The 61008-nt window shown below is 44.8% G+C and overlaps 3 protein-coding genes across 4 annotated transcripts; 2 read left to right on the forward strand and 1 right to left on the reverse strand.

Moving 5' to 3' along the window:
- Positions 1-7698: 7698 nt before the first annotated feature.
- On the forward strand, positions 7699-23576 carry csnk1db (casein kinase 1, delta b). 2 transcript variants are annotated; one of them, XM_070851395.1, is made up of 10 exons: positions 7699-8172; positions 15190-15300; positions 16018-16166; positions 16946-17174; positions 17340-17510; positions 17640-17788; positions 17930-18098; positions 18610-18749; positions 19227-19297; positions 21845-23576. In XM_070851395.1, exons 1-9 carry the CDS (start codon positions 8097-8099, stop codon positions 19257-19259), a joined length of 1227 nt encoding a protein of 408 aa, XP_070707496.1. In that variant the 5' UTR covers positions 7699-8096; the 3' UTR covers positions 19260-19297; positions 21845-23576. The 2 variants fall into 2 exon arrangements, with proteins under 2 accessions (XP_070707496.1, XP_070707495.1); XM_070851394.1 differs by lacking the exon at positions 19227-19297.
- Positions 23577-25318: 1742 nt separating this feature from the next.
- On the reverse strand, positions 25319-34334 carry slc16a3b (solute carrier family 16 member 3b). Its single transcript, XM_070852295.1, has 6 exons — positions 34257-34334; positions 28333-28588; positions 28078-28221; positions 26507-27117; positions 25971-26151; positions 25319-25653 (listed from the first exon to the last, which is right to left on the reverse strand). Exons 2-6 carry the CDS (start codon positions 28553-28555, stop codon positions 25319-25321), a joined length of 1494 nt encoding a protein of 497 aa, XP_070708396.1. The 5' UTR covers positions 28556-28588; positions 34257-34334.
- A 557-nt stretch (positions 34335-34891) lies between these two features.
- Positions 34892-60561, forward strand: ccdc57 (coiled-coil domain containing 57). Its single transcript, XM_070852296.1, has 20 exons — positions 34892-34966; positions 35336-35488; positions 39646-39768; positions 40035-40166; positions 41347-41443; positions 42829-42930; positions 43247-43404; positions 43626-43700; positions 45808-46008; positions 46199-46357; positions 46582-46744; positions 47575-47667; positions 51540-51831; positions 52522-52710; positions 52965-53044; positions 53387-53594; positions 55519-55640; positions 56782-56904; positions 57139-57286; positions 60350-60561. Exons 2-20 carry the CDS (start codon positions 35343-35345, stop codon positions 60559-60561), a joined length of 2823 nt encoding a protein of 940 aa, XP_070708397.1. The 5' UTR covers positions 34892-34966; positions 35336-35342.
- Positions 60562-61008: the final 447 nt, after the last annotated feature.

Consider the following 61008-nt stretch of genomic DNA (forward strand, 5'->3'; position numbering starts at 1 on the left):
TCTATAGAGAGAACTCCAAACCAATCAACTGGATGACATAATATTAGAAAACAGTGCCTGTGCCAAATGTGATCGATATGGGCTGTGGGGGGGCCATGCTATGGTAGCTCTTTCTATTCACAAACTCCCCTCCTCTTGCATGGTATGTGCAATCAGTCACACCAGTGGTGTTAGGCACCCTGCCTAGTGAGAAAAAATCTTTGTCTGGGTTATTTCATCTTCATTTTCAGGGAATTAAACAAATTGACCCAGAAGACTGGCGAGGGCAGATCTCATTGATTCCAGCACATGGCCCACTGTGGATTTAGTCACTGCCGCCCACTCAGCTTCTCTTCAGGTAGTGAACTTGTGCTCCTGACACCGGTGGTCCAAGCGTCTGCACCAGCCCACCTTTTGCCAGACGCGTACGGGCATTTGTTACACTTAAACCAGTTTTAAAAGTCTCTTCAGGAAGCAGTATTTTACAAATCGACAACATGTGCCAACTGAGTTATCTTTATGACAACTGAGCAAACTCCATTCTCAGAAGAACCATCAAAAAAGCTAGTAAGTGGACCTTCAGTTAATAAGTGCACATTTACATTACATCTTCCAGGAGATAAAGCTAAATCCTACATGCTGGTGTGAGTAATCATACTAGTATACATAGAAATAAGGAAGTAAACTCAGTGACTGTTAATTACGATTTTGGAATCTCGAAGCACTAGAACAATGCAGCCTGCCTCTGTTATGCATTGGAGTGTTGTGTTTGGAACTGTGTTTGACAGAGAGACACAGACGCACATTTCTCCACAAAAGCCTGTGGCTGTATGTGTGTGAGTTCACGTCTAGAACACTGGTTGCCAGAGAGAGACATCTTTTCCACCATCCGCCTGCAAGGACAAAGAGCACAGCAGGTCACAGCTTCCATCTGCAGCAGTGTCTCAGCCAGCATCATTATGGAAGCAGGACACAAAAACAAGAAGGCGGGAGTTTCACATATTGTCAGGTTTAGGTTTCAGCAAAGACCTGAGCTTTTAACAGCTGAACTGTAAAGATCCGACTGACTCGTTCCCTCCACAGCGTGTCTGTGGTTTCGTTGAGCAGAACGCCTACATTTGCACTGCTTCTCTGGCCAGAACTCTCATTTACCGAACATCTTCATGTGCTTGGAATAGCTACAGCATATGAGTGTTCCCTCAGCTGACAATCTACATGGCTCCTAGAGAATATCATCTGGAAAAAAGGTGACGCTTTCTACAGCCAATTTGAGCCAAAAGTCAGAACGTAAGTTTGCAGCATAGATCACCTTGGCGATTTAGCCAGGTTAAAAGAGAGCCACCTTCATTGCACTGTGAGATCTAGCTTTAGGCTTAAAGGGGACGTATTCCACTAAATGCACTTTTTAATGTCTTTTCAGTTAGGGGTAATGTACAGCGAGGCGGTCATCACTGCAAAACGAACCCCTTCAGAATGATTTAAGACCCTGACGCTAAGTGGAGCATCATTGCAACCAATTTGCAATCATGACCCCCGCTCACTGTACATTATCCCGCTTATTGTACCACTTATTGATTTGAAGATGATTTTCTTGCTTCCGCTATCAGAACTGTGCCTTCAGCAACAGTCCGTTATACAGAAATAACAGACTGAAGATTGCCATAACTGACCAATTTCAATCGAATGGAATTGAATCGTGTTCAACAACAGTGTGTAATAGATATAATATATGTGCCTGGTGTCCCTGGAGACCCTGAGACTATGAGAAAAGGTCATCCTCTCTCTTCCTCTTTCTCCGTCTTTCAGTAAATATGTGTAAGAATGTTCCGTTTAGTTTTGGCCGTGTGTGTGACGTCAGCTGCAGGGATCTGTTGACATGTGACCTAGCTCTACTAATAAGATGTTGAAGGTACAAACAAATCATGCAAATTGTTCAGTTGTTGGCTGTAAAACTCTAATAACAGTGTTCATAACAGTGTTCCTCCCCCATCTAAAGAGATGAGGACCAGAGGATTCTGTGTCCTCACAGCCACTGCAAAACACAGCTGTGTAACATTATTTTACTTGGGTCTGCTTTATTAAAGAGAGAGAAGCTGTAGAAAGTATACAGCACATTTTTCAGTGTTAATGTATCACTAATAGGGTTAAATTTAACACTATTTCCAGTGTATTTGGTGCCATTCGGAATTAGTGTTAAATTGACTCTTGCCCCAGTGTTAAAATTTTAGAGTTAAATTAACTTTAAGTTACACTATAGTGTAACTTAAACATAACACTATAGGCTACGAGGTATAACTGAGGGGTGTACATTTCATTCTGAGGAGTGCTGACAAATCAACTGTGATTGTGTTAAATTCTGGTTTACACTACTTACACTACAATGAGCTATTACAAGTTAACACTGGAGGGTCAAATAACTCTCATAAGTGATGTTGATTCACAAAAATGTGTCAATAATAAACCCTCTTTCAGTGAAAAACAGTGTTAAGGAGTTGAATCCTAACATTTATTAACACTCCTCGGGACTCTTAGTGTCAAATTACATCTAAGCACATTTTATTAGCTTCTTCCCCAAAGCTGTCACCTTTTTGAACTCTGATCTGCACTGACGTTTCTGCACTGATGTCACCTCATTATTACTTTACTGCATTCCAGCACTGATGCCACTTATTTAATTATTTATTACTGTGTTTTTATACTGTGTTATACTTTTTTTTGTGCCTGCAGTTTGCATACCAGGCCGACATCGGTGTGGAGGATGCCCTGATCTATATGCGTCACAGAGCCTATTCACACCTGGAGAAGCCACAAAGCACCGTGAGGATTATGTTTTTTGACTTTTCCAGCGTTTTTGACACGGTGCAGCTGCTCCAGCTGGCTGAGAAACTCTCTGTGTTGCAGGTGGACCAGGATCTTGTGGCCTGGATCCCAGACTACCTGACAGGATCCTGGTCCTGGTTCTCCTGCTCTGGTTCTCTGGCTTCATGAATCACTGCTGCGGATCGTCGGCCACCCATCATGTTTTTCAATGTTACCATATTGCTAATTATTAGTCACACTCCTATTGTCAGTGCTATAGCTGCTGTTAGTATGTTGGTCGCTGTTTGTTCTCTCTCTCTGTCCAACCTCCACCCAACACATTGAGCCTGGGTCTGTTGGAGGTTTCTTCCTGTTAAAGGGGAGTTCTTCCTCCACTGTTTCCTAATATAATATCTGATGCTGCTCATGTGGGGATTGTTGAATCCTTAATGTTGAATTCCTGAATCGTTGGGTCTCTCTCTAATTAAAGAGTTTGGTCTAGACCTGCTCTTTATGGAAAGATAACGCTGTTATGAATTAGCACTATATTAATAAAGATTGATTGATTGATTGATTGATTGATTGATTGAGGGACAGTACCTGCTGATTTGCAGACTGGGGTAGTGGTCCCCATTTTTTAAAAGGGGGACCAAATGGTGTACTGTAACTATCAGGGTGTCACACTGCTCCCAGGGAGAGTCTACTCCAGGGTGATGGGTAGACTGAGTGCACTGGGAAATAGATATAAAGAAAAACAATGGAAGGTGTGTCCAAACTTTTGACTGCTACTGTACATTGAAACCTTGATACCGTATGTTTGATAAATGGGATGGGGGTGGTTCTGATGGTCCCTGTTAGGTTAGCAGCATTCTTCTAATCTAAGGACAGGGCAGGATTTTTATCATCTACTATCATCAACCTGTTGGCCCTGAGTGGCCCTCTCTCTCTCTCCCTGTCCTCCTCCTCCTGATAAGATGTCTTGTTGTCCACTACGCACCATTAACCTTTTATGTTGAGTGATGATTAGAGTCCTAATTGAAATACTGATCTGTGTCACTGTTTCCTGTACACTGTAGTGTTCCCATCAGCCTTGGATTGATCTTTCATACTTGATGTGTTTCCACTGACCTGATGCCAATTATGATTTTATGAGCTGATGACACACTATCTCCATGACAACTGAGCAAACTCCATCAGCTGATGAGAAAAGTAAAATGTGGTTGAGAGCTCTGGGGAAAGGCTAGTGAGTAAGCAGTTGTTTAAGATTATTTTGTCAAAGTACATGACGGTAACTAGACGTGACTAATCTTAAAATGATTATCTGTTACGCTACACCAAACATTCCCAAATGTAATGATAGGAATTATCATAGCTGTCAGGTATGTGTACATCAAATGTTCCATTGTATTAACGTCTATTCCCTCCTCATACTTTGCGTTGGTTCAGCCACTTATAACTCCAGTTGTTATTTACTATCAGTGTGTGAATAAGATATCACTGGGAATTGCATCAGTATATTTCAGTGTGTGTACAGAACTGAGGAGCAGCAGCTCATTGTCTGATAATACACATCATAGACCGTACTTTAATGAACATGGTGCAGCTCCACGTCCACTACACTGCTCTTCAGCATCTTACGAAAGAAGCACTTCAGCTGAGTTTTCTTTCACCGTTTGGCTGCACTACTTTCAAACATCCACTAGATGTCCCCATTAGTGAGGGAAACTGCTGAAGACATCACCCAGATGAGTGTTTGTTGAGATTTGTAAACCCTGGATAATCAGGATTCAGCTGGTAAATCTACGTTCCTCTTATCTTCACCTATGAATTCAACTATTATCCTACATACTCTGCATATACAGTATGGCCCCACACTGACCAGTGGTCCTCTGGACTCACTGCTGTGTTCAGAGACTAAAACTGCACCTCCATGTCTCTACAAACTCATGCTTGTCTCAGCCAATTATTTATGGGTGTAGATCACATTAAGTCTGTGTAAGGAGCTCAGGGGCCCTTTTTAGAAGCTCAGGTTTTTGACCATTAGGCTGTAATGAGGTGGGCAAAAATGAGCTAAAGCAGTACAGTGTGTCCCACCTTCAGACAAAGTTTATTGGTTATTGATTTAATTTTCTGCACTGATTAACAGCCATTTCAGAATATGTAAAAATAAATATTGGACAAACATACACTTCAGTTTGGTATTAGTGAGCTACTCAGCTGTAACATCCAATATACTGTGTGTGTTCTGTGGTATGCCCTGCATATGTCTGGACATGGTTTTGATGCGGGGTAGAGAACAGAAACCCTCTAGTGATTGGATTAAACCTCCTCAACCCTGGCTGCTTGCCAACTAGCCAGGAGTACACTCTGTCCTACACTACACTGTCTTCACTGGTTTTCATATACAAAGTTAAGGGAAGGTTAGCGTGCGTGTTGTGCTTGGATCGGTCTTTCCTCAAAGTCTCCACGAACACCACACCTCCTGTTCTTCAATCAGAGCAAATGGTAAAGAAGACCTCTATTACTGAAAACACTCCACTTTAGTTTACAGGAGGTTAATATTAGAACTATCTGGAGCCTTTGCCAGTATATACATGAGAGAGGAGCAGGATAAACCGTGGCCAGGTCACTAGTCTGTCACAGGGCTAGAAACACATTCAGACTCATGCCCACACCCACTGTCTCTGTGTTCTGGACTGTGGGTGGAAACTGGATCGGCTGTCAGTTGTCGATGGGATATAGATTTCAAATTATACCAAAGGCAAACATTTTTCATCATTCTTCAGAACTACATTCTTTTTGCCATTGTGTCATCAAAACTCTGGTTAATATCATTACATTATATGGTATATGGTGAACACTGCAGTAAATGGTTTGCTGTATAAATATCGAAAATTGGATTTTTCTAAGTGATAAAGTGCAAAGACGGCATAAAAAAGACCATCGCAAGAAACTGGTGGAGAATCATGTCTGAGCTTGTGAACATGTCATTATCATCACATGTCATTATTCCTACAGGATGTGAATGCAGCCTGCAGACTCCATGGAGAGCATTGGTCTACACGTGCCACTTGGTTATCCAATGTGTAGAACAACAGGTCTGCCATGTGAGCTGCCTCAGCCCTATGTTGAGTGGCTCACAGGCGACCAATAGGAGAAAATCTGCGTGGCTGGTCCATATGCAGCCAATCAGAAAAATCTCAGCTCGCACCAGTGGGCGTGGCTACAGAGCTGGAGCTGACCTAACTTGGACATGAATAGGATCTCCTCTGTCTATGTAGCTATGGGATCTGTCAGTCTCTTCCTGTGTCGCTTCATATGCTCATCTAAACAGAATTCAAGCATATAAAAAGGAAATGACAATGTGTCGGCACTTTCCAGTAGCTGCCAGATGGCTGCAAAAACACGATGCACCTCAGCTGCCAAACAATACATCTCTCACCTTGTCATTTGTCGCCCTGACTAAATGATAGCAAGCTCACCTTCTGTCATTTGTCACCTATTTTATTTCCTCACAACATGTATTATGTTATAAATTTGGAAAATATATGATGCAAACTTAACTAATACTGTAAAACTCCTTGTTTATCGGTTGCCTTTCTGGCAATAAGGGCGAGCCTCTGACTGCTCCTTTACTTCTCTAGAACAGGGACATATATTCCTCCTCTGATTGCCTCTGCCGTCACCTTTCATGTGATGTATTCCAAGGGGAAAGTTCCATGGCCTACTTCTCCTGGACCTGAGACTGACAGAGGAAGTGGGTGCTAAAAGATGCTGACTCAGAGTGGTTTTTCGATGTTGCTGTTGTGTAATAAACCCAACAAACAACACTACATTTCACCTCTGTTTGTCACCTTGATTATCACAGTACCATTTGGTAGGGGACGCTGTGTGTCTCAGTGCTGTGGACCGTGAATGCTGTAACAACACACAGATTTAATGCGTCTCATCTCAAGCAAAATGTAAATCAAACGACATCCATGGGAGTGGGGCTCATGGGGGTTGTTTTTGGCTACCACAAAAGTTTGGTAACATACAGTCTAGGTATTTCTAAAACTGAAGGACTTTGTGTCGCAGATTCATTGACAACAGATTTCTCTGACACCATGACAACACGTACATACCACACACAGTAGCTGCTGTGCTACTCTGAGAACAAACCGCGGTCCAAACATGCACATGCATGCTGTGGCCTGGACCGGTTTCATTCTTGTTTGGCTGAATCAGCTCTGCAGAGCACTGCTGGCAGCAGGTCGAAGGCTGCGTGTTCGTCTGCAAATATCTGTGTGTGTTCTTCTATACTGTGCATCACATAATTTAGCTTTGAATTACTACTTCCAATGAATAAACAAGAGAGTCATTAATATGTTAACTGTGGGGTGGTCAGTGTATCTTCAATAAGCCTTTCATTTAGTGTTACTGAATATTGTCGTGTTTTATTCTCTCCAGTGGACAAAATGTAGATATAGTTATGCCTGGGTGACACGTTGAACTGTTTGTATTTTACTCAAGTAAGAAGAATTTGGTGATAATATTCTAAACGTTAGTTCGCTGGCAGTCTACGGCTACTTGTGTCACACACAACATGAAGTTCACTGCGAGCAGAAGAAATCCAGGTGTAGTCTGCGTCCAGGGAGAGGCTGCAGCAGAGCTCAGGTCTGCTGGTTAGTCATGTGGTCACAATGAGGCATTGCTACAGCAGGTGAGCCAGTTCCCAGTAAATGAAACATTTCATCCAGTCTGTGGAAGCAAAGGAAGACATGATGTATCTGTATGGAAATAACCTTGGCACATTGTAAAACGACCAACTTCTGTCTGCCTCTCAGCACACCGCCACACTGTTTCAGGGCTTTTTCCACATTTGCCTGCAGTTGCTAGGGGAAGTGACGTCACCAGCGAATGACAGCTTTCACGGTGGAGGAGACGTCGGACCGTTGAGTGGAGCGGCGAACGACTGGGAGCGAGTCGACCTGCGAAATCCGTCTCCATCTTCATGCTTCTTGGCAACAATGACCCCCAAAATGCGGAGAACATAAACTACGCCTTTTACACTATCGGGCGATATCGATATTATAGGTCTTCGTTCCTCAGAAAGATAGAAAAGGGATGGTGACATTTACATTGTTTCAGAAGGAACTGGGATTGTGGGGGACGGGGTGATGTCAGTGTGAGTTAATGGGGTTGTAAACCGGTCACGGAAGGTGGACTATTTGCCGAGGTGCTGCAAACAAAGGCTGAAAGGCTGAGCAGTGCGGAAAAACACCGTTCATTTCCCGGGGACAAGCGGAGCAGCAGACGTAGCGCTAGCTAACAGCGACATGGAGCTCAGAGTGGGAAACCGATACAGACTGGGCAGGAAAATAGGAAGTGGCTCTTTCGGCGACATCTATTTGGGTGAGTAACGTGTTATTTTCCGCTTGCTGGCACGTACACTACGCAGGTGTCGTCCCCGGCCCTTCGCCGTTACTGACAGCCAGCCCACACCACCGGAGGGTCACGTTATGTCACGCTCGTATTAACCTCGGCCCGTTACGTCAGCACGGACCGGTCGGTGTTTGTCAGTGAGCTGCTGAGCCTGCTGCCTCAGCAGGGGGAACTTAGGAGGAACCCCACCGCATTACATGAAGCTTCCCAGCAAACTGTCATCTGCCACCGTGGACATAGTACATCCCATAATACACCTGACAGGCGACAGCCAAGGCTTTCGTTTTGCTCCTCATAGAAATTACAACTAAGTAAATAGATAGCCTGAGATGGCTCATCCTGCTGTGTGTGTGTGTGTGTGTGTGTGTGTGTGTGTGTGTGTGTGTGTGAGTGAGAGAGTGTGTGTGAGAGTGTGTGTGAGAGTGTGTGTGAGAGTGTGTGAGAGTGTGTGTGAGTGTGTGTGTGTCCTCAGATCTGTTGCATGCTAAACAGAAACCAGTGGACCCACTATAACCAGTCCTATCAGCCCCTCTCACTTGTCCAACATAGCTTCTTTTTCAGTCTCATAGAGCCGTTGTGTAGTCATGTGAAAATGTTTGTGATGACTTAACCAATGGTCACACTGGTTTTTCCGGTCGAGGAAGACATCAGTTTCCTCTCATGCAAAACAGCCTTTGATATGCAGGTTTAGGAAGCTTCTCAGTAAGCAGTTATTTACAACTCGGTTTAATCTCCCCATGTCATAGCAACGTGCCGGGGTAGTCTCCTTCTCTCACAGAGCCTGTAATACCTTCTCCAGGTGTGGGCATGTTACCTGTCTGTTCTTGACAGAAGCCTGTAGAAATTGGAGTCCATCCCACATGAATACTGAGTTTGGCACCGCACATGGTACAAACGGTGAAAAAGTATCTGATTTCCTTTGGATAACTTGGGCTGGTTGCAGCCCCCTCTTGGTGAAGCGTCGGAGTGGATGTGGAAACTGTCCTTAATAGGTGACTGCGACCAGCTAATGTTCCCCCGGTGTTCCCACCCGGCCATAGAGGAATGTCCACTGAGTGAAACAACTTGGATGCATGAATAGTGAACTTTGTGATGTTTGAGACTGAAGAGAGGTTTTGGAACTTTAGAAATGGGGCAGCAACAACAGCCAGCAGACACCAGGGTGACAGAATTAGAGGAAATGGACACATCAGTGGAAGTCATTGCTAGTTTTCTCAAACGGGAAGCGTTGGTTTCTCAAACCCATGAAGCGTCCCGTATTATGTGAAACACAAAAGCTGCTTTCAGGGCTACAAGTAACGATTAGTTTCCTTATCAATTATTTTGTCTGCTATTTTCACAAAGAACTGTATGATCTATTAAATGTTCAAAAATAGTGATTAGTGGCATTTAAGCTTGATAAACTACTAAAACAATCAATTATCAAAACTGTGGCTGAATAATGTTCTGTAAGTAGGCCAGGGTTTCTGGTCCAGATTTCAGTGTCCCAGTTGATAGGCAGGTTATATAAAGAATGAAATCATCAAATCATCCAGCCATTATCTATACTGCTTATCCATCAGGGGAGCTGGAGCCAATCCCAGCTGACTTTGGATGAGAGGCGGGGTCATCCTGGACCGGTCGCCAGCCAATCACAGGGCCACACACAGAGACAGACAAACACTCAGACTCACCAATTAACCTAACCTGCATGTCTTTGGATTGTGGGAGGAAGCCGTAGTACTCGGAGAAACCCCACACAATAAAGTCCTGTCAGTTGAACATGAAACATGTCTGCTGACTGCGTGTTAGTGGCTCCACCTGCAGCACAACACACAGGTGTCAGGTAGTGGAGTCACAGGAAAAACAAGACGTGAGGTTTAGTTTCAAGATTGTGTTTTTAGACCCAGAACTGCACTGTGAAACTTCAACTTTGCCACTGACTTTGTGCAATAAGTTTATATCTACAGGCCTCAGTACACACAGGACACTTTCTGACTTGTTTCCGTGTAAAAGGGCTGTGTACACCAGTCATGACTTTCAAATATTCGCTCATCTCAAATCTGAAAAAATAACGTAGAACTGCAGAGCGACAGGCCTGGTGTGAATGAAATGTATGAAAAATCAATGTGATCTCTTATCAGTTACAGTAACTAATCACAAAGTAAAGCAGAGAAATATGAAAAATCTCCGTATCTGACGAGAATTCAGAAGAACTATACTAGATCATCGTCCCCGCCATCTCGTCAGGGGTGTCATGGGAGGCATGGCTGAGGTGAACACAGGTGTGTGTGCTGGTGTTAGGTAGTCCTCCAGACAAGTAGACAGAGAGAAGCTCTGGTCAAACCCGACTCACCAGCATCATAGCTGGAAGCACTGCAGTTGGTTTTAAGTAAGCATGCCTGGGTCATCAGACATGACTGTACATGGAGAAGTTCAGACTGCTGAGCACTCCTATCATGTTGTTGGACTCTTGATAGATAGTTTTAAAAAAATAGCTTGATACTTGCCGACTTGCCATAGATGCCCCGGAGTGTGGCTGCAATGCCCCTACTAAAAGTGAACTACCCACACAGTCTGGTATGGTCTGTTGGAACTTAAATCCTTCAAAGAAACTTGTGGATTTCCTCCTTTAAACAACATGCAACGCAGCAAATTAACAAACGTATGTTTCCCACAGTCTCCATCATCACGTGGGATGTTTTCTCTCACCCTCACCAATATATGTGTAGCGTAATGTTAACTTAAGGATTAATAGCTAACACCTCCTCCTAAGTGATGTGTACTGTACAGATGAAGTATTAAACAAGTCCACCAGGATATTACTTCAAGTTTGCGATCCTTAGTGCAGAGCTGGGCTTCTAATTCACTGAGCTTCACCTCCAACATCATAAACTGCACTTAGTCTGTACCGTTACCATGATTAACACATGTTGAATTTGATGTTCTTATCTCTAAGGCGTAACATTTCTGCCTGTATGCTGAATGAACTCTCATGGTTAAGGTTCTAAACAGCTTTGAAAGACCTATTTTATTGACTGATTGCTGATCCTTCACTCCTCCTAACCAGCCGGTCGGTGCCTCAAGACATCACCAGCTGTTTCAATCTGACATCTTAGAGCAAAAGGCATCTGGCGAGTTTAAAAACAAGCCTCACCTCATCTGTTCAGGAGACATTTTGGCCTTTGTTGTGACTCAGAAACAGACATCTATAGGAAAGTTTGGTCTGGTTATGAACCGGAGCACCTGCAGATGAATTCGATGCCCGGTTCCATGTTCTGATGTTTCTGTTGTCTTTGCTGCCATCTAGTTTATTTTGAACAACTTAATTACAACAGTTACACTAAACAGCTGGGGTGTAATATTACACAGAATTCATGGTTCAGTATGTACCTTGGTTTTGGTACCTTTTCTGTGTGACTACAGCAGAAAAACTTTGGTCTTGGAAAATGTAAATGATCCAACATTGGCTCATTGGTCATAAGTTGTACTAAAACAGTTTAGTCTTGTTGCAGTGGAAAAGGAAGACTACCTTTTTCTTTGTTGCACGGAGTCAGGCCAGCTGCTGACAGCTGTATTCTGCTGATTTATGGTGTGACTGTGTATAAAGTAGTTAAACCAGCTCCACTTCCACCTCCAGCAGCTCCAACAGTAACATGCTGCTCTAACACTGATGCTTCACTGGTAATAATCTAATGATGTCATGTATAATAACACAGGGTCTCTCCCTCAGAACCGCCTCTGGATATATTGGACAATATATGAACAATGGTGCATATTTTAAAAATAGTGTTGCCCTGTGTCAGTGTTGTGGGTCTCTGGTTTGTGATTCAGATGGCAGTGACAGCAAATTGTAACCAGCATAACCAGAAAAGTACAAAAGTATTAGCATCAAAATATCCTTAATGCATGTACTTCTTCTCAGAATATTTATTCTATTATTGGATTATAACTATGAATGCATTAATGTGTTCTCTCTTTTTGTACTGTTAATCCAATTCTGTAAAATAACTAAAGCTGTCAGATGAATATAGTTAATTACAAAGTACAATATTTGCTTCTGAGATGTAGTAGAGTAGAAGTATAAGGTTATGGACCAGAAAATAGAAATACTCAAGTAAAGTACAAGTACCGCAAAGTAGTACTTAAGTACTGCACTTGTAAATATACTGCTAAGGCAGAACCTGTGGTTGCAGCTAATGCACATGGAAAAATACTTATGTATTTGTGCAAAATGTCAATCTTGGATTCACAAATACTTTTGCATAGCGTATTAAATGTATGAATCATTTCATATTCAGTCAGATGTCAGTTAAGTGACACTAGTTGACTCTTAGTATTGACCCATTAGTATTAATAGTTCTGAGACAAATCTCTCTCCTTTGGTGGCGCCATTAAATGGGAATGAATGTGGAGTGACATCCCTGCATTGACAGGCTGATGACAACAGCTCTTCATCAGCTGTGAGCAGTGATGAAAGAAATGTTCAGGTCTTTGACTTAAAAGAAAGTAATACCACAGAGTAAAATACTGTGGTACAGGTAAAAGTCCTGCATGCAAACTCTTACTTCAGCAAAAGTAGTATTATCAGATGTACTTGAAGCAAAAGTAGCAAAAATGCAGAATGGCCCATTTCAGAATCATATATATATATATATATATTATTGTTATTGGGTTATAAGTAATGTGGTCATCACTGTAATGTTTCATCTGGTAAAGGTGGCACTCATTTTAATAACTATATACTGAAGGTTGACCTACTGTAATACATCATATTTTATATAACTCATTAGAATCTGTAAAAGTAACTATTATCCACTAAATAGATGTGGTGGATAATAAGTACAGTATTTCCCTTTGAAATGTAGTGGAGTAAAAATATAAAGTGACAAAGTTTGAGTGTGTGAAATGAATTTAGGGCCGTTATAAATTTAGCTTGGATCGTTCAGCCATTTGCCTAATCAGGCCAGTTACTGTAGGACGCTGCCTGTACGCAGGCTCTGACTGAGCATTAGGTCTCCCTGCTCTGCACACAGTGAATACTCTATGAATGCATCTATGCGTTGATCAGATAGTTTGCACAGTTGACGTGCTCTCACATAGACTCAGGAATGACATGCCTCCCTGCCAGACACATCTCATACAGTACCAGTCAAACGTTTGGACACACCTTTTCCTCATTGGTTTTCCTATATTTTTCCAATTTTCTACATTGTACATTAGTATTAAAGACATCAAACTATGAAGGAACACGTGGAATTTTGTAGTAAACAAAAAAGTGTCTATTTAATATTTTAAATTCTTTAAACTAGCCAACATTTGCTTTGATAGCAGCTTTGAAACCATCTCAGCTGGGTTCATGTCAGGTGACTGTGGAGGCCAGGTCATGTGACGCAGCCTCCATCACTCTCCTTCCTGGTCAAACAGCCCTCACACGGCCCGGAGGAGTGTTTGGACTCATTGTCCTGCTGGAAAACAAATGATGGTCCCACTAAGCTCAAACCACATGGGATGGCATGTGGCTGCAGAACATTATTAAGTAAACAAAGTGTTAATAAAGTGTCTAGTAAATTGATGATTAGTGTAATATTATTGTGTTGAACTTGCTTGCCACCTACCACCAGCTGTTAAGCAGAAGCTAGGTAGCTGGCTAGCAGATGTCAGCAGATACAACGTAGCAAAGGACCTTGATATCAATTTTCAATGTAGCACACAGGAGAACATAACTGCTCTGCCATTCACAATATTGTGGGTATAGATACCATCGTAGCTCATTATCTTATCATATCACAATCTCCACTTTGTAAAACAAGCCAACGACAAACGGTTGTATTTTCTTACCAGAAACTTTCAGCTCCCTTCAGCACGTTGCTGCAGCCACAGAAATGTTCCAGCCTTTAGCGTAGTGGCTGTACTCAGATCAGCTGCAGCTGCAGTAGAACAGTTACTGAAGCTGTGCTGTTTGCTGCCACAGAAAGAAGTAAAACGTCTGTCTGAATAACGCTACTCTTCACAGCTGTGTAAAGCTAACATCAGTTAGCAGCTATGAATTTACATTAAAACAGCCTAAACTGGTTCAGGGCTGGGGCACTAACAAGCACACCCAGATGACAGATCATGTTTGTTTTGATCACAGAACTCTCTACTGTGATTGGCAGCTGGTGGAATTTTGTTCAAAACCTACAAGTCCCACACTTGTAGTTTTTGAACAAATCACAGCAGAGAGAATAAAACATTACGTGGTTTGTATCTTGACTCGCACATTGTGTTCGTGAAATGCTTTTTCCGTCTAGTTTGCATAAACATGTATTCTAGTGGCAAATGTGAGTGAAATAATCACAACGATGGCTAAAATGAATGCAGTGGAATGCAACCATCCTGCAATAAATCCTACTTTTCGTTTTTGCTGAACTTGATGAGAATTCACTCCGTACCTCTCCCTGTGTTGTTTACCTCCTAAACTTCTGTGTATCAGCACAGTCACACCAGGTGCTTCTGCATGCTTACCTGGGCCTTGTTAAACATTTTGGTCCTCTCTATTAAAAGCACTTCTGGGTCCTGTAGAAAGCCAGGACGGCTGTGTCTTGATTTCCTGCAGGCAGGGACTCGTTCCATCGGAGTCATCTGTGTTTTGTGTTGGAAGTATATTATGATGAAAAATGTACAAGTTCTGAATACCCTTATTCAAACTTAAATCTTCATGCAGATTTACACACGTTTGCCCTGTGAAGCTGTACTATTCAGGGAAAGAGAAACTAAAGTTCAGACGTAAGGTAGATATTCAGCATAAAAGGAAAAATGGAATTGGGTCTAAACACAAAACAATTAATCCAGCCCTGCTCACAGCATTAAAATACCACAAGTGAGCAATACAGTAGCAATTGAAGACGTCTCAGTAGTTGATAGTTCAAAACTCTGGCAGATCAAACTGATGGTATCTGTGTATCTACATGCCACAAGGTTTTGTGAATTGGATGAACATGTGTGTGAACATTTGTGTTTTTCCAGGCACCGATATTTCAGTGGGTGAGGAGGTTGCGATTAAGTTGGAATGTGTGAAGACCAAACACCCCCAGCTCCACATCGAGAGCAAGATATACAAGATGATGCAAGGAGGAGGTGAAGTATTGACTCACATACTGGAATCCACATCTTTGGTGGACTTCTCCACCTCAGCCTCAGTGTGCTCAGTTTCCACCTCCTCATTTCCTCTCTCTCTGTCCTTAATATTTATTTTCTCCTCTTTTCATACCTAGTCCTCTGAGCCCCTACCGTATCTGCTTTTTTTGCAGTCTGCTTCCTTGTTGATTCTCTCCTCTCCCTGCCACCCACACTCTTCCTCCTCCATGGAAATGTAAAGCATACATGGCTTCAACAGCCAGTGATGCACATGAGTCACTAAACAAAGCAGAGGGAGAGAGAAAGAGAGACTGCAGCATTGAATCTGCTCACAGCCTTAAATTTACTGTGATCCTGTATCTACACCCGTGGGTGAAGGAACACAGCTGGAGATGATGCAGTCCTTAAAGTATGGGCTCAGAAGCCATCCAACCTCCATGGTGGTAAATAGTGGGTGTAACACATCCTTTACTCCATAGTTTTGAAGTTGTAAATATTGAGCAAACTGCTTAGGAATTAAAGGCTCTTTTCTGCATTAGCCCTCTACTGAAGGCAATCAGAGTGAATGAACAAATGAACATGCTTTTCAGATGAAAGTATGAATATGTGGTGGAATGCCTGCAGCCTGGTCTTTATCCAGTGAAACACAGGTGGTGGTCCCTACACTGTCTTTGTATTCTTCCTGTTATAATTATGTTAACTCCCATGTTTTTGCAGTGGGCATTCCCACAATCAAGTGGTGTGGAGCAGAAGGGGACTATAATGTGATGGTGATGGAGCTACTGGGGCCCAGCCTGGAGGATCTCTTCAACTTTTGCTCTCGCAAGTTCAGCCTCAAGACGGTCCTGCTGCTCGCCGATCAGATGGTGAGACTGACTCACTTCACTTTACCTTCTGACCACCGTCCGCATGCATCCTACAGTCAGAAAACAGGAGTCTCTACCTCCAGTCCAGGGCAGCTGAAAATGAGAGCCTCAGTAGTAGACGTCTAAATGGGTCTACCCGAACTGTAGGATCTGAGACCTGTACGGGTTTGGGTTACGATCAGATTACAAGAGTGAAAGGAAGTGGAAAATGGATACCTTCTTCACTGAGGTGAAGAATAAACTAAAAGGAAATGAATATAGAGAGGTCAAACCTCTTCTGTCTTACCTGTTATATTCTATTATGGAGTCTCACTGTCATCTACTGGACAAACTGTAGAACAGCACCAGTTGGCAAGTCTGTCTTGTTGTATCGATGTATCCGACATGGCAGTAGAACAGCAGAATGATGTGTGACTGGGTGAATGAGGATGTGACGTAAAAGCTCTTTGAGTACTCGAAATGACTAGAAAGGTGCTTTACTAATACAGACCACTTACCATTTCTGAATAAACATCAACCCTTTGTTAATTCAAACATGAAGAACAAAAACAAACATCTTGATTATTTATTATTATTTATTTAAGGAGGCCAATGGTTCGATCTGATTATCGCCACAGTCAGTAAACTCATCCATCTGCCATTATCCTCCCCCAAAATGTGCTTTGGCTGTGATGTAGAGGATGAGCCATCAGACGCAGGTGGGGGTGTCGGCCGATGACCTCATATTAACACGGTGTAGCGAATTTATTTGTCTGTTGTTTTGTTCTTCTTCCCTATAGATCAGTCGCATTGAGTACATTCACTCCAAGAACTTCATTCACAGAGATGTGAAGCCTGATAACTTCCTGATGGGACTGGGAAAAAAGGGCAATCTGGTCTACATTATCGATTTTGGCCTGGCTAAAAAATACCGTGATGCTCGCACACACCAGCACATCCCCTACCGTGAGAACAAGAACCTGACTGGGACGGCACGCTACGCCTCAATCAACACACATCTGGGAATTGGTAAAAAAGAAATCACCCAATAGGCTGTTTGACAAGAACACGTTACTGCTTTTGCTAGACAGTTCATTTGAAGTTGTGTTTTTGTAGTTTGTGTTTTTCTGTGTGCAGTAATGACTTTTTCTTCCTGTCCTCTTCATCCTTCTTGTCCGATGTTTCTGTCCTCAGAGCAGTCGAGGCGCGATGACCTGGAGTCCTTGGGCTACGTCCTCATGTATTTTAATCTGGGATCGCTGCCTTGGCAAGGCCTCAAGGCTGCTACCAAGAGGCAGAAATATGAACGGATCAGTGAGAAGAAAATGTCCACCCCTATTGAGGTGCTTTGCAAGGGATACCCCTGTGAGTCTCAACTTATTTTAGGATCTCTTCATTCAAAATTGTCCCAAAATAATGTAATAATTCCATATTGAGCAAGAATAGTCAGGCACTGCGGTCAGCTGAGAAATGTTTTCTCCCTCTTTGTCACAGCGGAGTTTGCGACCTACCTGAATTTCTGTCGCTCCCTGCGCTTTGATGACAAGCCGGACTACTCATACCTACGGCAGCTCTTCAGGAACCTGTTCCACAGACAGGGCTTCTCTTATGACTATGTGTTTGACTGGAACATGCTCAAGTTTGTGAGTACTGATAGTGAAGTCTGAACTGGTGTTGTTAGTCAGCTACAGTAGATGTTGTAAGAGGTACAGTTGAAAACTGCCTCGATTCAGGGTGACGGCTTGGTGTTGTCCCTTGTTGATTGGTGTTGCTGTTGTACACAGGGAGCCAACCGTGCAGCAGAGGAAGCAGAAAGAGAGCGCAGAGACCGTGAGGACAGGCTGAGGCACGGCAGGAACCCAGGGGCCAGAGGAATACCTGCCGCGTCAGGACGACCACGGGGAACCCAGGACGGAGCCCCGCCCACCCCGCTAACACCCACCTCACACACAGGTCAGTTGACTCCAGCCTGCCTCAGCCCCTCTGGACTCCACATGTGTTAGCAGGTGGGGCATGATCCTAACGCACAGGCTGTAAAAACCAACAGTGTAGTGAAGTGTTTGATGATTTTAAGATTTCAAGGCAAGAATTCAGTGACAGCAGAGGCTCACTGCAGCAGTACAGTAGTGAACATATGTACGGTGGTCTGTGTCATGACGGCAGTATTCAGAAACTGGCACTTCAAGTTCCCAGGTGTCATAATATATGACGGTGTGTAGATACAGTCAGTATGTAGTTGTTAGTTATGACAACCTAAATGTAGTTTTGGCTGATAAAAAAAACACAGCGATGTGGAAAACAAGATGTGGAAAATGTTGGTGTTACACATTAACTCAGGCACTTGAGTCAGACATTGGACAGGCCTGTTTATGTGGAATCTGAGGCTAATAGGGAAGTATTCATGAATTTTATCGTATCCATTCCCTGAAGAGTACATGGTGCTGACGCTCTTGTTTGTCTCCAGCGAACACATCCCCTCGACAAGTGTCTGGTATGGAACGTGAACGAAAGGTCAGCATGCGACTCCACCGCGGCGCTCCTGTCAACGTGTCATCCTCAGATCTAACAGGACGGCAGGACACCTCCCGCATGTCCACCTCACAGGTACAAGACAGCAGGCGCCTCTGCTAGCACGGGCAGACAGAAGAACCTCTGTGCTTACTAGAAGTGATTCCACCTCACCCCAGGCTAGGCTTGACGTCCACTTCTGAATACATACCAGGAAGCTGTGCTTTAAGCTTCACAGTAACCAGTGGCAGGCAGAATTACATTAAAAGTTCACTAACCTGTGTCTTCATGGAACATTTATCTTGTTGCTTCATGACATCATTAGGAATGAGTCTCTGATTACAGGAGATGCTCACAGAGGTTTGTGTACATGATTTACCAAATACTGATGTGTAATGCTTCGCACATGACTCAGGTCCAGAGCAGCTGAAGAAGTCTTGATGTTCTGTTGCAGCACACCAGCGTCATGTTTCTTAGAGACAAGCCAAGTGCTGCTTCAGCCAGTTTTCTCCAGCAGGATGTGGGTTCTGACTTGACATATTGGGCCTTCTCTCTCCCTTCCCCCAACCTCAGAATAGCATTCCCTACGAGCATCACGCCAAGTAGACGCTCGCCACGTCCTTGTGTGACGGCGGCAACACTGGGTGAGTCCCGTCCCTTAAGCACCAGGGATGCATGGGTCTAAACTCCAGTTCTGCACTGGGCTGCCTCAGAGTCTGGTGTTCACTCCTGGCTCCAGCATGTTTTCTCTTCAGCCTAGTGTCTGCCATCTTATCTGAGACAGATTCTCTAAATAGATGAAAAAACATGATTGGCATGAGAGTGGACTGGCACCATTAACATGAAGAAGCTGCACCTGGAATCAGGGGTGAACACACAGCAATGTTCAGTCATTCATTCATTAGCTGGACATCCAGTTTGTGAATGAGACTCGGCCAGCTAGTTATTGATGCCATATTTCATATTACCATCCCAGCAATTAGCTCATACATTTACCTGGGTGTTGATGACTGTATTGTCCAATACACCAGTCAGACACTGGCTATTTTCTGAGCAGGGTGCAGTCCTCTGAGAACTGGAGTGGATAATGCATCGTAGTGCACCAGAGCCTGAGAATGTAACTCCCTCATTGCCTACTCAGGGTTGACACAATGTCCCTCTAATCAGCTCTGTGCCTGTGGCTTGTTGCTTGCACTGTTGGTTTGACGCCTGAGGCCTCATCGATCAGATGGCAGGCTTGCAGCCATAGCATCCAAAAGGATTCTATCTGCCAACACCACCGCCCCAGCCTTGCTTGGTGCAGTCCAGTGTTATTTCACCTGCAGGTTTCTGCCTCCCTGTTATTTCCCACTAAACACTTGCATGATATGACGCCTCTTGTTTCAGCGTCCAGCTCTCTTATGGCTTTGGCTGAAAGCATGTCATCAATTATTCACAAATGGAGGGCTTTTGGGAGGGGAAAAGTCAGTCTACAATCAGTCGAATCACAAACAAAAAAAATGTATGTTTGCACAGTATTGGTGTGTGCTGGTGGTTGCATGAACTGTAGGTTTGTTGCCAGAATAAACGCTGGCACTAAACCTACACGACTACCAGGATACCCGGTAACATGTAAGCCTTAACCACCACAGGAACTTAACAACCCCTAACTTAGGGAATGGCCGTTGTCACAGGTTCTGCTCCTGTACCCTCATCCTCCCCCTGCCTTGGGGGAGGGGAGGGAGGGGGGTGTGCCACAGTGTGTTTACAGCACGGTAAACATGGCAATTACTCATGCAGAACTTGTGTGTAGATAAGCAGTGCAAGCAAGTCTGTACGTATCCAGGTGAGATCCAGCTTGAGAATATTAGATGCGTGTTTTGTTGCGATGTTGTTCATGTAAACTGTCGATTCTCTGCACGGGCTCGGGCCCACGCATTATGCTGCTGCTCTCCTTCAAGAGCGACTCGACCATGTAAGGCACAGAGAAAGTGGGAGTGACAGCTGCCAGTGCTCCGTTCAGGGTAGCATCCCGTCCCAACAGAGCTCTGGTCAGCAGACAGAGCTGGTCTTGCCAGTCACGTGAACTCCTACCAGGGATGGGGCTCCTCTGTTAGTTTAACTATACTAACATTAAACAGTAAAAAAAACTACAGATCCATCCAAGCTTATCAGCTCTTTTATCAATGCTGGCATGTTTTTCTCTTATCGCAAGACAATGACTAAAAACTCCTGTGGCAACGCTGCTGTAAACGTGCAGGAGAGGAGTCATGGGGGGGAAGAGGGAACGGTCCACAGAAAGATGAAACAGAGCTGTGGTTTGTGAGACTCGTGGAAACAAAGCAGGACGTACCCCTCGGCCTTGTGGGTTCTTACAGGTTCACGTTATGGGAGGCTCCGAGTTACGGGTTGCTAAGATCCTGCTGCAGGAAATGGCAAACATTAGCTTCATCTCAACTTCTGAACACCTTTTCAACAGAATGACGACGGTGGCTTTTCATCCTGAATCATTTAGTGTAGCAAGCCTTCATAAGGATGAGAGGAGGAACAGTAACAGGGACCAATAATCCTGTCACGTGTCAGTGTTGCTTTCAGATGAAACAAGTCCAAACCACAGCTATTTTCCCTCTCAACCAAGTTATGGCACAGACTGGCTGACTGTCTGTCTGTATATTGTCTTGGTTGTACCCAGGGACAGGCATTAGAAAAACCATGAACAGTGCTATCCATATTGATGTTTGTGATTGGCTTCATCAGAGTGTGCACACCTGCCACTCTGTGGATCTCTGCTGGGCTGCAGTGAGTGGACCCCGTCACATGTACATGCTGTGCCACTAATCATTACGCTCCATATAGATTTGAAGCATGTCTTCAATGACCTCTTCTAATGTGCAGTTAGAAGGGCACTAAAAAGTTGAAGATGTGATTAGCAGGACTCAGCCATCCCTGACTACAACCCTGCTGCTTCCTCCATGTGGAAACAGCAGTTTTTGATAATGTGGCGTATGGGCTGAACATGACTGATGCGTTTCAATTGAACGTGCATTTAGACTGTGGATGAATTTAAAGGCATAGTTTAGGCTTTAATCCAGAAGCAGTGGCAGCACAGGGGAGCATGCATGCAAAGGTTCGAATGGGTCCAGAGGTTTGGAACAGATGTAGGGTGGCTGTTTGGTTTGACCCTCCTGCTTCCTGTCCTGTGCTTCCTCTAGATGGTGTCCGGTGTAGCGCCTGCTGGTCTCCATCTTCTAGCTCCTCGATGAGACCCTACAGTGCAACTAGGCGGACGATGCCCTGAAGCACTCCCACATACTAATACTACCACCACCACTATTAATTACTACCACAGCTACTATCAGAAGCCAGCCCCTGACTCGGCACAAACTGCTTTCTGACTGACTGCTCACAGTACTGATGCCTCATTCAGAATCCTCCCTCTCTCTGTCTCTCTCCCTCTCTCCCTCCCTCACTTTCTGTGTGTTGGTCTGACCTCCCAAAACGAAGGGTGTCGGACCTCAGGACTGCTCTTCGTCCACTTTTTCAGGAGACATTTGCACAACCCTCCACACTGCCCCCCACAGACCTCCAGATTGTGAATGGGCAGTGCTTGGTCCAGGAGTCTTTTCTAGGACATTGGCTGGCTGCTGAAGCAACAACTAAGGCCACCTGCTCCTCCTCCCTCTGTGGAAACATTCATCATTGACGGCCCTCCACTTCCACTGTCACTGTCTGCTACTCCATACCTGACCAATAAAACTTTTTTTGCAGTACGGTGTATCAAGCTGGACCACAGCTCTTCATTGTGTGTGTATATATGTGTGGGTAGTTTTTGGGGTGTGATGCTTTTCATTGGTATGTACAGTTTTCATCCTCTCACCAGCCTCTTTTCCTGTTTTTAATCATCCCCACCACTGATGGCTCTCTTCGCTAACTTTATAGCCATTTGTAATAACAAAAGAAACTAATTCTTTGCATGTTTTAGAGGTGAGCCTTCAGAGTCAGGTGTGCAGGCTCGAGCGCTAGCTGAACCCATGAATGTACCAAAAATATGCTTTGGTATGTTGGGTGCAGGAGGTTGTGTATTCACCTAGTAGATGTTCTGTCTGTTCACCTCCAGGCTCTGGTGTGCTGTCCAATGAGCCCTATTCCCTTTGTAGTGTTCTGTACAAAAGAAGTGCACTTTATGAGGGGGCATAGGCGGCATCCTGACATATTGTACCAGATGTCCACTCACTGTGTACAGATACACATTCACATGTTTATTTGTATTATTTTGAAGTTGTGAATTACTTGTAATATTGATGTGCAAAAGTTTTCCCATATTTTACTTTCACTGACATGTAGGGGTGGGTCTGCACAGGACATCTAAGCTTGGCCCAGGAACTGAGCCGCTACAGTGCAGTACCCCCCCCATGAGTCTGCCCTGCTCAGCAATGGAGTGGCTACAGAAAGCAGTGATGAATGTGAAAGACATTTTGTAGAACATGCTTTCCTGTCACTCAGAAGCTCCGTGATCCTGCACCGCTGCTGCAGATTGCAGCCTCATCATGTGATCTGGTCAGAAGATGCGTTTTTCATGTATTATTACATCAACAATTACTGAAACGATTGTTTGTTCACAGGAAAGCTGATTACCATCTTTTCCGGGGCTTCTCCAGCACCGTTTGGGTTTTTTTTTTTCTATTAAACTCAACTCTTCTGACACCTGTGGCTGCGATGAATAACTGCCATGCCTGTCGGAACAAAATGGTCCTGTTGTAATTAGTTTTTGTTTCATTTGCATTCTCCAAATAGTTTTTGAGTTTGACCCTTGGCCCCTTTGGGCAGCCGCTCTACACTTAATGAATTATGTAACCTACCTGATCAGCAAGATTTACTTCTCTCACCTTTATATTTGCCACTGTATTTGTGTACTTAAAAGTGTAAATAAATGAATTCCTTGTATCTTGTAGCGTCATTTCTGCGTAGTGCATGTGCACCAGGAGGGGCTGCTGCAGGAGAGCGTAGCAGGTCTTAGTTGGCACGTGTGACCTATCGTTTACACATGACTGATCATCTGAGGAATCCAGCCAGCAGTGCAGTCGTATGTGGTGAGTGTCAGAAGGAATGGAACAAAGATGTCATTCAGTCTTTATTCTCAACAGAAAAAATATTTAATGGGAAAGTAAGTGTCAGACAGCACTGAGAAAAATACTGGTGTAATTGCCGTGGGTGAGTGCTACATTTCCTCACCCATGTAAGTCGTGGCTGCCCTCTAGTGTCGGCCTGTTGAGCATAAGAGCCAACAGATACACGGAGGGCATCAAGCACATGCTGTAGAAAACAGCATCTGGCATCACACCTACATGTAACACGGTGGTGCTGCAGCATCAGACCTTGACGGAGCGGTAAAGGCCGTGTAGGTCACAGTGATCAGACCAACACTCAGAATGTAACACAGCAATCATGGAACAAACAAGACCACAGAAAGACTTACAATTGCAGCTACAGTCTAGAGTTCAGCTGCCAGGGGGCATGCTGAGTGCTCCAAGTGTGAAATGTGTATTTAACTAGTTTCTGAATGTGAGTCGTCCTCACGTTGCGTAGAATCAATAAATACTTGCAATAAATAAAGCAAAAAAATAGCAACAAACAAACATGTTATCTGGGGGGAGCGAGAGTCTGATTCTAAACTCTTAACTCCACTTTCTGGCCTTTTCCAGAGCTTTCAACAGCACCTCATTAGTGAATGGAGTTTGCCAAGTTGTCATGTGACCTAAGCATGGCGTTATGTAGAGGGGAGGGGGCTCTAACCTCTTCTGTCTCTGTATGACAGGGGGAGTCCCTCACCTGCCTGCACCAGACCCTACACAGTCTGCAGGTCCGAAGGAGTCAGCACTCACCTCATCTCTGTCGGCCCACAGTGGAGCCTGGACTCTTGACATGCCAATTGACAAATACTGTGACGTGGTTGAAAGCTCCAGAAAGAGCCAGTAAATGGGCCTTGGGTGAAGGGTTAGGGATTCTGTAATCAAACGGAAGGCAGAATAGCCTGAGTGGAGGAATCAGGATCTGTCTGTGCTAAGAACACAGTCAGTGGGCCTCATGCACCAACATCTCATCCACACACAGAAGAAAGTCTTTTTTCTGAACTTGTTCTTGAGAAAGATCCTATAATGAGGATGATATAATGTCCTGAAGAAGAAATGTTGAGAGACTAAACTAAAATCTAAAGGCTCTGTGGTGTCACCAGAGCTGGACCAACACATGGGGGGGGGGGGGTTGTTGGAGAGACACTCTCAGGTGTGTATGTACTGCTTTCTAAACACAATTATTCAAAGAATTAGAATTCGAGGAAGCTAAATCCTGTAATATTACACACTGAAGAGAACAGAAAAAACATCTCTAAGTGTCTTGATTCTGTTCAGTGAACAGTTAATGTCACAATCTAAACTTAAACTTTGTAACTGGCTCTTCAGAAGAAACGTCGTTTTTAAGGCGGTTGGTGAATGAGGTCCATCGTCTGAGCAGACAGGCTGGGGGACACGTTCTTGCCAGTATGAGCAGCATTTCGACTGTTCTATTGTATCTAACTGTGATTTTCATTAAAGGGTAGCATAAGCCCCCCCCCCTGTGTGACTCCCTGTCTTTGCCACACACCACCTTCAGTGCTTTAATGTGTCCTCTTGGTGCACATTTTGTTTTTCCTAGTCTTGCTGTTCATGTGGAAGCGATGGGTTTTCCTCCCCCATCTCCTTCACCATCATCATCTCTTCCCCCTCTTTCACAGCACCGACTTTTCCATTCTCTTTTGTTGTCGGCTCTTCTTTGCCTTTGTCGTCATCCTCACCTTCCGCCCCGCGGTTCAGCCCTTCCTTCTCCGCTGCAGTCAGAGCCATCTCCATCTTGACCTCCGGGTCTTCCTGCTTCTTGCTGATACAGAAGAAGTTACCAAGGGCGAGGACGAAGGCCGCCAGCGTGACCTCACAGCCCGCCAACAGGAAGACATACATGTACCGATGGGTGTAATCCAAGAGGCGACCTGGGGGGGGTTGCAAGAACATTGTAGCATGATAGTTAGTGAAATACCTTCACTGTCCCAGAACTACAGGGACAATAACACTGTGGCAAATCAGCTTTTCTTTGACGGACGTCAGTGAATAAAGGTTTCTTTGATGGACTTTTGTGTCCAAAACTACTGTGAGCTTCACTTCATGACTGTTTTTACGTCTGTCTGCTAAACCCAGTGGCTGTATACCAACAAGTTCACCATTCATAACAGATGCTTACAACGTGGCACGCCTGATAATGACGAGCCCTGTTATGAATGACGCAGTCTCAGATGAACCGTGCTCTGACCTGCTCCAGGAGGTCCCACCAGGACAGCAATGGCTTCCATGAGCAGCACCAAGCCAATGGCACTGGAGAACTTCTCCGTCCCTACGATAGCCATGAGGACCTCGAACTGCAGCGCTCCCACCATGCCATACGACACTCCAAAGAAGATACAGAAGATCACCAGACCTGTGTAGTCAGACGCCTGCATGGAGAGAACATGACAGCAGGTGATGGAACAGGAGAGACATACAGTAACCTGGTCTATACAGGAACCTGGTCTGTACAGTAACCTGGTCTATACAGTTACAGGTCTATACAGTAACCTGGTGTATACAGTAACCTGGTCTGTACAGGAACCTGGTCTGTACAGTAACCTGGTCTATGCAGGAACCTGGTCTATACAGTAACCTGGTCTGTACAGTAACCTGGTCTATGCAGGAACCTGGTCTATACAGATCCACACAAGACAACTTTAAAGTCTTCACTTTAAAAGTGAATGAACTGACCAACATCTGCATAACGACAGTCATTTACTTTCCTCCCTGCTCAACTGTTACCTGTGATCCGACGATGTCAGTGCAGCCATTGAAGATTATAGCAAAGCTTAACAGGTAGACGCTTCTGGGTCGTACCCACTTCATGCCTGCTATGAGTCCCGACACAGGCCGAGCAAACATATCAACAAATCCTAAGACGGTGAGCAGCAGTGCCGACTTAGTGTCCTCATAGCCGAGGCCTTTAGCGTAGTTCACCACAAACACAGGGGGCACAAACAAGCCCAGCACCATAATGGAGGCAGCGACGGTATAGATAACAAATCCTCTGTCCTTGAACACTTGGAAATCCAACAGTTTCTTCTTTGGCGTGGGCTTCTTCTCCTCCTCTGCAGCTGTGGGAGTGCTCTCCTCCAGCTGTGCGGGCTTCTTAGGGGGCAACAAGGGCCTCATGAGGGCAGCACAGACACAGCAGTTGAGCAGCATCCCTCCCAGTATGAGGAACCCCCCCCGCCAGCCATACTGGTACTGGAGAATCTGTCCCAGTGGGGAGAGGCAGCACAGCGCCACCGGGCTGCCCGCTGCCGCCAAACCGTTGGCCAGAGGACGCTTCTCACTGAAGTAGCGATTCAACATTATCAGAGATGGCTGGAAGTTTAATGCCAGACCTAGACCTGAGGAGAGACGGGGGGGGGGGGGGGGGGTTACAAAGACGTGTAAAGGTTATGTTGTATATGTAACTTGAGCAGAAGGCTCTGCAGTGTTAGTCTTCTGTTGTTGTCTCCTTTGCATTTCTCTTTTCTTTATTCTTTATCATTTGGGCTTCATGTGATTCCATCACTGTTGGTGAGCAGCACCTCAACCAGGGTTAAACATGCATGTCCACACACTGAGACATCCATCCACTGTCTATACTGCTTATCCTTAAGGGTCGCAGGGGGGGCTGCCAGTCCCAGCTGACACTGGGTGAGAGGCGGGGTCACCCTGGACTGATCGCTTGTCAATCACAGGGCCGACACACACAGACAACCACTCACATCTACATGTACTTTAGAGTCACCAGTTAACCTGCATGTCTTTGGACTGTTGGAGGACTCGTAACATGGGGGGAACATGCAAACTCTACACAGAAAGGTTCAAGGTGAAGAAAAGGGGACTACACGGAGAAGGTTGTTGCTACAGTGCAGTCCATTTTCCACTGAAAGTCCCATCAGCAGTGGGGTCAGGAATGTAGTTTATCCTGAGAGCGGTGTTGGAGAATAAATCAAAACTTCTATGTCCACTGACAGCGTGGATATGGAAAGACCCTTACATCACTGTGTGTTGACCTGGTCGTAAGCGAGTGAAGCTCAGAGGGCTCAGCTTCGTCTGCTGCATGAATGTGCTCAATGAATTCACACAGAAATCTGGCCATTAGTTTGAATATTTCTTTGGGTGACTTTGTAGAGGAAAGGTCAGGGCACCACCAAAAACACCCAGGTTCCTCCCCCACTCTGAAGAGCAAGAATATCCACCGTGATCCAGAATTCACATTTAAGGGCACCGTTAGAGAGTAGTTGTTAAGATAAGCTGCAGTGGACCAAAGCCTTTGCTGAGTGTGTTTTTGCTGTGTGGCATCTATGCTGTGGCTCTACCTGTAATTACTCCAGTGCACAGGTAGATGTGTATGATGCTGGTGGCAAAGGATGCCAGAATCATTCCCAGCGAGGCAAAGATCCCTCCAACCATCATCACCGGTCGACAGCCAAACCTGTTCACCAACACACTGCACAGAGGGCCTAAGAAACACAGTGAGTCAGTGAGAACACAGTACACACGTGTAGGGTGCTGTTTAGCATTTTGAAGCTAACAATGAATGCTTATGGGATGTGTGCGTCACCCTCGTCTACCTGTGCCGTACAGCATGGCGAGCAGAATCGATGAGATCCAAGCGGTGTCACTGTAGCCGACGTCAAACTCTCGGATCAGCTCCTTGAAGAAGACGCTGACGGCCTTGGGGAAAGCATAGGAGAAGCCAGTGATGACGAAGCCGCCGGCCAACACGGCCCAACCCCAGCCGCCATCTGGGGCCTTCACCCCCGGGGGCGCGTCGTCCACCACTGCTCCTCCCATGATGCTCTCTGACTGCTGTGCTGAGGTCAGTGGCTGTGAAGTGGTGAAAAACACAGACTGATCCATGAGAATGTTCCTGCTGATTGTGTGAGTCATCTTATTCCAGCACTTCATGCTCCCTGTAGTTCACAGCAGTATGTTCATAGTAACTTCAGAACAAACCTTCTGGGTGTTAATACATAGTCAGTGCACTAGGTGCTGGTACCCTGCTGCTGCTGGATGCTGTTAACGAGGGAACTTTATTCCATCGGTGTGTGAGGCTCTGTATCCACACGCCGCTGGGTGTTATCCCACTGGGCCTGTTGGTGTCCAGGCTGCAGCCTGCTTTTATTTACAGTGCGAGCTCCTTTACTTTAAGTGTGTGTCCCCTGTAGAGTGTGTCTGTTATGTTGGAGAGTGTGTGTGTGTATTATGTAAAGTTTATTTGTGTTATGTAGAGTGTTGGTGTGTGTGTGTGTGTGGTATAGTGTGTGTGCGTGTGTTGTGTTGAGTGTGTGTGTTATGTAGAGTGTGTGTGTGGTATAGTGTGTGTTCGTGTTATATAGAGTGTGTGTGTGGTATAGTGTGTGTGTGTGGTATAGTGTGTGTATGTAGTATAGTGTGTGTGTGTGTGTGTGTGTGTTATGTAGAGTGTGTGTGTGGTATAGTGTGTGTATGTAGTATAGTGTGTGTGTGTGTGTGTGTGTGTGTGTGGTATAGTGTGTGTTCGTGTTATATAGAGTGTGTGTGTGGTATAGTGTGTGTATGTAGTATAGTGTGTGTGTGTGTGTGTGTGTGTGTGTGTGGGTGTGGTATAGTGTATGTATGTAGTATAGTGTGTGTGTGTGTGTGTGTGTGTGTGGTATAGTGTGTGTATGTAGTATAGTGTGTGTGTGTGTGTGTGTGGTATAGTGTATGTATGTAGTATAGTGTGTGTGTGTGTGTGTGTGTGTGTGTGTGTGTGTGTGTGTGGTATAGTGTGTGTATGTAGTATAGTGTGTGTGTGTGTGTGTGTGTGGTATAGTGTATGTATGTAGTATAGTGTGTGTGGTATAGTGTGTGTGTGTGTGTTATAGTGTGTGTGTGTGTGTGTGTGTGTGTGTGTTATAGTGTGTGTGGTGTGAAGGTGTAAATATGGGAAAATGGTATCTATCTGCTGGAGGTGATTTATTGTTAACAGCTTGTCAAGGCGGCTAAAGCTTGTGCCTTAGCCAGAAGAAACACACACCCACCCACACACACACACACACACACACACACACACACACACTCCACATGCAGACACGATGTGCTGTCTCGTCCTGCCAGCCTTTCCCCTGCTGTGTATCTGCTCAGATCTACCGTCCATACATGTCTCTCCTATGAGGCACACACACATTCTACTTGTACAGTTCAGGTGTTCACGCTGCCCACTGTGGACTGAAGGTGTTTCCTCTGTGTGTTCCTACAGGAATGAAGTAATGACACATGATCCACTGGATTCTCTTTGCAGTATTCCACCATGTTATATGACTCGTTTTGCCGTCAGGCCCCCCCGGGCTTTGGAAGTCTCACACCTCAGCGACTCCACTGGGTGAAAACCACTTTTAGAGATTTGCTTTTATGTGAGGCCCATTTTATTGCTTTTGTTCTTTTATTTGTCTTCATTTAGATCGACAGTTTTTTAATGGTTTTTATTGTCTTTCATCTCTTCTGCCATCCTTATCCTTCATCCTCTCTCAGGCTTCTCTGCTGTGTTGACCTCCAGCTGAACTTTTGGCTTATCTTCCATATATTCTGTATGTGTTATACATGTTTTCCCTCTCCGTTAGATATCACACAGCCACCAGAACAACCTTTTCTGTATTTCCTTGAGACAATTTGACATTCCTCCCTTTGTTTTAGTTTAATCATCTATGGTTGTTGCTCAAGAACTCAATTGTCTTTAGCATTTTCTTCAAGCACTCCTGTGAACACTCTTTCCATGACAGGATATTTCATCATGGTGTTGACAAATTCAGGAACTCGTGAACATTTAATGCTGACTCATGGGCAAGTTGTAGTTTTTAAAGTTGCACATTCATTTCCTGTGGCCCCGACGTGACACTCCCCTTAGTGAGGAGCTGTCGTCCTCAGAAACATTCTGAGTAACAGGCCAGAGTGTGTCAGATGGGATCAGAGCCTCATTCTCAGACTGTACACATCCCTTATGTCAGTAAGGAGAGGCTTCTGAAGCCTGCTACTGACCACCATTAACAACTGTACATAGAATGTAAACAGTCAAAGGATCACACAACTTCTTACACTTCTAATCTGTTTATAGCCAAGTCCCACTGTGTTGCCTGACACTGTGTGCTAGTCTTCCTCTTCAGCCTTAAGCTGCAGACAGACTACACTTCACCTGGCAAAATGGAGCTGTGCGGTGGCAGCGTGGGTGGGGTTGTAAATGAGTGGAGCTGGCATGCCTAGCAGGCTAAGGACAGCAGGCCATAACAGAGTAAATTGTATAATGTGTATATGTGTATATGTGTATATGTGTATGTGTATAATGAAATGACGTTGTGAACATGAATGTCACACAACATCTCAGTCAGATGAAACCAAACGTTCTGTGACTGACTGCAGACACTCCTGTGGGCCTGTGGGGGCTCCAGACAGACACGTGCTGCCTCTGTGGCACGCTGCCGCCTCCACAACCAGCAGGAGACACTGGAGCAGGGACGGGGCCAAGAAGCTTCCAGCTTTCAGCCTGCAGACACGGCCAGTGGTGAGTACTGTACTGCACAGCAAGTACATGAGATCAGTGACATTATTATGGCCCTCCCCCTCTCATAGGCCCACCACACACCACACATGGGGTCCCATGACCACCCATACTAAAATAAGACCCTCAAATTCTACATGAACCCTACACACACACACACACACACACACACACACACTGACGAGCCCTCACACAGGGATCACTTGTCATCCCTGACATGCGGCTGAAAGGCTCTTGGAAGTTCTCCTGCACTGTGAATGAGAGTGAGAGACACAGGAGAACAGCACTCTCACACTCACGTGTCAGCATCGTAACAACTGCAACCCAGGTGCTCAGACCAATCAGTGCTGCAAGGACACGACAAGGAACCTCTCTCACCTTCCACTCAGCCAACACTGTAAATTTACAGCTGAAACCAAATTCTAGTGTCCCATGAACAGCTAGAGGGACATCTAGACAAAGCTGGGACCTGCCCGCGACAGCTGAACATGCAAAATATCATTTTCAACCATATTTAAAGCATGTAGTGGTGAATCTACAGAGCATTACTGTATACCGAACCTGCAGCTCCCCTCAGCTTTACACAACTTTATAGTCACTTACAGCTCGTTGTTTAGCTGTCTGGACACATCTTTACTGTTCTGGTTCCCTCTCAGTGCTCTCGTAGCATCATTTCCAGCAGCAGGCAGCTGTTATCAGTGATAAGGCTCTATAAACCCAGTGTTCACTACCTGCTCAACTGCAGACAGACACATTCAGAGAGCTGGTGAACACAGTGCGACAGGAAACAGCTACAGAGCCACATATTTCCCCTAGGAGGTGGTAGGGACCAAAACCTGAGCTAAAAGAGGGCAAAGACTCTGACTCTGGACACCAACTGAACGATAACAGAGCTCTGTAACTTCTGGATGTGTAAATAAGCAGCTGTTTGCAGTAACACTTAAAACGGGGCAGAGTGTCTTTTTTATGTTCCCAGACCTTTACCTTCTTATTCCCTGATCCCACATCTTGTTCTTTTGCACCTACATGGACATGTAATTATGTAGTGTATTGGTACACCGAAAATGATGCTCTACGCTGCGTGATGTGAGCTTAAGTGTTACTCTGTTTGATGCATTTCTGCTGACAGTATTGATCAAACATCATACACATCACGTGGGTTCTAATGTTATGATCTCTTTTAAGCTGCTCAGTGGAGCTTTAACTGTGATTAGACACTAAATAACTTATTACATCTTAAAGTTGCTAAGTACAGCTCAACATTTCAACAGTGGACAACACAAGTCTTCTGTACCATTTGTCACATGTGTCATCATCAGGGGCCCTCCACCTGAATGAGTCTGACTGAGGGCCTCATCATCCCCTCAAAGGACTCCAAAGTGATCCCAACATTCTGTCAACAGAGAGCACGGCTGAAGCCTAAAGTGATGCACACAAAGACACATCCACACCTGTCAGAGAGACATTTTTGGGGGAGACGTGTCACTCCCAAAAATGTCATATAATGATTTGTCCACCTTATTTAACTCTGTCTAATTGTGATGATGACAGGCAGGTCATTGCATTCAGCCACAGGTGTAATCTGAGCTGCTAACACCAGTCATACAGTAGATCACCCATCACCCACCGAGAGGGCAACATTTTCCACCGGTCACTTTTACTTCATGCAGTTAATCACGCAACAACTGTGTGTGTGTGTGTGTGTGTGTGTGTGTGTGTGTGCGTGTGTTGTGCTCCCTGTAGCTCTCGGTCACACTGCTTTGGTTTCTGTCAAGATAACACTGGACACTGGGCTTGTCTGGCAACGTTACTAGTGCATAACACAGGGCCTTACTTCCCCTGGAAAATCTATATACGGTCTGTCTGTGCAGTGTTGTTTTACTCTTCTTTTTCATTATGGCTCTTCATTTTCTCTTTTTTGCTATCTTATTTCTTCATTTACTGTTCTGACTCCGGCACCTAAACTAATTCCTTGGTCAATGAAGTCTGGTTGTGATTCTGTGACTGTTTGGACAGCCAGCCTTTATTATTACAGGTACTATTACAGTGCAGGAATAAACACAAGTCCACTCTGCTACTGTGTAAAGTAGAGCCTCCTCCTCAGCAGGCTGCTCAGGGCTGAGTCTGAATCACCCTTACTGCTGCTACATCACCATCCTCTGACATCACCATCCTCCATCCTCTGACATCACCATCCTCCATCCTCTGACATCACCATCCTCTGACATCACCATCCTCGCGGATGCAGCCGGGCGCACGTAGGCAGCCCCCGCCCCCCGCGCGTCACACCCACTGGTCCAAACTGTGAGGGCTCGTTGCTTCACATCGGACCTCCTGAGGAAAGGCCTGGCGCTGTGTGCCCCCCCCCCCCGCCTCCTGTTGGCCCCCGTGCGTTCAGCCGGACGTGTGAGGACCGTTCGGTTTCACTGTGCTAGTTTTACAGCCTGGAAGTGACGAGCAGTGACATTGAGCTGCCTCCACCTTCCGCATCCTCCGGGCTGACCACAGCAGACAGAAGTCCTTATTAACAACAATGGTCCCAGGCTGAAAACTAGTCCCAGCCTCCTCACTCAGTGTCCGCTGGAGATAAACCCCCCCCCCCACACACACACACACACACACACACAGACACACTGGATGGGACTGTTTTTCCCCGGTGTGAGTGTGACAGACAGATGCGGGCGACGAGCGCGTGGACTACGTGAGGACCGAGGCGTGGGTCTGTGATGTGCACCCCCGCGGACCTGGCTGGTCTGGGGGGGGTCCAGGAGCAGTAAAACACGTTACATCTACTCCACCAAGTGTGGACGACACGTCTGACAGCGTGAATAATAAAAATGAAGACATTCACGAGAACAGTCCGCCACCTGTTACTCTGGCGTCCCACAGGCTGGGACACACACACACACACACACACACACACACACACACACACACACACACACACACACACACACACACACAGGACCGGTCCCCTACCTGTTCAGGTGATCCTGTCTCACTCCTTCACACGCGCTTCTACTGAAATCGCGTGCGCGCTCTCCATTTATGTCACTGCGGCGCGCGCACAGGAAACTCCTGTCATGTTCTCAAACTCCGCCTCACCCCTCCTCACCCCCTCCTGCAGGGATGAAACATCTTCTAAATGTCCCTCTGCCCCTGCGTCACGCATCCGCGTTTCATGAGATGTCAGAAGCAGCTCAAACACTCAGAGACTTAGTGAAGAGAAGTGAGCGTACTGTCAGGTGAGGGTGGTGGCGGAGATGCTTTCTAATGTTCTCGGCTTGTCTCACTGAAGCGCACACAGCAGCAGCAGCAGCGCTGCCTCACTTTAACTGTGCCCCCCCCCCCCCCCCCACAGACCGCGTGTGGTCACAAAACTAACCTGGAACCAAAGTCTGCCGCTGTAGCTGGGGAGCACTTTGACAGACGCACGGTTGCCTGGGAGACCGTTTGCCTCAAAGAGGAGCGAGCAAGTTTGACCAGTTAGCCGATAAGTGATTTTATGAAGTTGAGTTTAGTCAGTTTAGTTTAGTCAAGTTAGCTAGTCATTAGTCACCTGGTCTGTGACGTGAGAAGACTGAGGAGCCCGAAACAGAAGCTAAGCTGCTAAAGCTAAAGCTAAAGCTACCACACCAGGGGCCCTCAAAGCACCGAAGGAGTTCTGTCAGCAAATGTCCTCACAGCAGGTAGCATACAGCAGGTATGTCCTCACATTGTGTGTGTGTGTGTGTGTGTGTGTGTGTGTGTGTGTGTGTGTGTGTGTGTGTGTGTGTGTGTGTGTGTGTGTGTGTGTGTGTGTGTGTGTTCTAAGAATCCAGTATTCCAAACAAGAACTGAGTAAAATGTGTAACTGCTGAAGGTTTGCTCTTCCATCTATTTTGGTTTTTGTGTGATTATTGGCCTCAAGCATGTAGATGGCTCAGGTTTAAGGTACTTAAGGTTCATCTGTAGCATACACATAGTTGGGGCATTGCTACAGGACAGAAGCTATTAGCATGAATACTGTGTGTTGCGATGCGTGATGACCCATAGTGTGTCTCCTCGGCGTATCCCAGTTCCACCATGCAGTCAGACGGGGACAGTGGACTGGGGGACCTGGAGGTCCAGCTGGCCAATAAAGAGAGGGAGTGGAAGGAGCTCCAGGCTGCCAGGGTTCATCAACTTGAGAGTTCCCTCAAAAAGGCCCAGGAGGAGTGTTCCACCCTCAGGTACCACGTCCACGTGCACCTCACAATGATGGTACATATTTTAGCTGGAGATACTTCCTTAAGAATTTAGTATTTGACATTCACGAAATGCAATTGTCAGGCCAGTTGGTGAGTCCAGTAAAACCTCAGCATCTTCCCTGTCCACCAGTGTCTGTAGCGAGACAGAGCAGGGATGAGTTTAACAGTTTGATGGCCACTGGCAGGAATGGTTTAATGTGTGGAAGACTTTGGAGATAGAAGTCTTTGACTGAAGACACTGCTTTTCTTGACCAGCAAGTGGTTGGAGCGTCGAGAGAGGTTGTTCAGGACGCTAACTAACTTGGACAGCATCGTCTTCTCCTTCACTGCCTCCAGCTCGACTGCACCAGTCACTGAGCCTGCCTTGCTGAGTAACTTGTTGAGGTTGTTAGTGACTCCGCTTCACACTCTGTCCTCAGCACTGCCATCTCACACTGACAGAACATTTGCAGCATGCTGTTGCAGATACTTAAACCTGAGAGCCTTCGCAGGAAGTACAGCCTTCTTGCTGGGATCCCTTTGTTCCCACTGGAACTAGTCTTTTCTCCCGGTGCTCCCTGAGGTATTTACAAGAGTGGACTATCTCAGAATCCTCCCCCTGGATGGAAACAGGGGTCAGAGGAGGTATAGTCTACCATCAGCTCCTTTATCTTGCTTGTTCACTTGCAGATGGCACGACACCAAGTCTTAGGCGTTCAGGGTAAACAGGAAGAGGAAGAGGCAGTGCCCTGGTCACGTCCTATGTTGCTTTTCACAGTAAAAGAATGTTTGATGGGGGTGCACAACAAACAACAACCAACCAAACTACCCTTTATATTCTGAGTTATCACGTATAGCACATGCTAAGGGCTCAAGGGCTAAAATAAATACTGCCTCGTCCCCTGGAACAGGTGAAAAGGATAAGAAAGAATGTTGTTGCTTCTAACCGAGGAGTTGGCCCCATGATGAAGCCTTCTAAACCAGTTCATACAGACAGGACCGAATCCAAACTCTGATAAAATACTAAATAAATGTGGCCATTCGATCCTGTCAAAGGCTTTCTTGGAGTCCTGCGATATTACAACCGGCGGACGTTGTAGAGAACTGGCATAGAACATTACCTGAAACAGCCTCCTCATGTTGATAGCTGACTGTCGCCCAGCGACAAATCCCTCCTGGTCCACCTTAACCAACAATAGAGACAACACTTCCACAAAGCAGCAGACTTGACTTTAGTAGATGTAATAGAAGTGTCCAACTCTTCTCTCTGACTGACGTTTAATACAGGAAAGGAAATGTTCTTCAAGAAGTGATCTAAGTTATGGTCTTGTGCTAAATACTCAGCTTGATATAAATTGGAATAAAAGTCTAAAAGTCAGAGAAGCATCTTTCCTGCTTTGTCACCACACTCAAAATGTTTCTGATGAAGTCGATAAAGAGAGGAAACGGTCTCTTCATGTATTATTTCTTGCAAATCTGCCTTTACTGCAAGTAGGGATTTCTGCAACATCTGCTTTTTAGGATCCTGATGGGTTGCATGTCAATTGTTTTTAATTTTGTTAGTAAATTATATTTTTCTTCTCAGTTACTTTCTGCTCTTAGCTGATGCATAGCTGATTATCCAGCCTCTGCAGGTGGTGTTAACGGCCTCCCAAACCGTTTGTTGAGTCTATATTTATATTTTAGTCCACAATTCCACTATCTTCTTTTCAATAAGAGATGAGAGTACCATCAGTTTCAGCAGGGAGTTGTTAAATCTCCATTGTTTGGGTTTGTTTTCTTTGGCAATTAAGCAGAGAGTAATTGACTTGCGGGGCATGGTCTGCTGTAACTAGACTGTTTATTTTGGCATTGGTGACATTTTCAGTAAGGAAGTTAGATATTAGAGTGCTGTCAATTCTAAAATAAGAGTTATGAGAAAAGGGATTCAGTAACCGCCAACCATCAGTCAAAGCCAGTGATTAGAACAACTCTGTAAATGATAGTGATGTGTCTGTGAACCAGAGCGGTCTAGTGAGGGATCAGAATAGGGCTGTCAGCATACTGGGACAGGAGAGTACCAAAAGGACACAAAAAAGATGCTTGTGCAGAATTTGGGGCATAAATATTAACTAAGGTGCATTTTTCATTGTGCAGTGTACCATATAGTATCAGATAGCATCCCTCCTCATCATCACTGAGCAAGTCAATCAGATTAAAGGATATTTTCTTATTTTCCCTGGTGCCTCTAGAACATGGAGAGGAAAACACTTGGCCCACCCATCTTTGCTTTAATTTGAGTGATTCTTCCATATTCAAGTGAGTCCATTTCTTGTCACCATATTGCCACAATGTGGTTCCTTTTTGATTTTATTTGTGCCACAAATAAACTGAAGACAAACTACTTTAGTTGTTCCTCATGCTGATGTGATTGGTCTGGAGACTTGCTCATTGTTTCCAGTTTTCCTTGTACAACAGCTGAGCTGTGAGTGAGCTGTCTGTGTCTGTGATTTTGCAGTATTTCTGTTACGTATTTCCTCCTTTTGTTTGTACGTTTTTTATTTTGTGTTTGTGTCTTTAAGACCTCCTTGAAAATTTGATGCTACAGCTCAAAAGACTATCCATTTAAAATCCTATTCCCTTAAATTCAATTTCCTCAACTTCGGGTGAGAAAGCTGTCTTCACAGAAAAGACAGATCCTTTGGTGTGAAGTTTTTTACCTAGTCTGGAGTGAGCTGGTTGTTTGCCCTCGGCACATGCCTCCTCCATGCTTCAAGTGCATGTTTCACCTTCACTGACTGCTGTGGGAAGCCACATAATCAGTATGCTTGTCTTCTCAGTTACAGTCTGGGTTGGTAAGCTGGTTGGGAGTGGTGCCACCCAGCTGGCCAGCAGACTGTAGAGTTCTGGCTGATAACTCCGACTCAGAGGAACGTACAGCGCCTGAGGACATTTAAACACTTGTGTACTTGAGAAAGCAGTAGTAATAGTAGTTAACCATGACATGAAACCATACAGATATCAAAGGTAAAAGTTAGTGCCTCACAGGGCAAGAGCCCAACAAGAGCTCAGCTAGAAAGCATCACGTGACCACAGCCATGCTGTTCCTGTCATATTTGTGTCAGTGGTTCATGTCTGTGGAGTGGGACACTCTTTACTGTCTTCGGATGGGGTTTTATGTCTCGAATTTGTTTGTCTTTGACATTTTGCATTTGTTTTCTTTTATTCTATTCTTCTGTCCCTGTTGTTTGTATGCATTTTAATGTTAATCTCACCGAGTTTACTTGAAGCGTAAATAGAAGTAGAATTTTCCCACCTTAAGTGTGGAAGAGGTGAGTAATCAAGTCTCCAGTAAGCTGAAATGGCATCTGTATGACATGGCGCCAGTTTGACCGTTTGAACTCTTAAAGGGCTGAGCCAAGTTACAAAAGAAGCTATTTCCTCACCTCGTGGTAAATGGAGTCTGTCCTTACTTAACTTTTTATTTGCCCGGGTTTTGAAATATGTGTCAGTGTTGTATTGTCTCCACGCCAATACAATGAAGGTCTGTGGATTATCAAAAGTAATCAGGACGATGTGTCTTTCCAGACACTGTGCTATTGTATGCAGTTGAATTGTTCAAATGTCATTTTCAATGTTGTGAGCCCCACCAACTAAATTCTATCTAGCTCCATTGTGTTAGGGGGGAGGTTGAAATCCCAGAGCCAGATAACTCACAGTCTGAACAAATGCAAGCAGAAGTATCTGAACAGAAGGATATCAATACAAAACATGTCATAAGTACATATAACAGACCCTTTTTAGTTGTTCCTTTACAATCAGAATCAGCCCGGCTTATGGAGGCACCACAGGCATGAATAGATTTGAGTGTAACAATTGGGCCACATTTGGTACAGCCTACAACATAAAATCTCTTTCTTTCTGTGACACTCACTTGTACGAGTGTTCCAAATCAGATTCTACCAACTCTGTAAACTGTAAATGTTACCAAAGGATAAAAAAAAAAATTGCGTGGCAGAGCATCAGGTCCTGCTGTTGGAAACCAGCAGACAAAACCATAAAAAGACCAGTAAAATAATCTGCTAATCAGGATGACTGGCACATTTTAAGCGGGGAGGGGGGTCTTTCTTTCTGAGCACAGTGACAACTGATTAATTACTTTGTAATACTTCATTTGTCAGCGAGCGCTACCAACAACTGAGGGAAGATTTTCAGTTCAACCTGGCCGCCCTGGATGAGCGAGACCAAGAGCTGGAGAGATATGATGTCATAACTGCCAGAGCTGTAACTGTGGAGCACAACAGGTACAATTCATCACACAGATTCATGGAAGGCAGAGTTCATGTGTGGCATGTAGATTGGATTGAAATAAAAAGTAAAACATATATTTTTACATAGAACATAGCAAAGCAGGAAATTCATGAAAAGGGAATATAATTTGGTTTTTGCTTGAAAGTCAAAGTGTCCTTGGTTATGTGAAATGTACTTCAAATCAAGTATGTTATGATTATTATTATTACTAGAGTAGTAGTAGTGGTGCTCAGTTGACTAATACTGCTGTGATTTGCAGGCAGGAGGAGCTGAACCAGCTCCGTACACAGGTCACCCAGCTAGAGGAGCAGAGAGCCAGAGAGTCTGAGGAGAGGCAGAAGGAGCTCCATAAAAGTCGGCACAATGCTGCTCAGCTGGACAAGCTCAAGTGGTCGGTGGGGGGGGGGGCTCACCACACTATAAGAACTACACACAGGCGTTTTGTTGTTTTAAATCAAACACAAGAAGACTCATGTAGGGTCCAGCTGCAGGCCTCATATGTGTGACCAGAGTTCTGCGAGACGCTGGGTAGAGAGTAGGGTCCCCATACATGAGAGGCATCACTTCTTTTAGCACCCTTTTAAAAACATTAGCATTTTACCACACAAAGCAGTCTGTACAAGCCTTTGAGCAGAGTTAAAGGAATGGTTTTGTTTTGGTGCTTGGAGGAAGGGTCGTGCTCCACAGGTATGGTGTGGAGCTAGCAGTCAGGCAGATTTATCATCACAATTCCATGTAGAAGAAGTGTTACATGAAGTAAACCCAGTCTCCACACAGGCTCCTTAACCCTTTATAGGACAGTCATTAAAATAATTCAAGGTCAATGAAGTTATCTTATATGGTTTCTTGCCAGTCTGTCATGTAGCCTGATTGTTGCTGATTGGCTTGGAGAGATCTCGTAGTTCTACTGCCTCATGGTGAGGCAAGGAGGGGCATTTTGAACTTCCATTTTGAACTCTGTAGAATAACTGTTAATATACTTTCTGTTTCACCACCACTCCTTTGTAATCATTTTGCAGTTTGTCTCTGAAATTCCTTCATCATTTGTTTTGAACAACACAGCAGAAGTAAGAGAACATATCCGATTCTTGCATCCCTCCACTGGCTACCAGTAACTTCCATAGTGGATTACTTAAGGTTTTTGGAAGAAATAAATGTCTTCTTGTTCGTTTTGTTCTACAACTTTGGTAAAAGCTGTCATTCCTAAAACAAACTGACTGTAACATAGAGATCAGAGGTGCCAGGCCAGGTTAATGTCTACAGGTGGCAATGGTGGTAGGCCATAAGACGTTCTCCACTCAGTAGCACACCCCAGAAGCCATTCAATAAGTGACTCAATATTAGCTAAATAAAAAGGCATTATGAAACAAACAACCAGATCTCTGCCCTGTAAACACTGTACATTGCTGTAGGTACCGGATGTGCTAGGCCTGCCACAGTACCTCAGGGTCAATATTTTCTCTGTACACAGGATGCAGCATTCAGTCATTGCGGTGCTTTTTGATTGGATATGTGTGTGTGTGTGTGTGTGTGTGTGTGTGTGTGTGTGTGTTTGGGCGGCTTGATGGTAGCTCCATGGCTGATGAAACAGAAGCATATGAGAGGATAAAATGGGATTTGCAGTGCAGGATACAAGAGTTGGAAGGAGAGCTGACCCTTCAGAGACAGGTGAACACACTCACACACAAACACACACACACACAATTTTATTTTTGAAGGTCTGAAACGCTCTTCCTTTGTATATAATGATATGAATATAATAATATGACCCAGTGTAAAACCAATTCCTGACACATATGCACAGCTATGGCACAAAGCAAATCAGTCTTGTGTTACAACCTCTCACAGTTGACCTGCCCATGACCTGGTCTGCAGGACTGAAATAACTGGTAGAACAGCCAAACATTCAGGGGAGATCAGCAGACCTTTAAAATGAACCTAGACAAAAGAGCTGTCCATATCTGACTCTCACACTGCACTGGCTGTTTATCATGCAAGTAGTATGTGTCCGAGACTGTGCATAACCATATGTGTGACAAAAACAGTTGTCTGATCTCTTTCACATCTGTACGATCCACATTCAATCTCAGTTTACATGTTTGACGTATTCATATATATAGTGCTGGCATAAGGAGTGTAGGTTCAGTTTGTGAGTGGGGAGACACACTGAAGTCACAGCTTCCTCAACAACAAATTTTATGCAAATTAGAATGAAACTGGTCAGGGTGCTATCTATAAATAATGGCAGTCTAACAAAAAGGAATAGGAGTGTTTATTAGACTGATACATCAATAATTCACTAACCCAACCTAAGCAAACCTGATACTAATTTTAGATAGCGTGCATGTACATCTTTACTAAAAATGGCATTTTCACTTACTGCTTTATCTCTGATTAATTTCCCAAAACCATGTGAGGGAGTAAAAACTTTTTTTTAGCCTGGGATGTGTTTGTAGGTATTCATGCTTAGTGCTTATAACTTAAAGACGACCCACAGGAACATTACAACCCTTTAATCAGCTTCTCTCCTCTCTGATGTGGACACTGTTGTAGTCATCAAATCAAAGTGAAATTGTAAAGTTCTGGGGTCTATAAATTGAGATGTGTTACACGAGGTGGACACAGATTAGTCCCAGGTGTGCACAGAAACTTCATTCTGTGACTAATCACATTACACGCTGGGCATCTCTGTGCCATTCTATCCTGTTCCTTCCTGACTGAAAAAGGATTTTTACTGACTTCATTTCCATCAACCGTCACTCTGTCCAGTCTTTAGAAAATGTTGGACAGTGTTTACAGGAGAGAGCAGTGATCTCTTCTTGCTTTGAGCTTGCTTTGTAAAGTGATTCATGTTTGTGCTGTATGGCAAGCAAGCCAAATTTGAACTGGTATCATACAATAGAGAATGGCTGGAGGAAGGAGGCTGGTAGGGACTGAGATGCTCCTAGTGATGTTGTGTTTAGTCACAGCAACTACACCTATATCTCACGACAAATGTAATCATGATAAAAGCCTAAACACGACATCTCTAACCTCTCTCCTCCGGCCAACAGGAGATGACCGCAGCTTTTGACGCTGAGCTCAGACAGCAGGAACACAATTTCAACTTGAAAATGGACGAGATGCGTGCTGTGGTGCTCTCTCGTGATCTCAAGGTGATGAGAATTAAAGGATGTCGGCTCTCTGTACACAGAGAGGATGTGTTTCACTCAAATATATGGTAGCAATCCATTTCTGTTGTCCATAGATACCAGGCTTGTATATGCACAAGACAAAGTGGGTTTGTTTTTCAAAATTCAAAACTTGTATAGTCTAAATCTAAATAATCGAAGTACATTTTGACAACAGATTACATTTTGGATTTTCATGTTGACCTCTAATTTTCCCATGGCTGGTCTTTCGCACCTAATGTTGTCTTCACCATTTGTTGCTGCATCCGTGTGTTTGTGGGTTGTGTGTGTCCTTGTCCAGGTGAAGCTGCTGTCTAAAGAGACAGATGTTCACTGTCAGGCTCAGCTCCAGGCCACGGAGGCCCTCAAAGCATCGAAGGAGTTCTGTCAGCAAATACTAACCCAGCTGCAACATACAGACCAGGAGACCAAAGACCTGTCTGCTGTCAAGGACTACAGGTATGTCCTCACATGGTGTGTGTGTGTTTGTGTTTGTGTTTGTGTGTGTGTGTGTGTGTGTGTGTGTGTGTGTGTGTGTGTGTGTGTGTGTGTGTGTGTGTGTGTGTGTGTGTGTGTGTGTGTGTGTGTGTGTGTGTGTGTGTGTGTGTGTGTGTGTGTGTGTGTGTGTGTGTGTGTGTGTGTGTGTGTGTTTAAGGTTTTGTGACTATCCTCTGTCTCAGGATAAAGGAACTTGAGCATGAGCTGGAATGGATGGAGACCAAACTGAAGGAGGAGGAGGACGCCCACTTTAAGAAGTGAGTCATTAACAACACAAACCCCTCCTGGGCAGGATGTCAGAGGCAGGTGCTGTAGGAGCACACGGCAGCGTAGGGAGAGAGAGAGAGAGAGAGAGAAAGAAAAATCTGAGAGGCAACTGGCTATTCCAACTAAGCATGCCAGTCTTTTCCAGCTTTTTATGTGTTGATCAGATGTGGCTGGCAGAGTGGCCTGTGAGACGCTCACCATGGCAACAACAACAACAACAATGAGAGTGCATCTCTGCAAAGGTGAAAGAATATTGGGAGGGACAATCTGGTGTTTGGAACAGGCCGGAGAGCCCAAGCGCCCTGCCCACGTCAGCTCAGCAACCTACTACTGAGCATCCAGTCCTTGGAGAGCAAGGACTGTTGCATGATCTGTGTCCAACAGTCTTTCTCTGTTTTGTGCATGGATGGAGCAGAGGGGATCAGTAGGTCATGGGGGTGGAGTCTGTCTCGTGATGAACAACAACTGGTGTAATTCCAGAGACACTAAAACTCTTTCCTGCTGCTGCTGGCCTGGCTTTGAGAAGCTGTCATACCGTCCATTCTGCTTTCCCCGGGAGTTCACTTTGGTCATCATCTCTGCTGTGTGCGTACCATCGCAGGCAGATACCCTAACCCGTCAGGATTTTGGCAAGACGAACCTTAAAAAGCACCTCAGACGGCTAAGCTACTGGGCAATGTTCCATTTCAGCTCTGACAACACCAATGAGTCTGGAAGTAGTGACAAGTTAACACAGCATTGCTGGTCAATGATATAATCCCTATGTGCAACTGAGAACCTGCTGTCCAGCATGTGAAGTTAGTAGTTAGTAGAATCAACGTCTCAGTTTTTAGAAACAGAATACATGTGAATGTTTATAGCTAGTAGTGATTGGATTCTGTGTCTCCACAGATTGCATCATTCTTCATCTTGTGCGTAACACCAAATCACCAAACTCAAAACCAGAACTCACCTCTCTGAGGGGGCTTTTACATTTACAGTGACAGTGTGTTGACACTGCACCAATCTGTCTGTCCATCTTCCATCTATTTTACCCTCACTCAGGTAGCAACTCACTCCAAACCTGTAGGTGGCAATCCACCGTTTTCCAGCAAGTACCTCAGATTTGGATGTGCTCACTTTCATCCTAAGTGCTTCACAGTCTCAAGAAGCCAACAGCATCACCTTAGTTTTGCCTTAAGGACATGGACAGGATGTCCATGAAAATCACAAACAGAGTCAGTGACAAGGTGTGGGCTTGGAGTCCACATCTCACTGAAATATGTTTGACTTTGTGCCGAGAATGTGAACACAGCTCTCACTTTGGTTATTCAGGGCTCAGATGGCTTTAGCAGCATCCTCGCTACCGTGTGTTCCAGCAGTATCCCCCACAGAATTCCTCATTCTTCAGAATCTGAAAGTTTTATTGTCATTGCACCAAGTAGTGCAACAAAATTTGCTGTGCTAAAAAAACCTAGAAATTAAACTATGTAACATACACACACGAACATACAATCACTTGTGCATCAATAATAAATAACAATAAAAAGGCATAAAAGAACAGCAGCAGTGAGTAGTGAAAACACTGCAATGTTCACATTTATTGCACATAGTGACCACAGTGCTTGCACCTATGAGGTGTGTGGGTAGTGGTCAGGCCTGAGGTGTATGAGTAGGGTTCAAGTTCAGCACTGTGATGGCTTTTGGGAAGAAGCTGTCCTTTAGTGTGGAGGTTCAGGCTTTGATGAGTCTGTAGCGCCTGCCAGACGGTAGCAGAGTGAATAGGTGGTAAGATGGGTGAGTTCTGTCCTTTATGATGTTGCTGGCTCTGCGGAGGCAGCGTGTTATGAAGATGTCATCCAGTGTGGTTAGTGGGAGTCCAATGATTTTTCATTGCATGTCTTGATTACTCTCTGGAGATTTCTGCGGTCGCTTCCTGTGCAGTTTCCATACCCCCTCTTCAAGTCCACCCCTGCTTTCACTTTCTGAGCTGCCGAACAGTGTCCCTTCCTAAAGTCCACCAAAAGTCCTTCTCTATAGCCGTCTGAACCCCACTACTTTAAGTCCTCTAAATGTCTCTATGTCCCGTCATTTTATTGTATGGCTGTTTCTGTCTAGATATGAGGATGTGGTCCAGGCTCTGAGGAGGGGTGATATGCAGCTGGAAGCTCAGTGTCAGGCCCATACAGAGCAGCTGCAGAGGGCTGAGAAACACATCGTCAAATTACAGGAGAATATGGAAGCTCTTGCTGCACAGGCACACCACGTGCAGGGAGCACAGCAGAAGGCCATGCAACATAAAGACGAGACAATCCAGAGGTGAGACAGACATCAGCAGAAATCCTCACATTGGCATTAACAAACCTGATTTCTATTGAACTTTAGTTTTTGTATGTTTCTGTGTGTATTTTATTGCTGTGTGTGTACTGTGTGTGCCTTCTCTGACAGCTGTGAGTTGTGATGGTATAACCAGCTGATCCTATGTGTGTGTGTGTGTGTGTTTTCAAAGGCTTTGCACAGAGGTCGAAACCACCCGGACTGGCTGGGACAAGTACATGAGTCAGGCCTCCAGTGAGATGGTTCTTAAGGATAGAGAGATGATCGCCCTTCAGGAGAGAGAAACCAAACTAAGGAATGAGCGGGACAGGAGCAGGGAGGAGATGGAGGGGTGAGAAAACAGCAGGAAAATGAGGGTAGATAGTGAGAATGGAAGAAAAGAGAGGTGGAGAGGAGGAGACAGGTAAAAACCAAGAAGTCTCTCCTTTAACCTCAAAAAAAAGAGGGGGAAGGTTAGTAATTACTATGTGGCTATATATGACCTAGTCTGAGTTGTTCTTATGATTTATAAAAGTGTGTGTGTGTGTGTGTGTGTGTGTGTGTGTGTGTTGTCAGGTACAAGCAGCAACTGAGTGCTGGTTTGAAGAGAGAGAGGGCCTTGGAACAGATGAGAGTCCAGGTGGAACTGGAGTGGCAGAGACGCTGTGAGGACGTGAAGGCTGAATACTACCTTGCTAATGAGCAGCTGATACAAGACCTGACCCAGGCTAGAGACCAGGTCAGCCTCTCATTCATGTGGATGTACTGGTGCACATGTACAGTTCATCTTCTTTTTGAATGTGAACGCAAATTATATATTAGATATTATATACTAATATCTCAGCAGTGACTGAGGTAGTGTGTGAGTATATTTTTCAAACTGCTGCTGCTTTTCACCCCCCCAAACTAAAAGTTTAGAGGAGCTGCTCAATAGCAAATGAATGGTGCAGTAGATAACATTTAAATAGACCAAAGCTGTTTTTTACTTTTCTTCTGTAAATCCAGCGTTGTCTTATTCTGTTGAACCCACAGAGCAGAAACTAACCTCCCATCGACTTGTGGAGGTAAGGAGATAAAAAACAAACACTCAGTACCGCAGTACTGACAGCTGCTACATGGTCATTTATCTGAAACATGGCACATCATTGGCACATCACTGACGTGTTGAATGAAACACCACAGTAAATGATACTCAGTCTGCACATATTAACACTGTCTGTTCAAACTTGTTGCATGTTTAAACATGCATTATATGATCCTCCTCATAAGCTGCAGATATAACTATAGAAAAGCCTTCCCTGCTGAACATAACATTTCTGTGCATGTGTAGTCACACTGGCCAGCACACCTGTTTTAACAGGAATAAAGGCATCTGTGTGATGGTAGCAAGCAGCAGCATTATCGCTCGTTTATAGTGCACGCTGCACTATAATCATTTTAGCAGGGACAAAGTACATTGACGTTGGTCAGCGTGCCAGACAGAAATACAATTACCTTTTGTCTCTATGCTGGTTTGAAGGCCCTGACTGATGATGATACTAATAGAGGTTTTATGTTGGTCTCTATCAGGCTAGAGCAGAGCTGAAGGAGAAAGAAAGAGAGCTGCAAGACTTGACTGTCTTACTACGTTCTGTTACCGTGGAGAGAGACCGGGCAGTACAGGTGAGAATACATCCACCTTTTCAGCTACCAGGAAAGGGTGCTGGCCCCACAAGTCTCAACAATTTCTTGTTCAGAGACTGCCAGATTTTGTGGGCCGACAGCCAGACATGGTGTTGTTCTTACATCCAGTCATGAACACCTTCTGTGAACCCCTTTGAGCTCATTGGCTCTAAAGGCTGTCGTCAATGTGATGCATCTATTAGAAAGCACTGCACATGAGTATTTGCTGTACAGGTTAACACTTGTTCTCTCAAATAAGAATAATAGAAAAGAATAGAAACTAACTAACTATGGAATTGAGAAACAGCATGTTGCAAAATACATAAAAAATCTCCCAATACAATGTAACATATTCTGTGCGTAATAAATGTACTTTCAAGTCTCATACATGTTAATGGTCAATCACAATGTTAGCCAGTGAGTGTCAGTGTATCACCTAGTCTGTCAGGCCTAATGTCAGTAAAAAATAACACTGAAGATGTGGCACAATAAACCTGTCTGTCACGGTGGGAAGCATTTGTGAATCAGGTACAGGAGCAGCTAATGCATCGAAAGATGAACTTAGCAAGACTCTTAAAAATGGCTCTTTCTATCTAGAAGCCTGCATGATTTGCAGCAATCCTGTGTCTGCAATGTATGTTTAAAGGTCCTGCAGGTACAGGCTGTAGAGCTCAGTATGCCACAGCACCGACAAATCCTGTTGACTGGACCAATGGTAAATGGCCATTTATGCAGTAATATTATGTAGTAAAACCTTTGACCTCGAACTGTTTGTCCATAAATGGTGGACATAAACAGCTTCTCTTCAATGCCATAGAATCGATCAACCCTGGTACAAGTCAATCTGACGTAGTACTAAAGTAAAAAGCCATGTCAGCATTGGTGAATGCCGATGCCTACGATGAATTCAGAAAGCCTACATTTCAGCACTGACTCTCTAGTTAAGACAACTACATCAGCTGTTCTGTCTGCGTGACAGATGGGAAGCTGCTACATTCATAACAAATACTCTATGTTCACCAACAAATTGGATTTAAAGTCAGTTTGCTAGTGTGATGTCACAAAATACACGACTCAAACTGAGATTTAAGTTGAGTGCAGACTGCACAGAGCCGTCAATTCAGGTTGGCATAAGCGACACGCTCTCTTTAGTAAGTCCACCCATGCCACTAAGCAGGTTGGGTTAACTTTCCCCCTCAGCAGATGAGAACAGCCTTCTGTAGTCAAACTGTACAGTGACGTCCCACACAAACACAAGACCTATCATATTCTGTTTGGCAGGTGGCCACAAAATTAACTGGGGACGAATTCCTTCCTTTACTGACATTTCACGACCTTTCTTCTCACACTGCCATTAGGCAAAAATGTCAGGGCTGCACACTGAGTTATCTGTTACGTAGGTAATATGACACCTAATCCAGCTGTTGTAACATCTCAGTGTAGTGCATAGAGGTTTGACCAGCTGAAATGATCCCTGTCCCTGAAATACCAAGCTGTTAACCACACAGGGCTAACTACTGGTTAACTGGAAAACTAACCTCCTGTCTTTTCTCACCTTTCAACCATTTCTCTGCCAGGTTTACTTATCATGATACTGACACTAAAATGTTGTTGTCCCTCAAGGAACAATTCCAGCTTTGGCACAAATCCAGTTAACTGGATGAGGTTAACTAACCTATAATGGGCCAACCCCACACACACCCATGTATGGCATGGGGCTGTTTGATTAGCAGTCCTGTTTTTGGCCTTTGGCCTTTTCCTCAAGCATCCTGGGAGTTATGATGACCTTTCAGTCTGGCTCAGCGCCTCTCCAACATACCAGCCTTAGTGAGCTCCACTGGCACCAAGAGCAAAAACATATCACGGTCCTGTCCATGTAAACCTTCTCAAATGACTCCAAAAACCACTCCAGCTGAATACCTGTAAAGAGCCCCGACATGGCAGCATTTAAAGAGATTAGGCTGCATGTTCCAACTTTCTGTGTTCAAACATTACAACTGCCATGTTCAAACTATACAATAATGAATATGATGTTAATCCACCACTGACTTGTCAGATGTGTATTATCACTGTGACCTTTTATCAAACTGTAGCGTTTGTTTTAATCTTTCACATCCTGAGGGGATCATGACTTCACTTTTCACTTTATACCACATAGTCAGCATTAGCATGGCAACAGGGTCGGTGAAGCAGCCAGCTGGAGATTCCCATTCATGTCCACATGTCACCCCGAAAAGGCCCCAGTGCTGAACTATGTATGTATGCATACAGTATGTACAGTATGTGCAGAGCAATACATTAACAGTCTGATGCCATTTAGTGGTCACAAAAGGGTACTACTGCTACATGACATGTATCGGTGTATTCTTTCAGCTAACTGTTCAACTGATTCTGGGAGTCAGATGTCATATTGTCACTGCTGTCATCCACATGAAAACACAGGAAGCCACTGTGCGGTATAAATGTTTTATCATAGCAGCCACATATGAAGGTGACATTTGTGTGATCCTTGCTGATGGTTTCACACGTCTGCGTTTATTTAGTTGAGCTTTAGTTGCCCTTAAAGGGCAATTGGCTTTGCATTAGAAAGGGCAACATTAAATATCAAGACAAACATTAAATCAGTAAAATAATACGTATGGTCAGCATAGCATTAAGCTTTTGGTATGTGTGGGCACAGTTAGCTTTGGGATTTGATTGTAGTCCATCCATCCATCCATCCATCCATCCATCCATCCATCCATCCATCCATCACCCTGGACTGGTCACCAGCCAATCACAGAGCCGACACATAGAGACAGACAAACACTCACTCTCACACTTACATGTCACTTAGAGTCACCAGTTACCCTGCATGTCTTTGGACTGTTGGAGGAAGCAGGAGGACCCAGAGAAAACAAGCACAGGGAGAACATGCAAACTCACACAGACAGGCCTGGATTCAAACCTGGAGCCTTCATTGTAGTTAATAAGATTAATTTCCATCAGTTTTTTACACTTCTTTTCATTCGGTGAGTCCATTATTTTGTCTACCCTGCATACCTGTGTGCAGGCCTCATGCAGCCCCACACCTCTTTCTGTAACCACCTCCGGACAGTTCTTGTGATCACTGGTTGCCTCTGGACTGCAGGTTTCCAGAGGGGCTTATGGTAGACCAGGTTGTGATCTGATGTGCCCAGGAGAGACAGAGTTATGGAGCTGTGTGCTTCCTTAACATTAGCATACAGCAGGTCCAGTGTTTTTGTTCAGTATAATTAAGTAACTATGTGTACTTAACTATATACTTTGTAAGTAAAGGATAAGCATTTCAAAGTATCAAAGTATTACTTAAAGCAGCAGTTGGTAGGACTGAGAGTGGGTGGACTTAGCCCCCCTCCCTCTCTCTGCTGCACTATATTGAGTTGATTTCTAGCACTGTTGAACACGTCGATCACATGACAGTGGACTGGAATGGCTGTGAGACGTAAATCAGGAAAAATAATCGGGACACAACTGTAGAAAGCAGAGGAATAAAGTCATGTACAAAATAGGCCAAGTGGTTATTTCACCGTTTGTCTGAGTGGACAGCTCTGGTGAAGTAACTTTCTTCTGCATCTTTTAATATGCTTTAATCTGTCTCTCTCACTGTGTTTCTCCGTGCTGTTGTCTCTCTTCTGCTGTGCGTGTGTCAGTGCACCACATTTTACACCTGCCTCGGTGCAGTCCTTTAGGAAATACGGACATGTGTAAAATGAACGACTTAGTGTACAACAAGGGCTGCAAATATTATAGCTAGCCCTCAGTGATGCAGTACCTGCATAAGTGATGATACAAAAGCATGAAGACACATACAGTACACTACCGTGTCTAGATGAGTGTGTATCTACCCACAGGGTCTCACACCAAAGGTAGATCCTCTGGCATCAGAAGAGATCTGTCGTCTGCAGGAGCAGAATGCCATCCTGCGGGCCGTGGTTACCCAGATGAGGAAGGACATGGAGGGTCTCAGCCACCTCCTCCCCCACCCCCAGGCTCAGCCACAGGGCTCCCCTCCTACACCAGCTCAGCTTCCAGAAACCCCTGCGACCAACTCCATCACTACAGCTTGCACTCAGCGTGGCACTCAGATGGCCACTGGACCTCCAGCCCAGTCCACTGACGTCTCCTCCAAAGTCAGCCCAGCAGGTATGAGCAGCACTCTTTTATACACACATGATTCTTGATTTTCTTCATTCTGCAATTTCCAGTGAAACAACAGACTTTGTATACTGTGGCAAGCTACACTGATCTTTTGTCTGGTTAATCAGTCAGTTAGACCTATAAATTAATCCACTGCACAAAGGTGTCCAGTTCTTGACTATATTTAGTAGGAGTTATTTGCCATGAATTGTGGGTGAGATAAGACTTTTTGAAACTAAAAAACGTGACTGGCAGGTCAGGACAAGCTGCAGAAGATTATATGGCTTCTTTCTGTGGCTGGGCACAGAACAGCTATCTCATCAATCAGATTCAGGACAGCTCCTTGGGCAAAGGACAACAAGTGACGATGTCCTCACAGCTGTGTATTTCCAGTGGGTTACTGCACTGCACTGCCTCCTTAACATACTTCTCTCCACAACACTGACAGGAAACCACAAGTTATGAGCCATGTTTTGCCATTTAGTACCAGCAGCAGCAGGTCGCGGATTGTTAGCATAGAAACACAACTCTTCATTCTGAGTTAGCCTGGAGATAGTAGGGTGGCTATGTTTCTTAGGTTCAAAACAGTCAGTCTTTGTTTTTGTCAAATTGTCTAACTTGCATAGGCTGACATAAGGGCAAAATGAAGAGCAGTCTAACATTAGAGACCAGTCTAAAATACCTTGTTGAAACCAGCCCCAGACTACACTCAGGCTCTGGAACAGGAGGTGTCCCGACTAAAGGCCCGATGCAGGCACCTGGAGAGGCAGCTAGAGGGAGCTGTAGGACCGCCCAGCCTGGCCCCAGCCACAGACACACCTATAGAGGACCTGGCACCCACACTTCCAGATGACACACGCCCACAGAACCAGAGACTTCAGAAAGGTACTTTTATGTGTCATTTATGTTTGTGCTGTGTTGCAGTTGACAGTTTTGGTGTCCCGTCCTTACATGAACAAAACTGTTGTTACTGAAAAGACTGAAATACTAAAATATATGATTTTGGAAATTGAATTATTAGGAAGGTTTTAGTCATCTTTTAGAAACCTGTATTAATCCATCCTTATGTACCCCTGTAAATACAGTTAGTTGTATTTAAAAAGGGCTTTTTGTTGAAACTATGTGCTTTGGATCTTCAGGTGACCTGAGTCTGGAGAAAGGCGCTAACATTTCTGATCTGATGAGGCCGGAGGTCAGAGAGGCCAACATCATGGAACAGGTATTGAAGGAAATCGGTGAACTAGCTGAAGCTGACCTGTCAGTTCATCCAGGAGACTGGCTGGACCATTGGTGTGGAGTTAGAACTACTGATCTCTTTAGTGCTGACCCATGAATGTGGGACAATTTTACACCATCAACACACAAATGTCAAAAGTGGCAAGTCATTATACCTCAGTAGTGCAGAAGTATTTGTTAAATAAAGGCCCGGTTCTCCACTCCATTATGTGAGATGATGGGAAGATATAGAGTAAACTGCATCCAGGTTTCTTCAAGTTTCATCTCGTCTTCCTTCCAGAGTGTACGGCTGCGACCGCTCTAACTGGAGAATGTGTTTTTGCAGCAGCAGCAGCAGCAGCAGCAGCAAGCCTCAGGTCTGATGTCTGGTGGCTTATTTGGAAATGTCCAGGGTGCTAAAAGCAACCCTGCTGTCCTGCGTACCAGGCTGAAGGAAGCAGTGTTCTTTATCGCCCGTCTGAGCCGAGAGAAACAGCAGCTGATAGAGATGGGCAACCGCCTCCGTGCACAGATCATCACTGCTGACCTAAAGGGTACAACAACAGACACACTCATCACCTCACACACACGTCACTGAAGAGCAGCAGTGTTATTTACACCATGTGTCCATAAGTATTAGTTGGAACTAATCATGAGTCATCTGTTGGGTTTATAGGGCTGCTGGTCAGCAATAATGGCACAGTTAATTGGCCAGGTAAGGTCTGTGGTCTCACAAACTCCTTTAACGAGATGTGAAACCAGTGACCAATGAAACCAGGCTTCAAATGAAATCACAGATCAGCTCACAGATCAGGTTTAAATTAGCTTCAGCTACGTTACTTTGGAACCTTTGACTTCCAGACTTGGCAGTAATACCTGTTGCACCGTCATTCCAACCACACTGAACCCAGCAGTCCATCATTACTGATATACTGAACGTTTAAATCAGAGCAAGATACCTGATATATGTCTAGAGTTCACACAGTATATCACAGTTTGGGCTTAACTATTTAAAATATTGAGCTCATCTCTGGAACAATCTTTACTCCACTAACATATACAATTAACAAACATATTTAATTGCGTTAGACACAGGAGTACTGGAGCTTTTCCTTTACAGACATTTCTATTTGAATATTGTCAGCACTTTCTGCCATCCTTTCTGTCCATCCAAAGCCTGATATATTACACTGTTTTATCAGATGACTTTTTGATTTATTAAAGTGAGCTCGTCAAATGACATTAACAAGGCTCATTTATTGTCATTCTACAACATGGGACTGTACAACAAAATGCAATTTGTGGTCCCATTGGCTACTAAAGAAAAGACCATAGAGCTGTTTTTATGTCTCGGTGTGGAGCATGAGTTCTCACAGCAGAAAGAAGCTGCTCTGTAGCCTTGTGGTCCGACCTCTGTATCTCTGATACAGATACCTCTGTATCTCTGTCCAGATGGCAGCAGGTGTTTTCAGTCTCCTTCGGGCTCAGCAGGCACCTCACCTCTCTGATATCACTGATGCTCAGTAGATGGAGACCAATGATGTTAACCCCCCCGCTGCAGAGCCCTCCTGTCCTGGGCCGTGCACATCCCATGCCAGTTCCTATTGTGATCTGCTACCTGTTCCACCTCAGCTTTGCTGGTTTGTTGAAGAGATGACCTTTGACCTCTTCCCAGGGGATGCAAGGAGAGGTTTTGGTCTTGGGGGTTGGGGTGTCTTGAGAGTGTACCAGCAAGGATTGTTTGTGCTGACCACTCTTTGACAGCTCTGATTAGACTTCCATGTTTGTCCTGGTCTTCTGTCAGGGTGGGTTCCATATCATTGACTCCTTGTGCCTGCTGCAGAACCTTCCTGTCTCTGTCCTCCTCCACACAAACAACCAGCTGAGTCACCACATGAAAAAGAGACACAGTTTCTAGTTTATTAGGTACAGCTGTCTTAATTCAGGGCAGTGCAATGCAGCAACTGCACAAAAGCTTGTTAAGTTACTGTTGACACTGGCCAGAGCTGTGCTGACTCTAATCTGCTGTCGTTTTAGAGGCTGTAGTTTGTGGTGCACCTGGTTTTTATTGCATGTTGTTGAAAAGTGTTTTTTTTTTATATTTACTATCTCCATTTATCACAGCTTTACTTTACTTAAGGCTTTTTGTATTGTTGTTCTCCATTCAGCTAATGTGGTTCCTCATTACCCTCACTCACCCCAGCAGTGATGCAAGAATTGTTTTTATCAAACAGGACTTCCTGGATCACTCCAGCATCACTCTGAAGAGATTATTCACGATTCATGAATCCTGTCTAATTCTCCTGAATGAGGCAAGATGCACTTGAAATGGAAAAGAGGAAAAAAAAGCCTTTTGGCTTATCAAGACAGAATAGACAGAGTTGCCAAGAGTGTTTAGTTCATTCAAGATTCAGATTCTTCACATAATATATATTTTTATTTTATGAGTAACTTTAGAGCTGCTGTTGGTTCCAACAGGGAGTGGACCTAATCTCCAGCGCAGTATGGAGCCAGAGAGGGACCCCTCCACACAAACACCAGAAGACCAACATGACAGGCTGTCTGCTCTGGAACAGCTCCAGTATCGGCTCACCACACAGGTATCTGCTCTCTTCAAGTCCATCTCTCAGAATTCAACTGCTTCTTGCTCCCAGTTCCTTCAAAGGCTTCTCTGTATCACACAGCCAGACACTGATCTTCAGCAAAGTGGACATGAGAACGGTTTTGCCTCTGTTGTGTCCCATTTGGTGCCATTAGTGGTGTGAGTCCAGGATACTGCAGCACGTCTACTGGTGCTGGCCTGTTGGAATGGCTTTTCCCTCATTGCTCCACTTTCCTCTCACAGTCTAATACATGCATCCGAGGAGACTTGGACTCTCTAACCTGTCCTATAAATGAGTGGAACACTTTTAAAAGTTCTCAACTCAGTGATGTTTTATTTTCAACATGTAGGTATGATATTGTGTATTATGCACTTCTAAAAGTGGAATGCCCCAATGCAAGATCTCAATCCATTCTTTCATTCTTTCCCAGACTGAGATAAGCCTTTGTGTTGATGGATACAGTGATCAGGGGTTTTAAACTGAGGCTAAATGTAATTTGGACTAATACGTGTTTTAAACTGGACTTTTTCCTACCAAGAATAACAAATAGGCCTGGAGCTGGAGTCAGGGTGTGGTTAGTCAAGCTCAACTTATGGCTGGAAGCAGGTTCTGTCCAAAGTTGTTGGGTCAGATTAGCAGCTGCTATGAAGCTCAGTAAATAACAGCATTTATTGAATGTGTAAACAAACAAAATGTAAAGTGAGTTACATGCTGGAACTATCTCGAGGTGAAATAGTGGACTGTTGTCAGTGTGAGGTTGTCTGGCGGAGATGCTGCTCAGAAGAGCTGGGCTGATGTATAAACTGCTGAGCCAGGCTAAGTGTTTCCCCCTGCCTCCAGTCTTTATGCTAAGCTAATCACTGGCTGCATCACTGGCTGCAACACATCCATAAGAGGTTGATATTAATCGTCTCGTCTCACCATTAGCCAGAAGTTGAAGAACTGTATTTTCCGAAATGTTGGACATAAGCATTTCTTGTCACCATTTAGATCAGGTGGCATTCTCACTCATCACTAGGGACGTTGTCCACAGTAGATAACTTAAATACAACAGACAGCCACTAAGAACACTGTGACAGAGCTCAGAGGGAACGTGTACCTCTCAGTGCTGGCTCCACTAATGTATCTGTTGCTCCAGGAGCTGCAGTATGCTCTAAGGCAGAGGGCTCGCACTTTTGCGAAACAGCTCTTCTCTGGAACCAACTCCCTCGGTCCTGCCAACCCTCGGTCCCAGGAGCACAAACCCACAGACAGGCCCGAGGTAACAGCAGCCCCAAATACTGCATTCATGTGTCCAGTTCACTCCTCTCTATCTGTACTCTAAAATATTCATATCTACACATATACATTTACAAAGGACTGGAAAGTAAAGAAATGTTACTTTATTTAGCATTTCTCATTTCATGTTCAGCTGTCTCTGACTTCATACACCCTGTAAGTAAAACAGGTTAAAGTGAACATACTCTCCTGCTCTCTTCTTCTTTACACCCCCAAGAACAAAGAGAACACTCCTCCTCCCACAGGCGCTCTGGACATGGGGCCACAGCCACATTCAGGTCTGTCATCAGAGGAGTCGCTGGGCTCACTGAAGGAGCTGTGGGACATACTGGACCATGGACTTAGTCCATCAATATTTTCAGAAGGTAACCACACTAACTCAAGCTCAACTTCACTCTCAGCTAAAGAAAATCATTCTCTACAAATGTCTTGGTGCTAAACATTTCCTCCTAAAAAGAAGTTCCTCACTTCCTCATAAAAGAAGTGAGATAAAATGCTAACGTTTTTTAAGCGGTTCAGGGTGGGTTTTTGTAACATCCATCCATCCATTATCTTCGCTTATCCGGAGTCGGTGTGCGGTGGCAACAGGTCAAGCAGGGCACTCCAGACGCTCTTCTACCGAGCAACGCTTTCCGGCTCCTCCTGGGGGACCCCGAGGCGTTCCCAGGCCAGATGACATATGTAATCCCTCCAGCAAATTCTGGGTCTGCCCCGGGGTCTCCTCCCAGTGGGCCGTGCCCAGAGGGTGGGCACCAGATGCCCGAACCACCTCAACTGGCTCCTTTTAATGTGAAGGAGCAGCAGCTTTACTCCGAGCCCCTCCTGGATGTCCTCACCCTCTAAGGCTGAGCTCAGACACCCTACGGAGGAAACTCATTTCTTTTTTTGTATCCGCAATCTCGTTCTTCTGCTCATCACCCAGAGCTCATGACCATAGGCGAGGGTTGGAATGTAGATCGACTGGTAAATCAAGAGCTTTTTCTTCTGGTTCAGCTCCCTCCTCACCACAACGGACCGGTACAGCACCCACATTACAGCTGACACCGCACAAATCTGTCTGTCCATCTCACACTTTTATTACCCTCATTCGTGACCCCGAGATACTTAAACTCCCCCACTTGGGGCAGCAACTTGCTCCCAACCCAGAGAGCCATGGCCTCAGACTTAGAGGTGCTGACTTTCATCATGACCACTTCACACTCAGCTGCAAACCACCCCAGCGCCTGCTGAAGGTCACAGTCTGAGGAAGCCAACAGAACCACATCATCTGCAAAAAGCAGAGATGCAATTCTGAGGTCTCCAAACTGATGCTCTCCTCACCCCGGCTGCGCCTTGAGACCCTGTCCATGAATATCACAACATTCAGCCATCTCTTAATCTTACTTGTTCCAAATGATACAACAACCAGTGCAATATTTTATAACTTATTACAATATAAGATGATATTTTCATTGCATTATATTGTCTTATCTCATTTCATGGAGGAAAGCAGAATGTATAGACATAACATAATATTAATTGGGTGAATGCTCATATAAAAGGGAATTTCTACTGTGTGTGTGTTCATGTGTCTGTAAAAAATGACACCTTATACGTATGTGGAATATGACCATGTTTAGAAAAATACCTGGGTAATAACATGGGTCAAATCATACAGTTAATGAGAATTCATGGAGGCGAATAAGGCCTTAAGTCCTGTCCCACAGTGCCTTTTGTTCCCTTGTAGCCCAGTGACCTCACAGATGTGATGTGATAACAGTAGCATATCATGGTACGTGTGACCAGGATCTGCAAGGTCCACAAGTCTGGTGGGTGGACTGTGGATTCAGCCTTTTTCTGTTGCATGTTCGGTGGAGCCTACAGGCTGTTCAAAGAGGCCACGGGCTGTTCAGAGAGCCCACGGGCTGTTCAAAGAGCCCACGGGCTGTTCAGAGAGGCCACGGGCTGTTCAGAGAGCCCACGGGCTGTTCAGAGAGCCCACGGGCTGTTCAAAGAGGCCACGGGCTGTTCAGAGAGCCCACGGGCTGTTCAGATAGCCCACGGGCTGTTCAGATAGCCCACGGGCTGTTCAGATAGCCCACGGGCTGTTCAGATAGCCCACGGGCTGTTCAGATAGCCCACGGGCTGTTCAGAGAGGCCACGGGCTGTTCAGAGAGGCTACGGGCTGTTCAGAGGGGCTACGGGCTGTTCAGAGGGGCTACGGGCTGTTCAGAGGGGCCACGGGCTGTTCAGAGAGGCCACGGGCTGTTCAGAGGTACAGAATCACAAAGATGCATCCTTAAATACATGAAGTGGTCACATAAGTGTACTCTTGTGTGAGTAGGGATTAAATGAGTGTGTCAGCAATCAGTAGTTCAATAAACTAGCATAGTTTTAGCAGACTCCTGTGTCCTCAGAAAACCACTTTATCAAAACACACAAGCCCTCTGACTGATCTGAACACCAATGCAGTGGTTGGACCAGTGATGGACAGATGGGGGGGAGGGTTGTTGCCCAATCTGTGGCAGTAGCCTCTGTCAGCTCTCCAGGGAACACATTCTCAACCAGAACAGCTGCCAGATCAGGCTGAGACCCAGTGATCAGCATCACACCATGTAATCATTGTGAAACCAGACAGACCTGGCACAAGGTCCCATTACACTAGTGGTGACTGGGTCAAAGACCCTATTACAGATATCAAACAGCTGGGTGAGTAAAGATTAAAACTCCTCTTATTTCATTAAGGCCAAGCAGTTACTGTACAGTTGTGTTCAACGTGAATCACAGCAAGAGAAAGGATGTTTCAAAATGTTCCATCTCTGTCTAGATCTTCAAAATCCACATAGAAAAGGGCAACCAGGGATCCGTGTGCTACATCTTTTTAATCCAGTGTGTAGAAGTTAATGACAAAATATCTTGTGAAGTTGAAGAATGAATCCATCCACACCTGGATCCACATCTGCCTGAAATCAAATGATTTGTTCCTTGGTCTGTACTCTAATGTCCTGGATGCGTCCTGCCACACCTTCACCTTCATGGCTCCACTACGACATATATTTAGGAAAAACTGTAAGATCCTTTGGACAACAGTAAACAGTAGAGAATATTAGAGTAGATCAGAGTGTATTCACATGGACACTGTTACTGTGGTGACTCCCAGTGAAGCTCTGGAAGAATGAGGTCCACTTCTGTAAGGCACGAGTAGAAGAGCACACTGGCCTCTATGTGCTTTATGAAGACTTACCAAAACAAAAAGCACTCGTCAAATAAAGGTAATGTAGTGGTAACATTTATCTAATGAAGGATCTAAATACTTTTCCTGTCACTGCTGCTCTCAAATCACTCAGACAGCCACAAAGTTGAACCTAGACCTGGGTAAAGACACCAGCAAATGAGGATGCCATCTGTAACAGCCAGTTAACTTTCACCTGTGTTGTCTGCACCCAAAGGTGACGGTGAGCTGAGCAGGAGGGACGGGGCTGATGATGTTGGAGTTCGGATGATGGTGCATGGTGTCAGCACCCCCATCCATAGCCAGCACTCAGCCAAGGCCCAGCAGAGGAGGAACACGTCTACTACACCGTCAAACACTACCCGGTCCACCCTACCTGGAGCCCCTGGCAGGATCCGCAAGATCAGAAACTACAACGTTAAAGACTGACACAGGGCCGTCCGTCTGTGTTCGAAGCATTCTGTGCTCCTGTATATCTCTCAAGCTTTGGCAGGTCTGAGAAAACAAGCCGGCATTAAAAACTAAGGACATGCAGTGTCAGAGGGAGGGTCTAAGAGATCTTTCCATGTGTACCGGTCATTTAGGATCCATCTCTAATGAGTTCTGGAGGTGGGGGCCTCATTCACAGCCAATTTGTGTCAAATCTTAATTAATCATGGCTTCACACACGAGAGTAAACGCCCCAACAAAAGAAATGCTCTCCAACAAGAGATACTTCAAATACCAAAACACTGCATTCTGCATTGGCTTTTAGAATTAAACTGTGTTCCTGCTCATATCACCATCAGGGCTCGAGTGTTTGAGCCTTTATTATTGATGATAATTATCATTGTTCTTTTGTGTGTATGGGCTGTTTAAGGCTGTTCGGTGTGTTTC

The sequence above is a fragment of the Pempheris klunzingeri genome, chromosome 20 (genome assembly GCF_042242105.1).
Source record: "Pempheris klunzingeri isolate RE-2024b chromosome 20, fPemKlu1.hap1, whole genome shotgun sequence".
NCBI classification, from domain to species: domain Eukaryota; kingdom Metazoa; phylum Chordata; class Actinopteri; order Acropomatiformes; family Pempheridae; genus Pempheris; species Pempheris klunzingeri.

Coding starts and splice junctions, on each gene's coding strand:
- csnk1db (XM_070851394.1), top strand. CDS start 8,097: ATGGAGCTCAGAGTGGGAAACCGATACAGACTGGGCAGGAAAATAGGA. Junction 8,173..15,189: donor TTTCGGCGACATCTATTTGG/GTGAGTAACGTG, acceptor GTGTTTTTCCAG/GCACCGATATTTCAGTGGGT. Junction 17,175..17,339: donor CAACACACATCTGGGAATTG/GTAAAAAAGAAA, acceptor TTCTGTCCTCAG/AGCAGTCGAGGCGCGATGAC.
- slc16a3b (XM_070852295.1), bottom strand. CDS start 28,555: ATGGGAGGAGCAGTGGTGGACGACGCGCCCCCGGGGGTGAAGGCCCCA. Junction 27,118..28,077: donor GTGCACTGGAGTAATTACAG/GTAGAGCCACAG, acceptor GTCTCTCCTCAG/GTCTAGGTCTGGCATTAAAC. Junction 26,152..26,506: donor CTGACATCGTCGGATCACAG/GTAACAGTTGAG, acceptor CTCTCCATGCAG/GCGTCTGACTACACAGGTCT.
- ccdc57 (XM_070852296.1), top strand. CDS start 35,343: ATGCAGTCAGACGGGGACAGTGGACTGGGGGACCTGGAGGTCCAGCTG. Junction 47,668..51,539: donor AGAGAGACCGGGCAGTACAG/GTGAGAATACAT, acceptor ATCTACCCACAG/GGTCTCACACCAAAGGTAGA. Junction 52,711..52,964: donor GAACCAGAGACTTCAGAAAG/GTACTTTTATGT, acceptor TTGGATCTTCAG/GTGACCTGAGTCTGGAGAAA.